At 34.4% G+C, this 72,089-nt stretch overlaps 5 protein-coding genes across 19 annotated transcripts; 2 read left to right on the top strand and 3 right to left on the bottom strand.

Annotated features, from left to right (window-relative positions):
• Nucleotides 1-24,447: 24,447 nt before the first annotated feature.
• LOC107418578 (uncharacterized) lies at nucleotides 24,448-36,506 on the bottom strand. Of its 3 annotated transcripts, XR_007240884.2 has the most exons (8): nucleotides 36,189-36,505; nucleotides 33,363-34,012; nucleotides 32,164-32,356; nucleotides 27,405-27,469; nucleotides 27,049-27,259; nucleotides 25,512-25,855; nucleotides 25,149-25,255; nucleotides 24,608-24,735 (listed from the first exon to the last, which is right to left on the bottom strand). XR_007240884.2 is itself a non-coding variant. In XM_048473515.2 (7 exons), the coding sequence occupies exons 1-7, from the start codon at nucleotides 36,357-36,359 to the stop codon at nucleotides 24,609-24,611; spliced, it is 1,761 nt and encodes a 586-aa protein (XP_048329472.1). In that variant the 5' UTR covers nucleotides 36,360-36,506; the 3' UTR covers nucleotides 24,448-24,608. The 3 variants fall into 3 exon arrangements, 2 of the variants coding, with proteins under 2 accessions (XP_048329472.1, XP_048329475.1); XM_048473515.2 differs by lacking the exon at nucleotides 25,149-25,255 and having other exon boundaries at nucleotides 24,448-24,735; nucleotides 36,189-36,506; XM_048473518.2 differs by lacking the exon at nucleotides 24,608-24,735 and having other exon boundaries at nucleotides 25,139-25,255.
• A 716-nt stretch (nucleotides 36,507-37,222) lies between these two features.
• LOC107418603 (double-stranded RNA-binding protein 4) lies at nucleotides 37,223-40,487 on the top strand. The gene is made up of 4 exons (XM_016027306.4): nucleotides 37,223-38,664; nucleotides 39,302-39,568; nucleotides 40,043-40,253; nucleotides 40,348-40,487. The coding sequence occupies exons 1-4, from the start codon at nucleotides 38,413-38,415 to the stop codon at nucleotides 40,479-40,481; spliced, it is 864 nt and encodes a 287-aa protein (XP_015882792.2). The 5' UTR covers nucleotides 37,223-38,412; the 3' UTR covers nucleotides 40,482-40,487.
• Nucleotides 40,488-40,779: 292 nt separating this feature from the next.
• LOC107418605 (transportin-1) lies at nucleotides 40,780-43,564 on the bottom strand. 13 transcript variants are annotated; one of them, XM_025073379.2, is made up of 6 exons: nucleotides 43,476-43,564; nucleotides 43,052-43,181; nucleotides 42,258-42,316; nucleotides 41,718-41,831; nucleotides 41,265-41,327; nucleotides 40,780-40,916 (listed from the first exon to the last, which is right to left on the bottom strand). In XM_025073379.2, the coding sequence occupies exons 3-6, from the start codon at nucleotides 42,291-42,293 to the stop codon at nucleotides 40,887-40,889; spliced, it is 243 nt and encodes an 80-aa protein (XP_024929147.1). In that variant the 5' UTR covers nucleotides 42,294-42,316; nucleotides 43,052-43,181; nucleotides 43,476-43,564; the 3' UTR covers nucleotides 40,780-40,886. The 13 variants fall into 13 exon arrangements, 5 of the variants coding, with proteins under 5 accessions (XP_024929147.1, XP_024929149.1, XP_024929148.1 ...); XM_025073381.3 differs by having other exon boundaries at nucleotides 43,052-43,176; nucleotides 43,476-43,545; XM_025073380.2 differs by lacking the exon at nucleotides 43,476-43,564 and adding an exon at nucleotides 43,275-43,463.
• A 14,580-nt stretch (nucleotides 43,565-58,144) lies between these two features.
• Nucleotides 58,145-61,448, bottom strand: LOC125422304 (probable beta-D-xylosidase 5). The gene is made up of 6 exons (XM_048473162.2): nucleotides 60,993-61,448; nucleotides 60,477-60,782; nucleotides 60,185-60,354; nucleotides 59,918-60,018; nucleotides 59,070-59,834; nucleotides 58,145-58,963 (listed from the first exon to the last, which is right to left on the bottom strand). The coding sequence occupies exons 1-6, from the start codon at nucleotides 61,437-61,439 to the stop codon at nucleotides 58,347-58,349; spliced, it is 2,406 nt and encodes an 801-aa protein (XP_048329119.2). The 5' UTR covers nucleotides 61,440-61,448; the 3' UTR covers nucleotides 58,145-58,346.
• A 5,930-nt stretch (nucleotides 61,449-67,378) lies between these two features.
• LOC132800740 (uncharacterized) lies at nucleotides 67,379-69,921 on the top strand. The gene is made up of 4 exons (XM_060814998.1): nucleotides 67,379-67,922; nucleotides 68,523-68,875; nucleotides 69,206-69,477; nucleotides 69,831-69,921. The coding sequence occupies exons 1-4, from the start codon at nucleotides 67,379-67,381 to the stop codon at nucleotides 69,919-69,921; spliced, it is 1,260 nt and encodes a 419-aa protein (XP_060670981.1).
• The last annotated feature ends 2,168 nt before the right edge of the window (nucleotides 69,922-72,089 follow it).

Raw genomic sequence — 72,089 nt, 5'->3', positions numbered from 1 at the left:
TATTATTGTATAGAATAATAATAAAATAATATGGCATGTAACCATAGTTGATATGTGGCATGTCACCGTTGTGACACATGGCACCTTTTATTAAGTCACACGTGGCACACTGTTCACATATTTAAAAATAATATTAAAATAATACTGTATTTGAAAAACTCTACAGGTCCATAACTTTCAAACCATATGTCCAAATCGGACGTGCCGCTAGTCTATGAACTCGTATCGACGAGTACTTCACAACCATGCATGAGTCAAAGCTCAACTTTGCATGAACAAAAAGTCAACTCCGGCACTCCTTGGATAGTTTGGACCTTAACTTGTTTTGCTCATAACTTTCAAACCATAGCTCCGTTTTCGACGTGCTACTAGTATATGGACTCGTGAAAATGTGTACTTTTTAATGGTACCTCAGTCAATGTGAAATTCCATTAGGAACAAAAAGTCAACATTTGACCCCTTCTCGGTCAACGACGGTCAACCTTGGTCAAATTTGAGAAATTTTCGGTATACTTTGGGATGGGCTGTTACATATATGTCACAAATTAAAGGACTACTCAAGATGATCAAGACACAAAACAAGTAATTAATCATAAAACTCTTAATATCAAAGACTTTCTCATGGTTAAAAACAATCTTTATCAACGAACAAATTTACAATTAAATATAACATATAAAGCATAAAAATATAATAGAATTAACCAAAACATACCAAGGAAAAAATATATATATTTGGAAACTTACGGGGATGACATAGCAGCCATAGGCCTAGGCGAGGCTTAAGCCCAATTTAACAAAATATGCATATGGATATGTATATATATTTGCATTATACAGAAAATAAAGTAAAATAAAAACAATCTTTCCATCAAAGAAGAAGGGTAACTCCTAAATGCTTTCGATATTTTGGATATTGGTGAGTTTCTCTTTTTGTACTTTTGCTTCAAGGGCAAAAAAAAAAAAAAAAAAAAAAAGAGTTTAATTTGCTTCTCTCAAAGAAAAAAGGCAAAGTGTGGGAGAGGGAAAACCAAGATATTTTGTCCTTTTTTTCATTTTTTTAAAATTTTTTTTAAATTAAAACTAATGACATATTAAAATAGTAATTTTGAATTGAGACATGATATTTTCGACAAAGAGTAATCCGATTGTACTGCCTTTTGGTTAAAGTTCGATGTTTAGTTTTATCTGTACACTTAATTAGATGTGATAACATAGCACAAATCGTATAAGCAATTGTTTACATTTTGTCTATGGTACGGATCATAGTCTGAGCCATCCCGGGCTATGATCTATATAATTGAATTAACAAAATCCAACTTCTTAATGTTACAAATATCAAAGATCTATATAACTGAATTAACATTAAATTTTTTTTTTCTATTATGTACCCAAATCAAAAAAATATTTTTCTATTATTATCATTTGATTAGATTGATCTATGCGTTGAATTATACAAATTTTAAAGTATAAACTAAACAAAACATATTATGATTCAGTTTACAAATCATAAATGAATAAAAATGAAAAAGCTTACTTAATGTAATTATAAACAACTGAATAGAAAACATCATTGAGTATGACAAATAAACTTCAATTTTTTTTTTTAATATTATAGAAAAGTTTGTAATGCTGAAATAGGTATCCCAATAGATTAGATAAAATTGGAATACCATTTCTTTTATCTCATACTATTCTTTCGATAAATAATGTAAGTATTTTGAAAATTTTTTCTTTTTATATCGAATTCAAAGTGCCATGCTTTTATTACTTAATACTCATATTTCCTATAGTACAAAGGCATAGTCTTTGTTTTTTTTTTCTCTCAAATGAAATAAAAATCTTATTGGCGCCAAGCATGAGGGAATGTTAGATGTATGTTAGATGTTTGGCTTGTAAAATAGTATTTTGGTGGAAGAAGATGTTTCAATTTTTTTTCAGACACGTGTAAAAACTTTAGATTGATTAAGGTTCGTTTTAAAAGATAACATGTGATATATAGGAATTTATTATTGATAATGCAAAACTCATAAATAAATTAACTAATAATAATTTATATTATATTTTTAAAAATTTATAAACTTAATCAAGGTAAAAAAAATTTATTTATAAACTTGATTAATGTAAAAAAAGAATTTGATCGATAAGTTGATAATTTATTAGCTTTAATAATAACTTAGATATTTAAGGATTTATAAACTTTACCATGGAAAAAGAGTTATAAACTCCATTAAGGAAAAAAAAAATTTGACTGATAACTAATTAACTTTAAATTGATAAATTTAAATGGAAAGTGGTACAATTTTGGGGTGCATACCAAAAATTATGCTTAATTTTATATGATACATATAGCTATTTTCAAAAAATAAAATAAAAACGCTTGGGGGCATACAATTTTGGGTCATACTAAATGTTATGCTTTATTTTATATGATATATATATATATATATATATATAAATAACTTCAACAAAAAAAAATTAATAAGGCTTGGGGGCCCCCAAACTGACAGGACCTGCTACGGAAACCTTTCTAGGATTCCCCGGGTGGCCCCGTCTAGTGAAGTCCCACTGGACAATCCCTAGAGAATATCCAATGGAACCTCATCTTAAAACGTGGATAACAAAGTACAAGCGATAACAATAATACCTCAATATGTATATAAAAAAATAAAAATAAATCCACAACAGCGTAAATTCTACAACCGGCCTATTGTACTACAGGCCATAACTACACGCATAAGTACCATGGTCTCTACTGAGTCCCATATCTAAATTAGAGTATTGTAAGAGTATCAATGAAGTCCAGGAGTACAAATAAGTAATAAATAAATCCAGAAGATAATAGCAGATAAAGGAAAGATAAATACGACTGCTGTCATGGAAGAAACAAAATGATAAGCTGTGCGCGAGGTAGACTGCTACTAGCTGCCTGAGCCTAGGGGAACGAATTTAAAATAATAAAATGTGGGATAAAGAAATCTCAGTGAGTGGCATAGTATAATAGAAAAATAATAATTTATTTCTGAAAAATCTTTCTCTCAAGACCTCTCGTTCCACTCGTTTGAAAAGTTTCCCGTTTAAAAATCATTTCACAAAACCCAAACTTGTATCCCAATTTACTATATTATAAAACCGATGCTCAAATATAAAATGAACGATCATTGTAATATTATAAAATGTCTCAAATCAAAATATAAATATTTGAGCATAAAATATAATAAATACAGTTCCACCAAATAAATATAAAAATGCAGAAATCACCACAATATTTGTAAATCAACAATATGTTCAAATGTACACAATGTACCAAACGATGTACCAATCTGTAAACCGTGGGAAACACCCATCTCACGACCCTCAATATACGAAAGGTGTCGTGGAAATATCAATTAATCGTCGGGACGTACCCAACCTCACAGTTCGTGGCAATAATAAACCGTTGGATGATACCAACCTCACGGTACCGTGGTAATAATAATAAACCGTCGGATAAACCCAACCTCACAGTCCGTGATAATAATAAATAACCGTTGGATGAAACCAACCTCACGGCACCATGGTAAACCCAGCGCGCTGTAATATAATCCTATATCAAACTTTGGTACTATACGGTACATCAATTTAAAATAACTGGTACAATATCTTACCGTATCATAAATCATAATTTAATATTCATGCTCAACCGCTTGTCTAAATATTTCGAAAAAAAATTTCGAAAAAACTTCAAATCATGATTTCTTACTAAAATAAGAAAATACCACAGTGAAATATATTCACCATAAACCGATTTTAAGCATTTAAAAATTTATAAAATATTTTAAACATGTTTAAAATCATATAATTTTCAATATGCCTTCTCAAATCGATTAATTTCCAAAGTGATTTAAAACCTTAATTCAAATATCAAAATATTTAAATACCACAAGTTCATTCATGAACTCATTAGAATTGCCAAACGTTTAAAATATTGACAAAAGTCATACAAAATGATAACACATATATGTAAAAGCAGATCCTTATGCATCCATAGAATGAACATTCAAATCAAACGATATGTATAAGTAAAATACTCAAACCACATATATATATTATACTATATACCCAAAATATTTTTAAAACTAATAACCACTCACAGTATTGTAGATGCTCACGCCTGCTCCTCTACAGGATCGCCTCTAGGCTCAACTCGAGTGCTTGTAATATAATAAAATATTTCTCAAGCACCAAATAACTAACCAGAGACACTTGTATAGCCCAAATGTCTCAAAATGATTTACAGTACTATAAAATTGCATAAATTGGACACCGGACAGTCCAATTATACCGCGTGTCTTTAGGACCTGGTACCTAAAATTGGAGATTTTCACCCGAAGCCTAATATTTCAAAATCGAACCACCTAATGGATCCTAATAATATCCAATTTCACTAATTCAACTCCAATTTTAACTAATTTGACCCATTTTATCCAAACACAGTCCCCAACTTATCCAAAAATTAACTAATTGACCCAAAAATGGAAAAATTATCAAACGACCTCTAAAATTCACAAACTTTATATTGATGGAAAGCCCAAGAGACAAGAAACCTATCAGTATGCTCAACTTGGTCCAAAGTTTCTTCCGGTGGCCGAAAAACACACTGTTGAAGCATCTACCGAATTTCCGTTGTCGTATCTTTCAAACGGTGAGAAATCTGGAAAAAAATAACCAACAGAAATGAGCTCAAAGGGGTCAAAAATAGTGGAAAATGTGTATGGGTTGGCCCGAAACAGCGAAAATCCGGCGACCCACCTTGCCGGCCGCCGCGGACTTCGCTGGCCCGATCTGCGCACTTCCGGCTGCTTCTTGCCGTGAAATTTCATGGCTGAGCTCACCTTCAAGTGACCTTTCTAGTTGGCTGGTGCGTGTAAGTGGTGGTTGGCCGGAGTTGGGCAAAACGGCGGTGACCCGGTTCGATGGTAAACGGATCGAAACGACCCCGTTCGGACCCACGGGTCTAAGGAGAGAATTTCTCAGGTTTTAGGGAAGAAATGGGTATTTTAGGCTTTGTTTCTTGTTTGACACGTTTACCTAGGCTTATATAAAACCTTGGGTCACTAACAGACAAAAACTGGGGACTAGCTTGGACACTGATTTAAAACTTATGTTTAAAACTTCTTAGAACCATAACTTTTTATCCGTAACTCAGAATTTGGTGTGTGGCCAATCTATGAACTCGTATTAACGAGATTTGCACAATGATACCTCAGTCAAACCAAAACTATTGGCTATTGAAAAAGTCAACTTGAACCCATATATTGTTCATTTGGTGAAACTTAGTCAATTTGGTCAAACTTATTTAATCATGTATATTTTTTGGTACGGGGTGTTACAAAGCCGTAATGTAATTCCATCTATGAGAATAGCTTACTCGATCACAAATAGGGTTAGATATTATTTGGAATAAAAATTGATGAAATTGAATGGTTAATTCTTATTTCTTGTTTGGCTAGTTTCATGGAATAGTTTTTATTGAATCTCTATTCTAGTGTTTGGCATTGACTAAATATTGAAATAGACTTATTTTAATAATTTTTTTTTTCTTTTAAGAAAGAAACTTTTTTTTTCAAAAAATATTGTTTAAATTTGTCTTATATTAAAATATTACAAATTTTATACATTTCAACTTATATTTAGTCATTCTAAACATATAAATACAAACTAGTTTGTATAAAAACCTGATATAAGCAATACATATTATACAACTTTTTATCATCTATAATCCTAACTCTTACATGGCATCAAAGTCATCTAAGCATGGTGTATTAAATAGACTTTTATAGATTTTTTTTTTTAAGTGATGACTTTTATAGATTTTATATATTTTGAAGATTGTATAGACTCTATATAATTTTAAAAGAATTTCATAGACTTTTACAGATTTTAATTTAAAAGATTTTCACAGACATTAGTACACTTTTATAGACATTGATAAATTTTTATTGACATTAATAGACTTTCATTAACATTGATAAATAACATCTTTAAAAAATTAATGTAATAAAAAATAATCAAAATACCAAATGTTTTTAAAAACATTTATTATTCATTGCCATTAATTTATTTGACAACAAAAAATTAAAATAAATTAATAAAAAAATATAATGTTCATTATTATTGCTATGTCCTATATCATTCCACATTTTAGTATCTATAGCAGTCCTCCATTGATTAGCATTTTCTCTTTATTTTTCTTGAGTCTAAAAAATTAGATCAAAATCATCTCCTTGATTGACCAGTAATAATTAAGATGATGAACCATCATCTGATTCATTTGAAATTTCATCATAACAACACTCTTTGTGAAGAAAGTTATATAATCTTGTACAAGCTATCACCATCTTTGCTTGTCTTTGATGTGAAAATGGAGAAGCTGTTTTGAAAAATCATGAATCGTGATTTGAATATTTAAATATCTTGTCAATTACGTTCCTTAAAAAAGAATGATGAAGATTGAATGACTCATTTGCATTTTTAGGATCTTGACCTTGACCACCAAAATCTTGAAAATGATAATGGACACCTTGAAAAGGGGCTAAAATTGACATTAATGTAACAACCTGTACAAAAATATCTATGTTGTACTAGTTTGACCAAGTGAACAATATGTGGGTCCAAACTTGACTTTTTCTATGGTTAAGATTTTTGGTTTTACTAACGTATCATTGTGTAGAGCTCGTCGATACGAGTTCATAGATTAGTGACACGCCAAATTCTGAGTTACGAATAAAAAGTTATGGTTCTGTAAAGTTTTAAATATCAATTTTATATCAGTGTCCAAACTAGTCCAAGATTTTTGTCTATCAGTGATCAGTGGCCAAACCAGTCCCAGATTTACGTCTGTTAGTGACCCAAGACTTTATATAAATGTTGGAAAGCGTGCCCAACAGGAAACAAGTTTCAAAATATCCATTTTATCCTCTTAACCTAATAAATTTCTCTCTAAACCCATGGATCCTAACCGGGTCATTTCGAGTCCGTTTTATGCCTAACCGGGCCATTGCCATTTTTCCCAATTTTGACCACCCTCCTTATGCAAGCACTGAAGATCCTTTTTAACCACCTCAGGCGACCTCAAGGGCCAAATTTCAGGCTAAAACACCGGATGACGCGCCGATATCAGCCGTTTAAAGCTGGATGCGGTCGTTTGGCCATGTTTTCAGCCGTTTCAGACCAACCCATACACATTTTTCACCGTTTGAGAGATACGACGATGGAGACTTTGGCCGAGACTTCCACCAAGTTTTTCGACCATCGGAGGAACTTCTGAATCGAGACGAACATACCATTGTATTTCTTATCTCTAAGCTTTCTATAGATATAAAGTTTGTAAATTTTGGACGTCGTTTGATAATTTTCCATTTTTGGGACAATTAGTTAAATACCAGATAAATTGGGACTGTATTTGGACAAAATTGAAGTTAAATTAGTGAAATTAGATATTATTATGAACCATTAGAAAATTCAATTTTGAAAGATTAGCCTTTGGGTGAAATGCCCCAATTTTCGGTACCGAATCCTAAGGGTACGCAGTATAATTGGACTGGTCAGTGCTCAATTTGCGTAATTTTATAGTTGTACAAATTAATTAAGACATTTGGTGTTAAAAAATGTCTTTGGTTTAGTTGTTGAAGTAAGAGAAATATTTTATTATATTATAGGCACTCAAGTTGAGCCTAAAAGTGATCTTGCAGAAGAGCAGGAGTAAGTATCTATAGTACTGTGAGTGGTTATAACTTTAAAATATTTTGGACATATAGTATAATGTATATATGGTTTGAATATTTTACTTATATCTATCGTTTGATTCAACTGTTCATTTTATGGATAAATGAGAATCTGCTTTTACATATATGTGCTATCATTTTATATGATTTTTGTCAATATTTTAAATGTTTTGAAATTCTAATGAGTTCATAAATAAAATTGTGCTATTTAAATATCTTGGTATTTGAATTGAGGTTATAAATCACTTTGGAAAATAAATGATTTGAGAAAGCAGATTGAAAATTACATGATTTTAAGCATGTTCAAATATTTTATAATATTATGTGCTTAAAATTGGTTTATGGTGAATATATTTCACTATGCTATTTCTGATTTTAGCATGAAATGATGATTTGAAAATTTTGAAATATTTAAATAAGCAGTTGAATCTGAATATTAAATTATGATTTATGATACAATATTGTTTGGAAAAGTATATATGATCTTATAAGATTATTTTAAGAACTTATAAGATTGTTTTAAAGATATTGTATTGTTTAATTTTAATGGATGTACCGTATAGTACCAGTACCTCGGATCAGTATTATATTATAGAGCGCGGTTTGCCACGGTACTGTGAGGTTGGGTTCATCCCACAGAATTATTATTGCCACAGACCATAAGATTGGGGTCATCCCACAGGTTTGTTATTGCCATGGTGCCATGAGGTTGGGTTCATCCCACAAGTTTATTATTGCCACGAGCTGTGAGGTTGGGTACGTCCTGACGGTTTATTATTTCCACAATACTTTTTGTTTATTAAGGGTTGTGAGATGGGTGTAGCCCATATTTTGAATATGTCGACAGTTTTAAATATGGTGGTTATTACTAAACTTTCATAATTATTTTGATAAATTGTGTTTAAAATATTTTATGCTCAATATTTATATCTTGATTAAGACATTTTATAATATTATAATAATCGTTCACTTTATATCTTTGATCATCAGTTTTATGATAATGAATTGGGGTATAAGTTTGGGTTTTGTGAATTGATTTTAAAAGGAAAACTTTTCAAAAGAGTGAAACGAGAGGTCTTGTGAGAAAGTTTTTACTTTCTTATTATACTATGCTGCTCATTAAGATTTCCTTATCTCACAAATTATTTGTTTTAAATTCGTTCCCCTAGGCCTAAGCAGTTAGTTGGTAGTCTACCTAACACATTTGCTTGTTATTGCGTACTCTCCACTGCAGCAGCAGTACTTGTCTTTCTCTATTTATCTTTATCCTTTGAGACTTATTTGTATAAGTTGTTCTTCTACATTTTACAAATACTTTTAGAACGCTCTGATCAAATTATTGGACATAGTATTGACCATATGTATAGTTACATTGTTGTAGTTTTTATCTATATATTGAGGTATTATTGATAATGCTTATGTTCGGTTGTCCATATTTAGGTGAGGTTTGCTAGGGTACTCTACCTAGCGCATTCAATTGTTATCGCGTACTCTCCACCGTAGCAGCAGTATTTGTTTTTCTCTATTTATCTTTATTCTTTGAGACTTATTTGTATAAATTGTTCTTCTACATTTTACAAATACTTATAGAATGCTCTGATCCAATTATTGGATATGGTATTGACCGTATGTATAGTTATGCTGTTGTAGTTTTTATCTATATATTGAGGTATTATTGATAATACTTGTGTTCGGTTGTCCACATTTTAAGTGAGGTTCCATTGGATATCCTTTAGGGATTGTCTAGTGGGACTTCACTAGGTGGGACCACCCGGGAGATCCTGCGAGGGTTTCCAGGGCGCGTCCTGTCAGCTTGGTATTAAAGCTTTAGGTTCTAAATTGTGTATTGCTGTACGACTCATCTTGTGTTTTGACTTCGATACCTACTTTTACAAGGCTAAAATTCAATGTTAATTTTTTTGCTACTGTGCGGCCTAAGGATCTCTTCCTTAGTCAGCCTACTTGAATCACACACTCCAAATTGAGGTTCTCACACACACCACCAAGTGTCTCAAAGTAATCACAACGCAATACAATGCACACACAATATTTACGGGGTCACCCCCAACCTTTTCTTTACTCAATAAGGACGAGGAAACCGGCCAAGAATCATGCAAGGATCACCACATTCCTCTTCCCGGTGTCTCAAGCATGGCTCCAGCAATACAAACACCAAAACTTGCAATTAACAACCCTAACTGCCATGGATATGCTGGACCAACCAAATTAAGCCACCTGGCCTTGCAGTTGCCTCCCTCAACTGCCTATGACATGCTGTCACATGCTACCATGTGCCACATCTGGGGACAAGATCTTCAACACCCTTGGATGTACGCCACCAAGACACCCAGTAAGTCTAACTGCCCATAACTGTTGGAAACCGCTCATCAAAGTCAATCAAGGCAAGTGCAGTGTGCTTTCATACGACATGCACAGACAACCACTCTGTGGCCTACCTACGCGCACACCACACAGCCAACAACCTGCACACACATAAGGTCGCACGCCAACACTTCGCGCCCCGGCGCAGCCGTACGAACACCAGCCCATGCATGTATCAAGCGTTGCTCGTGCACCTGACACCTATCTCCTTGCGCGTCCGACATACTCTGCACGCCTGTCCGCAGCCACGTACTTGCATGATCACTTGCATGTGCACACATGCATGTTTGCTCTTGCTGTGTGCGCAAGTCACGTTGTACCCTGGCACTATTCCGTGCCAGCACTCAACCAACCTGCACATTGGCCATGCACCACCAACATGCCATCCACTAAGGCACGCTGGGCAACATCCCATGCCATGCCTTATCGTACACTAACACAACACATCACCGTGTCTTGCTTGCCAAGGTTCGCCCATTACATATACACCCACTCTCGCTTTGGCATGGTTCAAGACCAACCATGGCTTGGCCAAGCTGAGGGACTAAAGGCCTGACAAACCTACCCCACCTAAAACAGACGACGTCCTCGTCGGGTTAAGCTTTAAGTACTCCCCAATCTGCTTCTCAAACTGCCACAATGTTGCATCTCTCTCCCAAGTAGCATCAACCTCTGCCTCTCCCTTCCAATGTACAAGAAAATCTGTCCTCCGTGTTTTATTGCTGTACCCCATGGTTCTATGATCAAGGATCCTCACCACATCCTTGTCAAACTGTTTCCTCACCACAGGAGAGGCTTTCTTTGCTTGAACTCTGTCTGGGTGATCAACATCCTCGTGAAATGGCTTCAGAAAACTCACATGAAAAGTTGGATGAATCTTCATCCTATTCGGCAGCAACAACCGATAAGCCACATTCCTAACCTTCTTCATTATCTTAAATGGCCCTTCATATTTATGCACCAATGCCCAATGCACCCCAGTACCAATAAGTTGCTTTTGAATTTGTGGGGTCAATTTCAACAACACTTTCTCCCCCACCTGGAAGTCAATAGGTCTTCTCTTGGAGTCTGCATATTTTTTCATCCACCTAGAAGCCTTTGCCAAACTATCCCGAGCTTGTTCTAACAAATTCTACTTCTCATATATAAACCGATAGGCTGCTGGACAAGCATCATTACGCTTCTGTCTCACTACTTCTTGAGGCGTCATTGGCTGTCTTCCAAATATCAACTCTGTAGGACTTAAACCTGTAGAAGATGATCTATGTACATTATAGCTGAATTGGGCAACATCAAGTAAACCCACCCAATTCTTCTGGCTTGCAGTCACAAAGTGCCTCAAGTAGTCCTCGAGCAAAGCATTCACACGCTCCGTCTGTCCATCGATTTGGGGATGATTTGCAGTAAAGAATTTCAACTCCGACCTTAACAACTTGAACAACATAGTCCAAAACCTTCCAGTAAAATGGGCATCCCGGTCACTGATTATATCCTCTGGTACAGCAAAGTATTTCACAAAATGCTTGTGAAACAATTCAGCAGCAACATCGACAGGGCATGCATGTGGTGCAGCAATGAATAGGGTATATTTAGAGAACCTGTCCACCACCACCAGTATTGATCTCATATTATCAACCTTTGGTAATCCCACAATGAAGTCCATAGAGATAGACTGAAAAGGTTTCTCAGGAATGGGCAATGGCTGTAATAAACCAGTTGCCTTCTTTTTCTCCAACTTGTCTTGTTGACACACAAGACAAGTTCGTAAATATGCTTCCACATCCTACTCCATCTTAGGCCAATAATAAGACCTGGCCAGCAACGCCACCATGCATTCCATAGCTGGATGGTCGGCCTAAAGAGAGTCATGAGTCTCACCCAGCAACTCTCGCCTTATACGACCATCAGCAGGGACAAACAATCTACCACCCCTGGCATAAATTAAATCCCTCTCAAGCCAATAACTTTGTACCAAGCCCTCTCGAATCTCCTTAGCAAGCTTGATATATGCAGCATCCTTCAAGCTTTACTCCTTAATCCACTCTAGAAAATTTGATTCGACATGGAAAATTACACCAACATATGCATGCACTTCCTTCCTACTTAATGCATCTGCAACTTGATTGTGCCTTCCGGGATAATGTACCCAATCAAAATTGAATTCACCAAGATATTCTTGCCATCGTGCCTGTTTTGGGGTCAACTTCTTCTGTGTTTTGAAGTATGTGTTGGCCACATTATCAGTCACCACAGTAAACTTGGTACCCAGCAGATAGTGCCTCCAAACATCAAGACAATGAACCACCGCTGTCATTTCTTTCTCACGTGCTGAATATCGCTGCTCCGCATCCTTAAGCTTCCGACTCTCAAATGCAATTGGGTGATCATGCTGCACCAACACACCACCAATTGCTCTATCCAAAGCATCTGTATGCACTTCAAACGGTATACTAAAATTAGGCAACTTCAAAACAGGTTCTATGGAGATGACCTATTTGATCTTCTCAAAGCACTTATGGCACCTCTCATCCCACACCCATTTGGCATCCTTTCTCAGAAAATCTTTAAGGGGGCTCACCTTCTTGGAATACTCTTCAATAAATCGACGGTAATAGTTGGCTAGTCCCAAGAAAGATCGCAAATCAGCAACTTTTGTTGGAGGAACCCACTCCATGATTGCTTGCACCTTCCTACTATCCATTCAAATCTGTCCTTGGCCAATTCAATGACCAAGGAGCATTACTTTTGAGCGACAGAACTCACATTTCTCCTTCTTCACATACAGTTGATGTTGCCTCAACCTAGCAAACACCATCTTCAAATGCTCAATGTGAGCATCAGGGCTCTCACTATATATGACAATATCATCAAGATAAACCACCACAAATCAATTTAGGAACTCATATAGCACGTCATTCATTAAGTTACAGAATGTGGCAGGGGCGTTGGTGAGACCAAAAGGCATCACAAAGAATTTAGACAAGACATACCTTGTCATGCACACTGTCTTTTGTTCATCACGTTCTGTAATCCGCACTTACCAATAACCTGACCGCAAGTCTAACTTCGTAAAAACAGAAGCTTTGGACAACCGATCAAATAGGTCTTGGACATTAGGTACCGGATACTTGTTCTTCACAGTTATTTTGTTCAAAGCTCTATAATCTACACACATCCTCAACGAACCATCCTGTTTCTTTTGGAATAAAACAAGAGCACCGTAAGGGGCCTTGGATGGTTGAATACAACTGGCATCAATCAACTCATCCAATTGCTTTCGCAGCTCAACCAACTCCGACGGTGCCATTTGATAAGGAGTACGAGCAGGGGGTCTCATACTAGGTTCCAAATCAATCTTATGATCAAATGCTCAGTGTGGGGGAAATGTCTTAGGCAATTGAGGAGGCATCACATCTGCAAACTCCTATAATATGCCAGCCACTGTATCTAGCACTTCCATAGCCTGGTCAAGTTTGATCTCCAATAACACTGCCACAAAGGTATCCACATCTTTCTTCAAACCATTCTTCAACTGCAAGGCAGAAATCATCTTCTGCTGTTTCTTCCCATGCACTTTCCCAGCCAAAGTGCACTCTACAAAGCATGGACACATACCACCAGAAATAACAATTCCTTTCTTATAAGGCACCAGGGTCACCTTTGCATTGATGAAGAAATCAATGCCCAATATCACATCAGAATCATCCAGGGGAACCACCATAAAACTGCACTCATTATCCCAACCACCAACCTTCAAATTTGCTACCGTCATGCCACACACAGGTTGTGCAGCTGAGTTAAGGGCCTTGATCTGACTTGAATGTTGGGTCATACTCAAACCTAGATCTTTGAATCTCTTCTATGCCATGAAATTATGTGTAGTACCCGTATCCAACAATTCCATTACTTCCTTCCCATTAATCTTTGTTGCAACATTGAAAAGTCCATGCTGCAACTTAGATTCCTCGACGGTCACCACATTCATTAATTGAAGAGGGGCAACTCTCAAAGGAGCAGATTCACTAACATCGCCATTTCCATCCTCAGCGACCAAAGCATTAATCTTCTCCTTCGGACAATCCCGTGCTCTATGGGGTCCACTGCATATGAAACAACTCACATTATTCTTGGTGTTGTTCTTCGACTTCCCACCAAATTGATTCGTTTTCTTGGGCTTGGACGACTCGTCTTCCTTCTACTTCCTCCACTGATTCCCATTTCTGCCTCCCTTGGATTTCTTACCGGCACCATTCTTCTTTTTGTTATTGGCATTAGAAGATGATGATGAACCCATGTATTTGAAATCCAACAAACCATCTGCGGCAGCAAAGGCAGCGGGTAAAGTTTTCACCCCTTGCCTTCTCAGCTCTGCTTGTGCTCATCCTTGTAAGTTAGAAAAAAAATTAAAAATTGTCTTCCTCCGACATGTTCTTGATGTCCAACATCAACGAACTTAATTCCTTCACGTAGTCTCGAATATTGCCCGTATGTTTGAGTTTCTTCAAAGATTCTCTAGCAACCCAAGCCGTGTTGTAAGGCAGGAACTGATCCTTCAATTCCTTCTTCAAGACCTCCCACATCTGTATCTTTGGTTTGTTTGCATTGTCATCATCTTGCAAACGTGTCCGCCACCAAAGCTTAGCATCTCCTGTCAGATACATGCTAGTCACCATCACTTTCTCATGGTCTGGGCAATGGCCAGCATTGAAATATTGCTCCATGTCCCACAGAAAGTTCTCAATTCCTTCGCATCTCTAACCCCATTGAAAGGATTTGGATCAGGAACTTTAATCTTCTAGGGAAAGGTCTCAACTGACGAAGAAGAAGAAGGTGTACTGTGTGTAGATCTACAAAGCACAGCAAATTCTTCTTCCATAGCCTTCAAATGAACCTTCATAGCACCCATGAAAGTCTCCATATCCTCCATTAAGGCCGTTTGCTTCTCATACATCTCCGTAATGAAAGAAGCAACATTCTGAGAAAGGGACTCCAAATTCGCAGCAAAATTGTTCCATTTGCACCGAGACACTCACCGATGCATCAGATGAGGGGCACCGAGATAATCCTCCAAGTGTGCCACCCTCTCATGTAGGGCCTCCACCACCGCGCCACCAGCCATAACCAGGCTCTGATACCAAATGTCACAGGGCTAAAATTCAATGTTAATTTTTCTGCCACTGTGCGACCTAAGGATCTCTTCCTTAGTCAGCATACTCGAATCACACACTCCAAATTGAGGTTCTCACACACACCACCAAGTGTCTCAAAGTAATCACAAAGCAATACAATGCACACACAATATTTACGGGGTCACCCCCAACCTTTTCTTTACTCAATAAGAACAAGGAAACCGGCCAAGAACTATGCAAGGATCACAACATTCCTCTTCCCGATGTCTCAAGCATGGCTCCAGCAATACAAACACCAAAACTTGCAGTTAACAACCCTAACTGCCAAGGGTATGCTGGACCAACCAAATTAAGCGACTTGGGCTTGTAGTTGCCTCCCTCAACTGCCTATGACATGCTGTCACATGCCACCATGTGCCACATCTAGGGACAAGATCTCCAACACCCTTGGATGTACACCACCAAGACACCTAGCAAGTCTAACCGACTATAACTACTGGAACCGCTCATCAAAGTCAGTCAAGACAAGTGCAGTGTGCTCTCATGTGACACGCACACACAGCCGCTCCGTGGCTTACCTGTGCGCATGCCACACAGCCCACAATCTGCACACACATAGGGTCGCACGCCAACACTTCGCGCCCCTGGGCAAGCGCACGAACACCAACCCATACATGTATCAAGCGCTGCCCGTGCACCTAACACCCATCTCCGTGCACTCCCGACATGCTCCGCACGTCTGTCTATAGCTACGCACCTGCACGATCACTTGCACGAGCATATATGCATGTTTGCTATTGCCGTGTGCTCGAGTCACGCTGTACCCTGGCACCACTCCGTGCTAGCACTCAGCCAACCCGCACATCGGCCATGCACCACCAACATGCCATCCACTAAGGCACACTGGGCACCATCCCATGCCATGCCTTGTCGTGCACCAACACAACACATCACCATGTCTTGCTTGCCAACGTTGCACCCATTACAGACACACCCACTCTCGCCCTGGCATGGTGCAAGACCAACCATGCCTTGGCCAAGCCGAGGGACTAAGGGCCTGACACCTACCCTTTGTTTGGGTGTTAATTATATTTTGGCTTATTATTTCATATAGAACTTTTTCTTAATGTCGCGAGCAGGTAGACGTATTTTCCAACAAGCTTAGTTGAAAGTGTATATGTGTTCACTTATTTGAAGCATCTTGTCGAGCCCTTGGCTCGATCACTCTAGAAGAGTGATCATTCGAGAGGAGTGGGCTTACTAAGTATTCTGTTAATCAGGCTTAAAAACTTGGAATAGTAGGTTTTGATGGCTCCATAGATCCTATGTAATGTTAAAGGTAGACAGGTAGACCACGATGCAAAAGTTTAAGCACTGATCAGATAATTACACGTCTTTAGAGACACATAGCCAGCGATTGTCTAACAACTTTAGTTAAAGATCTTTGGATGGTGGGGAATTTAGAGCAAGCAAATATATCCTCAGGGACAGTAGATTCCAGAGAAGTGACCCAGTCATAGGTATAAGTAAAATATTCAAACCATATATATATATATATACATATTATACTATATGCCCAAAATATTTTAAAATTATAACCACTCACGATACTGCAGATGCTCACTTCTGCTCCTCTGCAAGATCGCCTCCAAGCTCACCTCGAGTGCGTGTAATATAATAAAATATTTATCATCTTCAATAACTAAACTAAAGATATTTTTTAATACCAAATGTCTTAACTTAATTTGTACAACTATAAAATTATACAAATTGAATACTGACCGATCCAATTATACTGCATACCTTTAGAACCTGGTACTCAAAATGGGGGCTTTTCACCCAAAGGCTAATCTTTCAAAATTAAACCTTCTAATGGATTCTAATAATATCTAATTTCACTAATCTAACTCCAATTTTGTCTAATTTGACCAATTTTTTTCCAAACATAGTCCCAATTTACCCTATATTTAATTAATTGTCTCAAAAATGGAAAAATTATCAAATGACATCCAAAATTCACAAATTTTATATCTACGAAAAGCCCAAGAGATAAGAAATACAATGGTATGCTCATCTTGGTCCAAAAGTTCTTCCGATGGTCGGAAAACTTGGTGGAAGTCTTTGCCGAAATCTCTGTTGCCATATCTCTCAAACGGTGAAGAATCTTGGCAAATGGACCATGGAAATGAGTTCAGAGGATCTAAAAATGATGGAATAGGTGTATGCATTAGCCTGAAATGGCCGAAAAATGGACAACAGTTAGAAAAAGCCAAATGGCCACCAGAGGCCTCAAACGACCCATCCTCACACATCGGCCAGTGGTTTGGCCTGAAATTTGGCCCATGAGGTCGCCCGTGGGTGGGTAAGAAGGTGTCCAGTGTGTGCATAAGGAGGGTGGCTGGAATTGGGCAAAACATCAATAACCAGGTTAGGCGTAAAACGGGTTCGAAATGATCCGGTTTGGATCCGTGGGTCTAGAGAGAAATTTTTCGGGTTTGGGGGATGAAATGGGTATTTTGAAACTTGTTTCCTGATGGGCATGCTTTCCAACATTTATATAGATCCTTGGGTCACTAACAGATGAAAATCTGGAACTGGTTTGAACATTTATATAAAGCTGATATTTGAAATTTTACAGAACCATAACTTTTTATCTGTAATTCAGAATTTGGCATGCCATTAGTCTATGAACTTGTATCAATGAGCTCTACACAATGATATATCAGTCAAACTAAAAATCTTAACCATAGAAAAAGTAAAGTTTGAACCCACATACTGTTTACTTTATCAAACTAGTACAATAGAGATATTTTGGTACGGGTTGTTATAGGGACCACGAGGGAGATCCTGGGATAGGTCCTATCATCGGTTTGGAAATTCACAATCTAGTAAAAAATATTTACCTGAACATCTAATATTTAATAAAATTAGTAAACAATATATGTCACATGATAATTAGAAAACTAATTTACAAAACAAATATATAAATAAATGGCAGTAAAATCTCCAAAAGAAAAATGACAATTAAAAAAAAGAAAAAGAAAAAAACCTTGTAGCACTTTAAGCCTGTTACTCCTCGATAAAGCTGTTGAAATGTGGTGATCTTGCCACAATGTGCAAGGTAGTTCAGTTACACTTGCACTTTTTGTTTTGCAACATCAAAGACCAAACAATATTTATGTTTATGCATTTTATTTTATCTTGTAATGTTTAAGAACAATATCCTTTTTGTAATGCCCTAAGCTCGTTATCTAGCTTAAGGTCTTTTTTGTCTAGTTGCTGGAATTGTATTTCCAGCAACATAAGTCTACGTCCTTGGATGCCGTTTGAAGTAGGTTTGGTATTTGGACCTGAATTTTGGATATGATAAACTAGATATGCAGAGGAAGCAGCAGCAAAAAGAATGGCCCAATTTGGAGCTGGTAAGGCTAAGTTAAGCCCAAAACAATTTGACCCTTGTGCAGTTTTGTTGCCCAGAAAACTGGGCAAAACTGCCTCGGGTTTGATTACTTTTGAATGGGTAAATGGACTTTCTTTTATCTGGTTTTTGGGTAGAACATAGTTTAATATTCAAAAAGGCTTCCATCCAATTTTCAAGTCAAATGGAGCTGGTTTTCAAATTAAAATGCCTTAGACAAGCTGAACTGCCCATTAAAGAAAGTTTCTTGCATGCCCAGCACATTGATTAGAGTTAGTTGAGGTAGTTTGGCTTGGTTGGTTACTTTTAATGCTTTTGTATTTATTGCTCAATATGGAAGCATGCCTTATTTTCTTTTTGATGTATTTAAAAGTATGAAAATTGTAATGAAAAACGTTGAGAAAGAAAATATTCAAAAAATAGATTTTGAAAAACAACATTTTTGGCTCTCTCTCTCTCAACTACTACATTTTGGTTTCTTCTTCTTCCCAAAAGCTAACAACCTTCTCAAGAATCCTAAACCTCCATTAAAACCAGAAACAAAACCTTAACAAACCCAAAAAAAATAAAATAAAATCAAGAACCAAGAACCAATAACAATCATTCTTGACTAACACCTTGAATGATTGTGCTCTAGGGTACAACAACATAAACCTACACCAAATTCCATCACCATCATGGTATCAGAGCATAGTATAATTTCTTAGGACCTTGTGAGCTTTCAACCTAGACCATTTTATTTGTGAGAGGATCCCCCACCTAAAGCCTTCCAACCGAAACCAAAACCTCCCAAAAAGACTAGTTGAAACTCACCAAAACACCACCACCCAAGAGCTTGTTCTGTCCATTTTTCAAAACTTTTCAAAAATCATTTTTTCAAATGGCATCACAATCCTTTGCAACCCCAACACCACCTAAGTTTGAAGGCCAAAACTATTCCATTTGGAGTATAAAACTGAAACCCTACCTTCAAGCCTTTGGTTTATGGGAAGTCATAAAAGAAGGTTATGTAGTGGAAGAGTTGAGAGCTAATGCAACCCAAGCACAAAGAAATGCACATGAGGCCAAAGTTGCCAAGGAGTTCAAGGCCCTCACTGCCTTACACTCCTCCGTGAGTGATTCCATTTTTACAAGGATAATGTCATGCACAAGTGCTAGAGAGGTTTGGATAAAGCTTCAAAAGGAGTTCCATGGAAATACTAGAACTTGGCAAATGCAAGTTTTAAACCTAAGAAGAGAGTTTGAGACCTTGAAGATGAAGGAGAATGAGCTTGTCAAGGATTTCACGGAAAGGATGCTCAAAGTGGTAAATCAAATTCGGGTCCTTGGTGAGCAATTGACCGATCAAAGGGTAGTAGAGAAAGTATTGGTGAGCTTACCCGAAAGGTTTGAAGCTAAGATTTCCTCCCTTGAAGAATCTAGAAATCTTAGTGAAATAACCTTGAGTGAGCTCATCAATGCTCTTCAAGCAACCGAACAGAGGAGAGCCATTAGAAAGGAGGAGACCATAGAGAGTGCATTCTATGGTGGCCACGGCAACAAAAAGAAGAATAAAGGAAGGAAGAGCAACAACACCAACCAAACCGGTTTTACAACCAACAACAACAAAAGTGGATGGAATCAACAACAACAACAACAAAGCCATCAAAACCGAGGAGGGCATCCACCTTACCCTCATTGCAAGAAGCTTGGACATCCACCATCCAAGTGTTTTTGGAGGCCTGATGCATCTTGTGAAAGATGTGGAGGAAAAGGCCACATTGCCAAAGTATGCAAGCAAAGGAGATAACAAGCCAATGTGGTTCATGAAGAAACCGATAACCTATTTGTAGTAGTGGTCTCGGTTGACTTGTGGATAGTGGTTGCTCACACCACATGAGTTTCCAAAAGGATGGCTTTATGGAGCTTGACCGAAACTATAAAACCAAAGTGAAGATTGGTGATGGCCGGTTCATGAAAGTAGAAGGCAAAGGAGATATGTGCTTGAACACCAAGGAAGGTACCAAAATTATAAAAGATGTGCTATATGTTCCTAGTTTGTGTGAAAACTTGCTTAGTGTAGTACAATTGGTAGAAAGAGGCTTTGCTTTAGATTTTGCAAAAGATGGATGTATCATATATGATGCTTGTGGTAATGAGCTGTTTAAGGTACCATTGAAGGACAAAAGCTATAGATTGGACCTAGTTAAGAATGACCAAGCCTTAAAAACCAAAGTGGAGTCCATTTCTCAACTTTGGCATAAAAGGCTTGGGCATTCTAGCTATGGTGCCATGAAAAACACCAATGCCATTGTGAAGGACATGCTAAAGATTGAGGAGATGAAAAGCCTATGTGATGTATGCCAACTAGGGAAATCCACACGGCTTCCATTCCCTAAAGCCGGTTCATGGAGAGCTAAGGAGAAGCTTGAGCTAGTCCATTTGGATGTGTGTGGACCGATGAGTTTGTCATCGATTGGAGGATGTAAGTACTTCCTAACCTTCATTGATGACTACTCAAGGATGTGTTGGGTATATTTTCTAACAACCAAATCATAAGTGCTTGAGAAGTTCATGGAATTCAAGAAGATGGTGGAAACCCAAAGTAATGCAAAGATGAAGTGCTTGGGAACTGACAATGGTGGAGAATATACAAGCTTGGCTATGGAGGATTTTTGCAAAGAAAATTGAATGGTGCATCAATTCACAACACCATACACACCACAACAAAATGGTGTTTGTGAGAGGAAAAATAGGACCTTGATGGAGATGGCAAGGTGCATGATACATGAGAAGAACATGTCAAAGAAGTTTTGGGCCGAAGCCATACACACGGCTAGCTACATCCAAAACCGAGCATACACCAAAGCCAATGAGTCCAAGACACCCTATGAGATATGGTATGGAGAAAAACCATCTTTGGACAACATAAAAATCTTTAGAAGTGTTTGTTTTCTTCATGTTCATCCACACATGAGAGACAAGCTTGACAAAAGGGCAAAGTGGGCATCTTGGTCGGCTTTAGCGAGGTTACCAAAGGTTTTAGGATTTTTAACTTGGAAACCAAGAAACTTATGGTAACAAGGGATGTGAAGATTGATGAAGATGCTGTTTGGGATTGGACAAAGGAGGAGCTTCTTGTCCATGAAGATAATGCTTGGTTGGATGATGAAGAAGAAGAAACCAATGACAATGACAATGAAGAAAATGAAGATGATGAGGAGGATGCACTTCAGACCATTGGAGCCGAATTGGAGATTGGAGATGGTGTTAGAGGAGAAAGGCCATTGTCCGAAATATATGAAAAGTGCAATGTTGCCTTGAGTGATCCTACCAATGCTCAAGAAGCTATGCAAAAGAAAGAGTGGATGGAGGCCATGCAAACTGAAATGGATATGATAGAAAAGAATGAAACTTGGTCTTTGGTTTCTAAACCTAAAAACAAGAAACCAATTGGTGTAAAGTGGATCTTTAGGACCAAGTTCAACCCGTATGGAACAATATGCAAGCACAAGGCAAGGCTTGTGGCAAAAGGCTATGCACAACAAGCGGCTGTAGATTATGGAGAGACGTTTGCACCGGTTGCAAGAATGGAGACCATAAGGCTCATCCTATCCATCTCAGCCTCAATGTCATGGAAGGTGTACCACCTTGATGTAAATTTGGCTTTCTTGAATGGTGTGCTTCAAAAGGAGGTTTATGTCAAGCAACCCGAGGGCTTCATTGTTCAAGGACATGAGGACAAAGTCTACCATCTACACAAGGCACTTTACGGGTTAAAGCAAGCACCTAGGGCTTGGTATGGCAAGATTGATGGTTACTTGACCTACCAAGGCTTTAGGAGGAGTCCAAATGAGCCAACACTATACATAAGGAATGAAGAAGGCATGATTGTTATCTCACTCTATGTGGATGATTTGTTAGTCACGGGTGAAAATGAAAAGAATGTGGAAGTTTTGAAAAATGAACTTGAAAAGGAGTTTGACATGTCAAGCCTTGGTGAAATGAATTACTTCCTTGGAGTGAAAGTGATGCAATGCTCTAGGGGTATTTTCATATCTCAAGAGATATACATCAAAGATCTTTTGAAAAAGTTCAACCTTGATGAATGCAAGCCAATGTCAACACCAATGAGCCAAGGAGACAAATACAAGAAGGAGGATGGCACACCAAAGGTAAACCCGACCCTATATAGAAGCATGATAGGAAGTTTGCTCTATGTATGTTCATCAAGACCGGATATTATGCATGCCACATATGTTTTGTCTAGATATATGCAAGCACCATCCCAAAACCATTTTGTAGGTGCCAAAAGAATTCTTAGATACTTAAAAGGAACACAAGACTTTAGAGTTTGGTATGATAGGCAAGATGTGATGAGATTAATGGCCTACTCGGATAGTGATTGGGCTAGATGCTTGGATGATATGAAGAGCACTTCGGGGTATCTTTTCTCACTTGGTAGTGGACCATTCTCATGGAATGCAAAGAAGCAAGCAACAACCGCTCAAAACACCGCCGAAGCCGAGTACATTGCTTGCTCTTCATGTGCAAATCAATGCATTTGGCTTAGGAAATTATTGGAGGACCTTGGTTATCCTCAAGAGGGTTCAACCATCATCAAATGTGACAACACTTCAGCCATATTAATAGCCAAGAACCCCGTTCAACATGGAAGGACAAAACACATACCGGTGAAGTATCACTCTTTGAGGGAGTTTGAAGAAAATGGAGAAGTAAGCTTTGAATATATCAAGACCGAAGATAACCTTGCAAATTTCTTCACCAAGCCACTTCCAAAAGCAAGATTTGAGACCTTAAGGAAGCTTCTAAATATTTCAAGCAAGAACACCAAGGAGGAGTGTTGAAATGTGGTGATCTTGCCACAATGTGCAAGGTAGTTCAGTTATACTTGCACTCTTTGTTTTGCAACATCAAAGACCAAACATTATTTATGTTTATGCATTTTATTTTATCTTGTGATGTTTAAGAACAATATCCTTTTTGTAATGGCCTAAGCTCGTTATCTAGCTTAAGGTCATTTTTTGTCTAGTTGCTGGAATTGTATTTCCAGCAACATAAGTCTACTTCCTTGGATGCCGTTTGAAGTAGGTTTGGGATTTGAACCTGAATTTTGGATATGATAAACTAGATATGCAGAGGAAGCAGCAGCAAAAAGAATGGCCCAATTTAGAGCTGGTAAGGCGAAGTTAAGCCCAAAACAATCTGATCCTTGTGCAGTTTTGTTGCCCAGAAAACTGGGCAAAACTGCCTCGGGTTTGATTACTTTTGAATGGGTAAATAGACTTTGTTTTATCTGGTTTTTGGCTAGAACATAGTTTAATATTCAAAAAGGCTTCCCTCTAATTTTCAAGTCAAATGGAGCTGGTTTTCAAATTAAAATGCCTTAGACAAGCTGAACTGCCCACTAAAGAATGTTTCTTGCATGCCCAGCGCATTGATTAAAATTAGTTGAAGTAGTTTGGCTTGGTTGGTTACTTTTAATGCTTTTGTATTTATTACTCAATATGGCAGCATGCCTTATTGTCTTTTTGATGTATTTAAAAGTATGAAAATTATAATGAAAAACGTTGAGAAAGAAAATATTCAAAAAACAGATTTTGAAAAACAACGTTTTTGGCTCTCTCTCTCTCAACTACTACATTTTGGTTTCTTCTTCTTCCCAAAAGCTAATAACCTTCTCAAGAATCCTAAACCTCCATTAAAACCAGAAACAAAACCTTAACAAAAAAAAAAAAAAAAAAACAAAATCAAGAACCAAGAACCAACAACAATTATTCTTGACTAATACCTTGAATGATTGTGCTCAGGGTACAACAACATAAACCTACACCAAATTCCATCACCATCAAAAGCATTATTTAATACTTTGGAATCATATGTAGATCTTTCCCACTCACTTAAAACGTATATGAATTATAAATCAAAGTTACAAACTATTAAAATATTTTGTGAAATTATTCCTTGACGATTAAGATAGCTTCTTGCATCACACCTTGGTACCGTTGCTGGAATATGGGTGCAATCAATAGCTCCAATGATCCTAAAATAATAACAAAAGCGAAAACAATAATAATATCATTACAAAAAAAAAAAAAAAAAAAAAAAGCACCACTAATAAGAATAATAATAAATATTATTATTATAATCATCATCATCATCATCATCATCATCACTTTAAAATAAGGAAAAATTCTTGTATAATCCTTTATTTTTTTCTAGCATTGTAGATGCAGATTTGATCATCATATCAATTGCAATTGTGTTCAATACCTTTAAAATCTTGTTGAAACTTCGATTGATGGTATATTGTGATTGCACAAATGTTTTACGAATTAAGCAGTATCAAGAATTTTGACCATAGTCAATAAAAATGTTTTACCAATTAAGCAGTATCAAAAATTTTGACCAATAGTCAATAAAAATGCCGCAAGCATTTCTTGAACACAAACACACCTTGTATCTTGTAAGGGTGCTTTTTCTTTATGGAGACAACATGCACGGTAATCTCAAACGTTCTTCCAACAATGTTTTCACTTCCTTGTAAACAATTGATTTATCTTCTGCAGTATATTGTTGATACCCAATTTTATTCTTACAAAAATAATAATAATAAATAAAGAAAGAAAGAAAGAAAGAATAAATGAATTTTATAAAAAGAACAAATTTGAGCTGTAGTACACAAGAAAAGAAATAATTGGAAAAAAAAAAAAAAAAGCAAGAAATTGAATATGTAATTATCGAGAACATTTTCAATATATATATATATATATATAGATAATATAACAATTTAATTAACCCACTATATGTTTACCTTACCAATGATTTTGTTGTTTCTCCCATATATCCACATGTTTAAGTACATCCGTTTTTTTATGAAGAACATCAAATAGAGATGAAGGTGAATATGGAGGAGGAATGGTGCATGGTTTTGTATCATCAGGACCCTTCCACATGGAATCCATCATGTATGTTCTTTCTAACCCCCTAGCCGGGCAATACAGTGACTCCAAACACAATTGAAATGCATTTTCAGGAATTTCAGGTTTAAATTTGAAGAGCTTTGCATATTCATTTAGAAGATGAAACATGTAGTCATATACATAGTCCATCTTCAGCTCCTCCTGAATGAATTTTACTGCTTCCCTCCCAATGGCCTGTACCTGTTGATATTGATCAAAACCAAAATAATATAAGTCCCCACATAACAGCCTAGTAGCAAAGCTAATATTTTCTCAGATTTGGAGATCAATCCCCATATTCCCAATATCAAAAAATGTGTATACAACAATACAATGATGGGCATTGATTCCCACGTAATGGTGGAAATCTAGCTGCATCCAAATGCATTTAAGTGCATATAGGCACCTTTATGTGCTTAGACACTGCCCAACCCTAGCATAACGTTGGTGATATCCATCACAACCACAACGACAACAATAAAATACTAACTACAAGTTATAACTAAATATAACTACGCGAAGCCCACACTAAAATTCTTAGTGCAAATCCACTATAGCCAAATCAATCTGCAAGTGCAAACCCACTTTATATTTTTATGAATAATATTCGACTTCTTAGAATATTTACTAAATTTATTAACCAACTGATATGGTAGATGATGTGATAATATTTAATTGTTTTTTTTTTTAATTTATTTTTTCATTTAAGGGTTCACTCATCCATATTTAAGGTAGATGAACATACCAACTATTAACATCTTAACACATATCATTTGATAAATATTTTGTTACTTGTAGCATTACTTTTTATATATAGAAAATATCTCATATGGACACCTAATGGATTTTTCATTAATACTTTCCTCATCAGCCTTTAAATCTTTTTTTAAGAGCTGAGATTCAAAAAATATATTTGAGCTTTATATAAATCTTGACAGGATATACTTTACCCTCCAACTCATATAAACTCGAAATACATTTTAAATTTCAACCCTTAAAGATTCAAAGACTAATAAGAAAAATCTAGATTAAATATCCATTATGATGTCCTAATGTCAAAACTTTTTTTTTGTTTGTTTGTTTTATCCTTGGATTATATCAAGTACTAAGATTTAAAATTACATTTATTAATCATTGGATCTTGACAGAGTTTACTTTTCTTAAATAGATTTTTAATAATATTACTAAACTCATATTTAATTATTTTTTGAATTTAAATATCAGTTTTTAATGTAATTCGAAAATTAAAAAAAATCAAATGTTAAAATCATATAAAACCTAATTATATATATAGATATATGAAAAGCATATATATTTCAAAAGCTTCTGATGCATTAATATTTAGTATCATGTTTCAGTTAAGAGTATTATTATCATTAGTAATTACTAGTTACCTCTTTCTCGTGGGTGTTGCCCCAGTCAACAGCATACTTAATTGATCTGCACTTGTCATTGGCCTTAATGGGCCAATAGTGCTCCATTGGCTTCAATCCTCTGCTTGAGAAATCATAGTATTTGGGGTTCACTAATAAGGTTAGCGAATCACATGCAAGAATGTATTTTCGACTCACGGACCAACCATTCCCTTCTATGTAGATCTTAAACCTGCAACATGAATATTTTTAAATAGGCCAAAAAAAAAAAAAAAAAGTTGATAAGAATTATAAGACAAAATGGTCAAACAAATATATTATACCATAATACGAGAAAAGAATAAAAATTTAGGAAATGTGAAAATGTTACTTTATACCTATGAGTGCATTGGTCTGCCATATCTGAGTTCTTATAGCCTTGCTCAAATTCTCGACGCCAATCCTACATTTTGCATATCCAGCATACCGTAAGTTTTTTTTGTTTCTCATTTATCTGGAAAGTACAAGCAACCATCAAGAGTTACTTTTACTTGGTTTCAAATCCCAAAAAATAACAATTAAAATGGTTAATATTATTTTACCTCCAAACTATGATAAGTTTTTCATTTTGCCCCTAAATCAGAAAATTTCTATCGTCCCTTAAGACATTTTTTCTTTTTCTTTTTTTTGGGGTATCCGCTTAGTCTGGTTATGTAATTTTGTGTAATGAATTTGACCAAATTAGTCAATACACATCACAAAAAAGATAAAATAAAACGCAATAAAATTGTTTGTAAACAAAGTTACAATTTGAGCCATACAATATAAATATGTTTTTTTGCACCTATACCCTAAACTTTGCAGTCATTTGCATTTTGCCCATTGTACTTCGTTTTTGTCACCTATAGCCCTGAACCATCGAAACTTTTGTAGCAAGAGTCCTAAATTCTAATTCTACTAGTTTGCTTCGTGGTATTGCATGTGAAGTGCACATGGGCCATTTTTCTTTCCGTAAAATAGGGGTACAAAGGGGCAAATCATATTAATGTCTCCTTTACTCCACCTCGGTCTCTTTCTCTCTCTTTCACTCACTCTCTTGCACATGTCCCTTTCTCTCTCTTTCACCTCACTCTCTTGCACATGTCCCATTCTTTTCTTTTGCCCATTCTATATATGTCATCTGCTCCTAAATTGTTATGACCTTTCTATATTGGATTATGCATAATTTTTCTATGTATATTACATATAGTTAAGGTAGTCATCATGATTAATCTAACTATAATAGCATTTCCAATAGAAATATGAATTATAAAAAAAATGCCAAATAAAAAAATATAGATAGTACTTTTAAAAAATTGCTCATTAATGATAAATATCTATTTATATATAGGATTTTTTTATGGTGCAGACGTACATATTTTTTTATCATGTAGACGTATACAAAAATGACGATTTCTCAAAAATCGTCATTAATATTATCAAAAAAAGACAATCGTTTTTTCAAAAACTATTTTTCAGGATATCTGCACGATAAAAACATGTAACGTCTGCACTATAAAATTGTTATATATATATATATATCAATAAAAAAGGAAGAAGACAGGATGCCATTTAAGACAAACTATTTAATTTGGTCTCACACGCTGGAATTGGCTTCAAGTGGTAAGTTAGTTATGTATGGATGATTCAACCATAAAAGGCATATTTCGGCCTAGCACATGGTAATCAGCCCTATCATGATGTACTTGGCCCTAATATAGTGTAATGTGGTGTATTCGGCTCCAGTGTTAAAGCTAAGCACAAAGATGAACAAACAAGCCAATTATCTCATTGTACGGTCGAAGAAGGACACGATGCCATGGGATCAATGGAACGAATTATGGAAAGAATCCTAATGTCAAGAGGATCACGAATAATTCGCAAAAGATCTTAGCCTTGTAAGTCAAGAAATCAAATAAGGAAAGAATTTTACCATCTTAGTGATTCTTCCTTATTTAAAAATCTAAAAACCAAAGGGACTCTATAAAAGACTCACTCCCTCACTAGATCAAGGTAGGTACGATTCTATGTTTACACTAAGTATTAAAATTCATCAACACTTATTTAAGTTGAGCTTCAGAATATTTTTGATTGGTGCCACACCAGTACTCTAAAAACTTTTCATATTGGTTATTATACTACTATTAAGATAATGAAGATTTGTATACTTTGGTAGAGATTCAATAGCTGATATTTGTACATCAACAATGTCTACAATGAACGTTAAGTAGATGTGGCTTAAACATTTTCAATGTGAATATTTACTTTTAGAGACTTTAACAGATACCGTCAAGTATTTAAAAAGTAAAATTTTCTTTAATAAATCAATTCTTTTCAAAAAAGAAAAAAGTTAATACAATATATAATTAATTAATAAAAATAAATAAATATATATATATTATTTTTAAACATTAACATTGGAAAATAATTTTTAAATTGATTGTATATTGTATACTACTTATATTATTTAAACAATGTCAATTTATATGCATATGCATTCACATTCATTTTTTGAGATGCTGTAATGTCTATTTCCATAGACAGTGAGAATTGATGAGGAAACTATTTTTTATTTTCTTTTTTGTTCTCTCTTTCCTTTTTTCTTTTTTAACTATTTTTACACTTTTGAAAACAAATGCTGGATTTGATACTGAGAGAAGTTACTGTTCATGTCACAAATGAGCTCGAAAAAAGTTTTGGTCAATCAACTATTTTTATAGCCTTTATCCTTATGGAGAGAATGGCAATGTTCCTCAACCTGCCACACCTGAAACTCTTCTCAAAAAAACTATTCATTTATCAAAAAGAAAGAAAGAAAGGAAAAAGCATAAAAGGTGAGGTTAATTGTCAATGGTAAACCAACCCCCAAGTCTTAATTTCACTTCCTAGCAAGTGAAAAAAAAAATTCAATGGAAAGAAGCCAAACTTGGTATGAGTCCCTAGCTCAAAATCGAACTCACTGCTTTTTCAAACCTCGATTTTAAATTTTATTATTATTATTTTTAATCCTATAACAAAGTGCATTATATTTGCAGTAGTTAGACCTTTTTTTTTTTTTTTTTTTTTTCTTTTTCTTCTTTTTTTCTTTTCACCAATTTCCCCACTTTTCTTTGTTTTCAAATTGAGAATTTTTAATTGTATGCTTTTCTTTTATTTTTGTTGATGTACAAATCTAGACCATCACAAGTGGCTGGGTGTTAAGGCTGAAACCTAATTGAAACATACAAAACAGAGACAATGTGGAGTTCTTCAGGCATAAGTGTGATACCAGTCAAAGAAACTCTGATACTTAAGTTAGATGATAATTTTTAAATGCCGAAAAGGAATTCTAGGGCTTCTAAGGTTGATTTATATGTACCTAGTCCTCAAAGAGTTTGTTTGTACCAATATTTTCGGTTCAAGATAAATCATAATAAAAATATCCCACATGGATTAGAAGAAGAAAAACCAGTTGGGTTTTGGAAATAAAAGGTTTTCAATTATTCTATATCGAAAAAGAAAGAGATTTATGGATGACTTCTCTTATTATATATCGAAGCCTCATTTACTCATTGAAGCGATCACAACTTCTATTATACCTCTTTATACTAGAATACTTCTCTCATTTTCACAATTAATTTTTTTTAGTGTTGACCCTTAGACCATCTAGTATTTATTTTTATCAATTTAATTTTTTGTTGGTCCTTGGACCGCCTAATTTATTGACTTCAATTACTATTATCATTATTATTGTTATTTTTGGCATTGTTCTTATTTATTTTTTGTTAGTTGATTAAAATCCTTTAATCATTAAAATATTAGAATCTTTTTAATTGTTTATTTTCTGTAATTAAATACAATCGTCCGATTTTATTTATTTTTGCAATTGTTATTGTTATTATTATTATTATTATTATTATTATTATTATTATTATTTTCTCTATTTTCTTCAATCTAGAAGGTGGTACGCTTGCACAATCAAAGACATCTGGTGTTGGATTTTTTTTTCCAACAGAATTATAATGTATTTATAGAATATTGGCATTGGTTCCCAGTTCCTCAAGGAAACCAACTTCCCAATTTCAAATGTGCTTGAACCACAGCGCTCAAAATTAGGATAGCAATGACTTTCCTAATTTAAATGTTTTAGTTGATCTTATTGAGTGAATTTTACAGGATTTAGTGCTTAGCCCACATATAAGTTTCAAACTTGATAGATATTGATCCTCGAAAGATACTTGGGAGACATTCTCTTAGCCGAATCAGGCTAAATGCCTTCTATAACGACTTGTAAATTACATTTTGAACACTCCTCTCAGAACGACACTTTCGTAAAAACCATGATACTAGCTCAGCCATGATGTTTGTTAGAACTTTAACATTTTTCTCAAATCCACCACCATCCGTCTACACATAAGATTTTTAGTTTAAGGGAGGATTTATCATTCGGAATAAATCCTACCCACACAATTAGTTCCTCATTCCTTAAAAGTAAGAAATTTTACTTGAAGGACTATTGAGTAATACTAAGAATTACTCATGTTATTTCCAAGATTGGAATATATCTTAATTTTAACAGCGATGAGCTTGTAACCTTTCAAAAAATTCAAGATAAAATTTCATAGGTATCACGACTTCCAACTTCTAATCTACTACCAAATACCATTCTTAGAAATTCCAAGATATATGCCCGACGATTATCCCCATTGTGCCTATTTCATAGATACAATACTTTAAAACACTTACCACCAAAAGCACTCGTGCCCCCACATGGCAACATTTAACTCTGACAATTCATATCACGTTTTTTATTGTTTTTTTCAATACTTTGATGAATAGCGTTATTTCGCACGAAGTAGAATTTGTCGGTTTGTTTATACCACTTCTTTCTTTTTCTTTTTCTTTTTTCATTATTGTTATTATTATTATTTTCTAATAATGCCATACACCACTTCTTTGATGAGACGTGCGACTTCTATAGCCATGTCTATACCATATATGACTAAAGCATGAATAGTTTAACTAGGCCTAAACCCATGTCGTGATTATTTGTTAGTGAATTACTAAATAGAATAGAAATAGAGTAATGACGGAACAAATAAATTAAGGATAAAAGAAAAATAATCAATATTTACCTACCTGGACATACAAGCGAGCATTCCAATCCTTTTTCTTAGTGACATTACATTTGAGGAGGTCTCGTCTGGTTCGAGCAACAGCTGGATTTCCTTTCCAATAAGCATAAGGTTGTCTATCCACCCATTTCATCTTCTTGCTCCCTCTCTCTATGTCCTTCATCAGTAGCTCCCAAGGCTTTATGTTAACCTCAGGCCTAGAAAAGACAAACATAATCAAATTAAATCAACAACCTTCTATATACTAAAAACACACACATATAATATATTGATGATCATTTTAACTGCACATTTTAAAGGATGCAAGATAGTAATTCTAGCTATAAATCGAATTCATGAGCTAGTCTTAATTATTACGATATACTAGAGGGGATAAATTCTTATATCAAACATTTGATACGAAATGATGCAGTATTAATTACTATGAATAATGTTAAATTAATACTGATTTGGTGCTCTGCAACTGACCGATGTCAGGAGTACATTATATAATATAGGGTTTTGAGTTTTAAAACCACACATATTTTCATCTAAATTAATTATAATGATTCTCATGTCAATCATAGATCTCAATGAAGATATTAATTAGATCCAAAAAAAAAAAAAAAAAGGAAAAGAAGAAGAAGAAGAAGATTCAATGACGATCATCTATGAATAGTTTTAATCTATTATCATTAGATTAATTTTCTATGTATTTAGATTACATTAATTATTAGTGTATTACTACATTGGTTGTAAATAAACTGAAAAAAAAAAATATTTTTCATAACTGGTGATAGAGCGTTAATGAAATGCATATATATATCATTGACAATTTAATTAACTATTGTAAAAGACCATTTTTACATATTAAATTTTTAATATACAAAATTCAATATATACTTAAATACATCTAATGAATATTTATTATCTTATGATTGACTTTACGAATGCTCATTAATGTGACAAATAATAAAATTCCATATATTTAGCCATATTGATTAAGTTAATTATTTGATTAACCGGTAATGCTAGGATCACTAAATCTTTTTGGTTCCACGAAATAATATGATGCCAGATTAACCACTGAATAAAAAATATGTATATCTAGATGACCATACTAGTAAACAAAACTTGTTTTTTGGTTGTTATTAAGCAAGAAAAGAAACTTTTTTTGGTTGTTTAAGAATATAAAAAATAAAGAACTATAACATAAAAACTTACCATCCCCAGAAGGACCAATCAGGGAAGGCAAGATCAACTGTGTGATCATCACCGCAGAAACTGAACAAAGTAGGAGGATCCACTGTGTTGTACTTCGACAAAATCACAGGTCGGTCATGGCAGTTAAAAACCAGTTCCAAATCAGGCAATTTGCCTGGATACTTCCGTAGCAACTGTACAATACCCCACCACGTGAACAAATCTCTAGTCTGATACGCCCTATCATATCTCTCCACGTATGCTATTCCATCCACTATCACCAATTTGAAATGGGCTTTCTTTTTGGCTTTGTGCATCATTTCCTTTGATATCCCTGTATGGGACCACGGCCTCAGATCTTCGTAGATCCACCGAAAGTATTCTGGACACGTGGACGGCTTGGATGAGAAATTAGAATCTTGTTCTGATTGGAAGGTAAAAGTGGTGTCACAAGAGGGGCAGATCTGCGTGCGGTCGAATGTGGAGCAGTTGATTGGGATTATATGGGAATCTGTTGATGAATATTTTGGGAATTTCTTGTTTTGTCCAGGGCATTTTTGGGCTGTCCCATTTACTTTTGGGCCAAAGTTTTGGGATGTGTTGGTGGCTAGAATTATTGGTCTGAATGTTTTTGGTTGATAAATTGGTTTAAATGTGGATCCAGTCAGAATCTGCAAAATGGAAAACAGTATTCCATAAATATAACCACCTTTTCATAAAATCCAAAAACAAGAAAAGATTGCTTATGCTAACTTTTTTTTTTTTTTTAAATTTTAATTTTTATTCATTATTGTTTTAACCAATTGTCCTATGTTTGGTTGGTGAATTCCCCACTTACATAAATCACCAGATCACTTAGCAAGTAAAATTAGTGATATTCTACTCTTTTTTTTTTTTCTTTTTTTTTTCCCATTCCATAATCAAAGTTCATGACAAAAATAAGATAGTTCAATGAGATCACTAACCTAAGTACTACCCAATTATTGGTTGAGACAAAAAAATATATATAATAAATATATAAATGATTAATCATGAAAGTTTATATATATTTTCAACCAGTGGTGGACCAAGAAAATTTTTTTGAGGCACCCTGTTTTGTGATAGTATTAGTGTTGTCAAATTTCTGGTGTAGGAAGAGAAATTTTTTATTTTTTGTTCTATATCATAGTCCAATTTAAAAAAATCGGTTAAATATTTTTATTTTTCCAAATTTTTTTTTATTGAAATGCAATTTCAATGTCTTTTCTCAAATTTAATTTGGCATCCACAATACCAATAAACATATACACTCCTAGAAGCAAAAGAAAAAAGAAGAAGTTGATTTTGTTAATAATTAATTAACCAAGGTAAATTTCAAAAAATATATATATGAAAAAGTTGATTTTCTTAGGAAATAAAAATCAAAGTAATCCAAAAAATTAACCGAACAAATGATTAATGAAATTCAAAAAAATTGAAAACTCAATTTCTATGCAATTAAAAAACTTAATAGCAGATAAATAAGTAGATTTTTTTGTTTTGTTTTAATTACATATTTCTTTTGTTACTCATTGTATTAAATAGTTATATACTGTCAAAATAAACAATATATTAAAAAATAGTAATTAAATAAGTATCATCTTGCTTAAAATTATATATATATATATATATAGTAATGGATCCACAAATTATTTTTTTTTTTAAGGAAGCATCCTGCATAAAACTGCAGGCTATTTTCAAGTTTTGATGTGGAGAAATACATATGTATACAAAAAAAAAAAAAAAAAAAAAAAAAAAAGCAACAATTTTTGTTAGATTGTAGTCCACTTAATTAGAATAAAGAGTTAAATTCTTATATAAAAAAGGTTAATCTTTTTTTTTTTTGAGAAAAATATAATTTTCAGTGCTTTCCCAACAAACAATTAATGAATTGTGAATTTACAAAAAATAAAATAGAATAAACATACTCCTTCATACAAAATAAAAAAAATAAAAAATTTGGTTATGTTAGGAATTAAACAACAAAAATAATTTAAAAATAGTAAAAAATAACAAAAGAAAAAGTATAATTAAACAAAATTGTATCTTATTTTCTTTGTAATTTACGCAAAATTTAAACAAAATTGTATCATATATTTCTTTTGAGCTTTGTTATTAACTCATTGTATTAAATAATAACAAGCTTGTTGAATTCAAACTAGATGGGCAACCGACAAGCAAGTCGATAGCAAGGACCCCATGTTATCAAACCAATAGTTAAGAGTACAAAAACAAAAGACAGGACGTAAAGAATAAATAAAAAAAAGTAAAAAATAAAAGCTTAAAAAAAACCCATACCAACTGTCAAAGCACCACGTAAAGTCAACAAAAACGACAAGAAAGAGGCCAAATAGATCATCTTAATGATGTTGTGGTGTGTGGGAACCCAAAAAAGAAAAGATGATAAGATCAAATCAAAAATTAAAAACAGAGGGGTCTGGGACTCGGCCCGCCCTATACATATATTTATAAACACGACGCCGCCCCTATATTCTATATTTTAAATATATATTATCAAATACTTATTATTGTAAATAAGTAGAAGTTAAATAATAAGTGAAAAAAATATTGAAAATGGAGAAGAAAAGTGTGGAAGGCCACTTCGGCCTCATATGCCCTTGGCAATTGTTTTCAACTGATTTCTTTTGTGTAAAGATAATCAATCTTTATGTTTAATAAACAATATCATTTGCACTAATAATATAACTACAATAAGGAAATTATAGAAGTTTATCATACAAATAATTAATCTTTTCAATTTTGTAATAGAATAATAAAACCAATCAATGGAGGAAAAAAAAAAAAAAAAAGAGTTAGAAATTAACTTACAGGGATGTTGATAAAGTAGGTGCAGACGAACCCTCCGATTAATAGAAGGAAGAGGAAGAAGACGATGGCAGACGGCTTTATCAGAGGCCGCCATATCATTTCTTTGTAGGAATTAGTTGCCTGGAAGCCCTGCTCACTGTTCTTACTCTTTCTTCCAAATGTTATTATCATCAGCTACTCCTGCTGGTTTCAACCATAAAAGCACACAAACAACATTTCTCTCTTTTCTTTCTCTATCATTTCTTTGAAGGAATTAGTATAGTTTTTCTCTCCTTTGGCGATGAATTAGATTCAGTAGTACTCCATCCAGCAAGGACTTATATATATATATATATATATATTTAAATAATATGTGTGCTGCTGTCCATAAAGTGATATATATTAATATAATATGTGTGCTACTGTCCATACACTCCTTCAAGATAAGGCTAGGGCCGGCAGCATAAGCCACAGAACACCACACATTACATTTACAAACCCTCTCGGATCAATCAAATCGAATTAGTTCATTTTAGTTTGGACAATTTTGAATCCAAATTAAATTGGAATCTATCCAATTATATGTATATATTTTTATTATGATTAATTATCTTTCATATATTACTATATTTTTAAATTATTTAATTTAAGATATTAATAATATTAAATTCAAATTATTAAAAACAATTAAACCCAGATTGTATGGAAACAAAAAAAAAAGAGACACAGCTCCGCAAATTGCCAACAATTTAGTAGTAAAAGGAGAACTAATCTAATTAAAAGGTTTAGCAGGCGCAGCTAACAAATTCCCAATTGAGTCACGAATCACAACTCCAATACCAACGTTATATGTCTTCGGTCCGAACTGCTCTATCTACATTCATCAATAACTGACCAGGCAGTAGAGGTTGCCAAGTCAACTTCCATAATTTTTAAAACCCAAACGCAAGCAAGCTGGATAAGAGCCAATCATCTTCCATAATTTTATTCTGATTTTTTTCTTTTTTTTTTTTTTTTTTTAACACCATGGACAAACTATTATTATTATTATTATTATTTTAACACCATGGACGAAAGCATTTCTTTAATTCCAAATGCTCCAATCTATATAGGCAAGTCTTTCCTTTTGGCAATCCAAAAGAGAAGACAAAGCTTTACTCCATAAACCAGTAAAAAAATTGTACTTAACATACTTGAGGACCCAAAAAAATTCTTTTTTCCAAACCCAAACCGCATTCGAACAGCCTCATACAGCATGTATCCCAGTTTCCATATCCGAAGAACAAAGTCCGCAAATTGGATTCACGTTTATACGTCTCCTAACAATCTCAAAACCACAAGGCAAAACCAAGGTACATGCCCTCCACGAAATACAGTTGAACTTGTTGACCACATTAAGTTTCAGGATAGCAATGCACCAATCATAAGCCTTATCATCACTTGTCCCTTCAATTAAAGATCCCTCCCTCAATTTCCAAGCAATCCAACAACCTACTTTTTTGGTTTATAATCCAATTAGTTAAATGGATTTGAATCCCTTTTTTTTTTTTTTTTTTTAAACCAATTAAGTCAAAGCCACAAAATGTCCAAAGGTTAAAAAAATAGGTCCTGGTTTTCGAAAATGCATGGTAAAATTTATTGTTCATTCACATAATAAATCAAAACATAAAGCTTAATTTTCTTTTTGGGACTATTATTTTTTACTTGGATATTTTTTCCTTCATTTTTTTTTTTTTTTTTTTTTTTGTCATTGGGTCTATAACCCAACAGAAGCTTACCCAATTGTAAAAGATCAGGCAACAAGTCTTCAGCTATTTAGTCCAATTATATGAGCTCCCAGGATTCATTCAACCTAAAGGACCCCAAAATGCAAAAAGAGTCCAACAAACCTAAACAAAGTCGGATCCCAATTTAAAATTCAAATAAATATGAATTATTAATTAATCTAAAATTGACAGGAATTGTTTTCATCTACTAAAGATGAACTACACTAGGTGAACAACAACAATTGTGTGAATTTTATCACTTCTATTATTTTTATTTTTTATAACACTATAAATCATAAAAGAATTACAATAAAAAAAGGATTTGTAAATTCCCCAAAGAAAGTCATCTTTTATCGACCCTCTCAATCATTAAGGCACCTGCAAAAATCAGCTATCACGATTTAAATTATCATAAATCTGAACTGCCCTTTAGAAGTGAGCCTTCCGCTCCATCTTCGTACTCAACTTCTGCAACAACAATGGCACCAACACCACTTACAGCAATGAGCTATCACAATTGCAGTTTTCATCAACTTCAACTGCATATTAAAAGTGAGCCTTCGCCTCCATCTTCATACTCAGCTTCAAGAACAACAATGGAACCAACACCAACGGAACCAACACCAACTTCAAATCCTGCTCCATCATCTTTATCTCCATACTTGCATTCAGCTATTGCTCAGGGGATAGCTCTCACTCAAGCTCAAGCTCAAGCTCCTACTGATACTGCGGTTCTATTTCCTACTCATGAACCTAATCTATTTGTGTCCCCCAATTTTACTTGCATGTTTTTGCAGATTGGATCGAATTAATATGTGGATATTATCAACTTTTATATTATTTTATTTTATTATCTTTAATTTTGTTTAGTTTATTTGTGGTTATATACATGGCATCAGCTAAATAAATATATGTGTCTCTATGTGTCTAATGAAGAAAAGAAAATATAAATTTCAACACTTGAACAAAATGTAAATTTCAATACTTTACCAAAATGTCCTTGACATTCCATAAATATTTCCCAATACTTCTCAAGGTCACCGAAAAATTACATTTCCCGACAACAAATTAAATTTCCTTGATTCTTTATAGAAAGTAGTTTTTTAACTTATTATATTTATAACTCAAAAGTATCGATTTAACCTTTTGCTGCCTTTACTGGATATGATCTGATAAGAATATATATATCTAACAAAAAAATTTAGGTAAAGAGGCAACTTGACGCTATATATGCCAAAGTTGAATTAGGGAACAAATTTGATGAAATTTGAGTGGAAGTACAAAAGAGTGTTTTGTAACTTTCTATTTTATTTTATTATTATTAGTATATTAATTTTTTCTAATTCTTATGAATTTGAATTTGTCTAGGCCTCCTTGGAACCCTTGATGTACAATAACCGTTTGCAAGAGTACACCCAGAAATTAGGCCTACCACTGCCCAAGTACCAAACCACTAATGAAGGATCTCAACATTTACCGACGTTTAAGTCAACTTTGTATGTTGATAAAGCAGTTTATACTTCACCAACCACGTCTTTACATCGAAAAATAGCTGAACAAAATGCTGCTAAAATTGCATTGGCATCGGAATTAAACAAGAATAGAAAGAATGAATGGTTTCCTCTCATTTATCTGGTTTGTTTCTCATTGTTCTAATATAATTTAATATTTATAACTTGATGACTACATATATATCTATGTATTTTGTGGAAAATTAGCAAACCAGCGTGTAGTTCCTTTAATAAAGAGGGCAAAAACAATTCGAATATGATAATCATTAAGTCACATTATTGTTTTTCATACTAATATCTTTTAATGACTAGGAACAACAACATATTTCCTGTTGTTCAGAGTGAAATAAATCACACGTGATGAATCTTCTTTAAGCATTTGCTTTTGAACTTGCATTTTATAATAAATAGGATTGTGGGAAAGTATTGTGTTATTTGCATAGATGTGACATTTTTTTAATGGTTCTCGGTGGTAATGCTAGGCAATCAATTTTGATGGGTAGCTTTTTTCCATATTTGAAAATTGTGGTAATGATTGTTCTATATTGCTCCATGTTAATTTTTATGTAGATTTTAATTTCTTAATGCATATTTCCAGGATGTAGTGTTCTGCAAGTCTATCTTGAACGAATTTGCAGTTAAGATGAATATGGAAAAGACTAAGTATAACACCATTAAACATGAAAGAGAGCTTCCAGGTTTCATATCTTCTTTGTATTTTAATGGTGTATCATATTCTGGTGAACCTAGAAGAAACAAGAAAGAAGCTGAACAATTTGCAGCTCGTACTACTATTTTGTCGCTTTTAGGTATTGGTTATTTTGAGTGATCATTAAATTTGTTCCTAAAGCACATTTTAGAAGTTCATCCGGATTGTGAACTTATTTTCTCCTGGATATGCAGGTAATCCTGAGTTTAAAACCGTTCTTTCAGAGATTATCAGATCTAAAGAAAAACTCTCAGCCACATTTAACCAAATCAAGCGGCCATGCAATGCTAATGCTTTTCCCACAATTGATGGTCAAAGTTCTGCTTAATGGCAGTGCAGCAGCAAGTAAAAGCCAATATGAGGATGCGAATAAATGCTTTATATAACTTTTTTTATTATAATAATGCATTAGTACCTTTGTATCATTGGACCAAATTAGGTGAGGCATTTAAGATATATAGACATTTAGATAAATTAGTTTGCAGTGATTGGTAGTTTGTTTCGAAGGTTTGGATTTTTTGCGGTATTTGTTAATCATTTTAAAGACAATCTCTTATGTTATGAACTTGGGTTGTGCTTTTAGGTCGTAGTAATATATTAATAAGCAACAACTTTTTCGATTGTATCCAAACTCGTTTTCCCGTTCTCTACAGGCTGTATATTGCTACATTGCCTCTTTACCAAGCACCAGCTTGTTCAGTGGCACAATAAAAGAAAGCATGCCAATGCATTGTTAGCTGCAAACATACTCATATATTGCTAGCTGCAGACAAACTTTGTATTAGATTTAGTTTAGACAAGCAACTTTATATGATACCTTGCAAACTCAACTTTATAATACAATTTCAACTTTTCTCCCTTTTTACATTGCTTTCTCTATTTTGGTTTATTTATTTTATTCTTTATATTTACTTTGACTAACAGTTGATTTTTACTTTTATCTCGTTCTTCTCTTTGCCACCAAGAGAAGTTTGTTGTATCAGTTTATTATCCTTTATCTGCTTTGAAGCTTAATAATTGTTAATCATCCAAAGCCTAGGTAAAACCATCAAAATAAATGAAATTATCTTTTACATGAAAAAGAAAAGTGTTGGGAGTAAATCTATTTTACCTGAATAATAAACTTGCTGAAACGAGAAAGCCTCCAACAGCAAATACTCCATATGAGAGGAAACTAATCATTTAATTCAGGGATTAGAAAAGCAACAATCTGCAGAAAGTTTTAAAAAATGGATTTTAATGTTTATTGGTTCTGAATCTGCAAGAGAACAAATGGAAACACAATGTCTCAAGTTTTATAATTTTTTTGCATATTAAGGTAAGAAAACTGATCATTGGCTAAGATTCTAAATATGAGTCAACAAGAAAAACAAGGGGATGGGGTTTTAGGAGCCAAGGAAGCAAGCATGAAAATGAAAATATCAAAAACCAATAATAAAAGGCATGGCTAACAGAACTACTTATCAGAAAACTTATTTGAAATTGGAAAAGAAACAAGCATAGCATTTTAACCATTATTCGACAGGCATGAGAATGAACATAAGCAAACAAAATCAGAAAATACCTCTGGTAAATGTGGCAATAGACCAGCACTGCAATCATCAGCAATTGCACCAAGAGCGAAAGCAGCTGCTTCCCTCTCTTTCCAAGCTTCATCACCACTAGTGGACAACTTGGCCTGTAGATAAAAGATACCTAGAAAATAAAAACAAGAACTTGTAATCTTACTAGCTTGCTGCATGAGACTGTCCAATAACCCGATCCGTTTTGTCCTAAGTGTAATTAAAAACTAAGAAGCCCCATATTTAACCATTCTAACAAGTGACCAATTCCAACAATTTTAACATGTGATCATATATAAGAAGCTCAGGTAGTCATTAAGCTTTGAACATTTTCAGCTATTATTGCTCCTTGGCAGATCAAAGCCATCAGGACATTGGTGTAATTAATCTGTGGCTTGTAATATAATTATTCATGAACAGAGAAGTATTTGGTGGCTTTGAAGGAAAACAAATAAATAAATAACCAGAAGTAATCAAATGTATTTACTTCCTTGAAAGCAGATTTTATGCCAAAAATAATTACAAAATTTCTTGAAAAATACCTCTATCAACAATAACCCAATTTGTTGGGTCCCCATGTGAAGCAAAGCATACCAAAGTCCTGATAGCAATTCAAATTAATAATGAAAAAAGTAATTAAGTAAAAGTTGTTCTGCAAACAATGAGGCATCAAAACTACTTTGACTGACCAAAGAACAGTTTAAGAATTTACATGCTCGAATTAATTGCATTTGTAACTCGAAGAAACTTTAACCCAGATAAAATTATCAGAACATATCAAAAGCCAACATGATAGATTTAAGATTGTTAGACAAGTCCGGTATATATAACAAACCCACATCCTAATAGTTTAATAAACATATTCCCTATTATGAAAATCCATAATCTGCAAAGACAGAGGCTCAAACTTATAGTATCACTACTAAAGAAGACATCACCATGGAAAAAGGATAGGAATGGAATAAACCAGATGGTTTACATTGTTATTGAAGTCATAGGCCATAAAGCCACAGACTAAGGCAGAAGCTTCCTTATCTAAGAGACCTAATACTGGATAAAGGAAAAGTGAAACATAAGGCTAAGATAAAATTGGTTCTTTTATGTTTTCTCTATTCCTTTGAAATCAAACATATAAAAATCAAGAACCTAATATGGAACAGAAAAATCGGAAAAATTACAATTTTTTAACATCGAATTCGCAGTTCATTTCCAATCAAATGCAAGAATACTTTAAAAAAAAAAATGGAATAAACTTTCACACTCTGTTTTCCCCCATTATAGACTCAAGACTCGAGCAAACAAAACAAGTGCTTTTTACATTTGAATGTGAAATTACCTTTTCTTTTTTTTCTTTTTCTTTTTTTATTGGGAACCCAACACGATCAATCCTGAAGTTGCTATATCCCTCTGATCGTCCGGGAAATCGCTTACCTCCATGGATGTTGCTCCTCGCATCAAGCCCTAAGCTGAAATAACTAATTAAATTCCAGATAATAGGCTAAATATAACAAATTACGTGCTAGAATCGCATTACAAGAATTAAGAAAAATAAAAATCACATTCAAAACAACTGAAGCTTCCAGCATGAATTGAAAATCAAAAAGATAAAGAATGTTCCTCCTCTTCCACAATTGAAGCCACAAATCAAAGAAGAGCCACAAATCAAATCCACAAATCAAATCCCCAGCCCAAGCATAATAATCCATGGAGTTAGCTGATTAGTTTTAGCTCCAGCAAAAAAAATAGAAATAAATAAATACCTGATTAGTTTTAGAGAGAGAAAATGAGAAGCCTTTTTTACAGAGTAAAAAGCTGATCGCCCTTTTAGCGAGGGAGAAGCATTAGAAGGAATTTTTAAAAATAAAAAGCACTTTTACTGTAATAAAAATCATTTTTAAACATAAAAAGCTAAAATTTTTAAAACTTCTCTAATAACATTTTTTATATTATATATTTTTTTTATTTTATTAATAAATATTTATTATTATGTATATATTTTTTTACAATAAATAGTAATTAAAATATATTAATATAATATAATAATTTTGAAATTTAATAAGTATTAAATAATATTAATATAATATTATATATAAAAAATATATTTAGTTCTCCAAATTTGGAAAGTCAAATCCATTCTATATTTTAAAAAATTAAAATACAGAATAGATTGGAGCTTATTTTCAAAAATTGGCTCTTCAAAATAAAAAATTTATAAAAAACTAAAGAGTCCTTTAGGGATGCTTTTATACAGTGAGAGAAAGCGAGTGAACACACGTACAACGCCAAATATTGGTAAAACATTGGCCTTGTGCGTTCCACATGGACCATTATTTAATAGAGTTATATAAACATATAGTGGTTCTACTACCATTTCAAAAGTTACAGATTAAAACATGTTAAAAGTTTTCAACGTTTTGTGGTTCATTATATTAAATCAACTGCTGCTAAGATGATTTTAACATATAAAAAAAATGCAAAAAAATTGAATTTTTAAAATTTAAGAAAAGGATCAAACTCTACCCAACATCGCTAACCAAAAGAAGGACTTAAGTTATCAATACTCAATCTAGCCACTTGGATCACTCGGACCATCAACGACCACCTATTTAACATCAGAGGTGCCAAATTTACCATCGATCCTGAGAAATCAACACTTTTTCAACAAAAACCGTTACCTTCAAGGTTTTTGCATTTTGTATACAAGATTCTGACTAATACGAACCTAGAACAACTTGCGCCTAAACCCCGTATTATATTAGCCCGGATCTAATTTTGTTCAAGTTCTAATGGTCACCTTAACCCCTAACCAACCTGTAATTAGAAACCTTTATATAATGAAGATGCCACAATAGGTAATGGATATCCTATTGATAAGTCAAACTAAAACACTCATTCATTAATGGTGTTTTAAGTGTTCAAAGAGAACAAAGCGAATTCAATCTCATAAATATTTTTCTGTATGAATAATGTGCTGAATTATTATTGATAAAACAAGTCCTTAAATAGGCTAAAAAGTTACAAAATAAAACCCTAATTAACTAGGTAAAACCGGCCACCAAAGAATAGAAAACTAGCTTGGCCGAAATTCACCTCCTTTTCTAATCTAATTTGGATTAATTAATTCTTTTATTTTGAATTAGAAATTAATTAATTTACAATGAAAATAATAAAGTAATAATTTTTCTAAGCTGATTTGTCCAGCAAATAAATAAATAAAAACCAAATAAAAGACTAATTTCCTAAAACAAAAAGTCAAAACCAAATTAGGAAACTAGTTGACTAGTTTAACTACTAAGATATCGTTGACCAATCTCCAGCTTGTTTGGACTCCAAATCAGCTTTCATATGCCATGTAGGATGCCAAATATGATTAATAATGATTCCCACATGTTGGCCTTTGAGTGAAATAAGTCAAACAAGAAGAAAAGTCAAAGCCAGCGGCTAAACAGCACATTTTCGGCCAAATTGAGATGTTGTCTGTACGAGTCCTTTTTAGATGCTTTTGATTCTGCCTTGGCTGGATTCCATGTCCTCTTAATGATATTCATTGAGTTCATGAAGTGTTGGAATCATTCCTTGCTGTCCAGAGTCTAAATTTGCACGAAAATAGCTAACTGGGTCCGTATCTGCTTCCACCACTCGGATGCTTAGAACAGGCTTTGTATCTTCGGGTATAAACAAGCTCTTTTGAGAATTAACTACTCCCTATATAAATGCTCCCAGGTTTTCCTTAAACCTATTGGCTTGAGCTCTAATGATTGGCCTAATCTTCATCCGTATCGGGTCAGCACCCTAGTGAGTTGTCGGTTGTGCGAGCAAGGGCGGATTCGCACCATTCCCCTCATCTTGAAAAGGATTTGTTCTCAAATCAAAGTCATCACCTGCAGCAAAAGGAAACAAATCAGAAACATTAAATATAGCACTAACATTATACTCACCTAGTAAATCAAGTTTGTAGGCATTCTCGTTATTTTGCTCCAAAACTTGAAAAGATACATCCACACGCGGCATAAGCTTTGGCTTTCTCTGTTTTGGAAACCTCTTCTTTCATAAGTGCAACCAAACCAAATCTTCTGGGTCAAACACTATCACAACAAAATCTAGAAATACATGCTTATTATAGCAAAAATTACACTTTTTAAAGTTAGCAAATAATCTCTTCCAAATTTTCAAATTTCCATAAAGTAAAGCTCTCAACAAGGCAGATAAAGTTCTATACAACAAAAGCATTTTTAAATAAGCATTTTTATAATTCATGACCAGTAATGGTTTTTTACTAAAGATGGCTTTATTAACATCCCCAAAACTCAAATAAAAATTTTTATTTTTCCTTTCTTTTCTTTCTTTTTCTTTCTCACTCATGGTTTCATTGAATTTTGTATCACTCTCGGCTTTCTCTCTAAGTTTCTCACTCTCAGGTTTGTTAAAATTTTTCCACTCAACCTGGATTTTAGAGGACTTACCTTGGACAACAAGCTCACCTTTCCCCTGTTGAATGGATGGTAGAACCATTGGTGCCATACTAGCCTTTTCTTTGAGCCTTTCGGCTTCCCTCCTTTGGTGCATTTATAGTTGATCTCTAAAAACCTTCATTCGGGGTCAATGGCTCCAGCTTGATCTTCTTACCTTTAAATATAAAAATAATACAATTCTCTCGACCATAATGAGTAGCATCTTTATCAAATTGCCATGGTCTACTTAATAGAATATGTCCGGCATGCGTAGGCACAACATCACACCTAACAACATCCACATATTTATCTATACTAAATTTTACCTTGGCTTATTTATTCACTTTCATCTTACCACTATCTAATAGCCATTGTAATCTATATATTTGATGTTTAATAGTTGTTAAGCCTCATTTATCAACCGCAATGCTACTAATTACATTTGTACAACTTCCACTATCAATAATCGTACTACAAATCATATCTTGGATTTCACATCGAATGTGGAAAATGTTTTCCCTTTGAACTTGATCCTCATCCTTGTATACAGCAAGTACTCTCCTAGAAATGAAGTTTAATTCAGCATTGGATGCATGTAGTGTTTTGGTTTCATCTTCAAGTTCTTCCTCTCCTTGTTTGGTTTCACATCACTTTCTTCACTTTCCGATTCTAGCTCACCATTACCCCTTAACACTATGATTCTTCTATTCGAGCATTGGCTAGCGATGTGTCCTTGTCCCTGGCATTTAAAACAAATAATTTCTCTAGATCTTGAAGGTTTATGATCAGATTTTACCTCATTCTTTGGTGTTTGGACAGATTCAGCTTTGGACTCCCTTTTTGACCGATTGGAGCTTTCTTCACGTAGTTTCGGTTTTGGCTTTGAATCATAGATGGGATTGCTTCTCCAAACACTTGGATTTGACCTCCCGCTGTTAGAAACTCCTCCAAACCATGAACCTACACCCCTCCTCTTGAATTGATGCTATAATTTAATAGCCACATGCAACATCTCCTCAAATTCCACATATTGTTGCAATTCTAGTTGATTAGCTATTTTACGATTCAAATCACTAAGAAACCTTGCCATGGTTGCTTCTCTATCTTCATTCATGCTTAACCTTATCATAAGCATTTCTATCTCCTTGTAATAATCCTCCATGGACCTACTTTCTTGAGATAAAGATTGAAGTCTTTGATTCAGCAACCTATGATAGTATGATGGTACAAATCGCTTCCTCATAGCTCCTTTCATTTGTCGCCATGTAATAATCAATTCATCACTTACTCTCCTTTGGGTATTTTGCTTATTAGTCCACCATTGGAGTGCATAATGTCCAAACTCCATTGCTGCCACTTTCACCTTCTTAGTTTCCGAATAGTTATGGCAATCAAAGATCATCTCCATTTGTTCTTCCCATTCCAAGTAAGCCTTCAGGTCACTTTTCCCCATGAAAGGTGGTATGTTTACCTTGATGTTGCCAAGATCATCATCTACCTCTTTTCTCTTATGCCTCCCATGGCCTAGCCTCTCTTGGACAGCAAATGTTTCATCCATTCCTTGCTTGAAATCATCTCCAAAATTTTCCTCTTCAAACTCCTCCCACGGTCCTCCATGAAACTTTTGCCTCAAATTCAGTCCACCATGAGATGTTTCATTTATGTCTATCCTTTGATTTATGTGATCCAATTGAGCATTCATCTGCTGCAATTGTTCCAAGATAGCTCTCATGTCCGTTTGATCACCATTCCCCGTAGCTTAGGAATCACCATGGAATCCTACAGTTTCTTATTCATTAATTCTTAGTGGTGGATCTCCTCTCCTCAACCTTGAATCTGCCATGTTAGTATAAATAATGTAAAATAAAATAAATTCTCACCAAAAATCACTCCCTCATGTGTTTCACTCAATCAAGGTCTTGACACTCGTGTTTTCACACTAGTTTCGGCTTTTATCCTCTTTTAAACTCACACACTCTTGCATTTTTTCGCTCAAAGAATTATCTCAAAGTTCTAATTAAAACACCCTCAAAACAGCAATTAGATTATAAGTATGTTTTAATTTAACTTCTCAACAAAACAGTAGCAAAAGCAATCAATACCGAACGAATTGTCGAAACCTAGTTTTTGGCTTTCCTAGGCAAAATAAGGCAAATTATAAGAAAATTTTGGAATCAATAAAAACTGGACTAGATGGTAAGAAATTAAAGATTCAATAATAAAAATTTAGAAAAGGAATTTCAAACATGAACAAGAATCAATTCGAACAAAATTAAAGAATAGTGTTGGTTGTTGTTCTTATAATTCTAGTTTTGTATCAAATCCTTTATTTAATTTTAATCCAAATAATTTAAGCATCCAAAATTCAAATATCCAGCATCAAAAATAATTCTCCAACCACTCAAAATATTGAATAAATACTCAACAAAACAGTAGCGCCAAGAAATTTCCAGCAACAAATTTTCAAGTTTTTTTTTATATTCGGCCTTCTTTTTTTTTTTTTTTTTTTTTTAACTCACAGAATATAAGACAACTGTAGTAGCCAGAATTAATACCAAAATTGCAATTCCAATACCAAATAATCACCAAACCCATAGCCCTCAAAACAAAATACAATGTGCAGTTTTTTTTTTTTTTTATATGTTGCCGTAAACACACTTCTTTTCTCTCTTTTTTTCTTTTGAATATACGAATGCAAGTATTTAAGATCAAAAACAGTAGAGAAAAATCAACAATAGACTAAATTAACAAGAACAATGATAAAAGACCATCAACAAACTAGGAAACAAAAAAAATACGATAAAACTAGGAAAATCTAATTTAACTAGAATGAGTTTTTTTTTAAGATATTGAACGTGTATGATTATAGAAGCAACCTTAACCTAATGCTAAAATTGCAGATTAATACAAAAACAAATAAAGCAAATAAAGATAGATCAAACCTGAATAAAATTCGGCTTTGATACCAAATGATACGAACCTAGGACGATCTGCGCCTAAATCCATATTATATTAGCCAAGATCTAATTTTGTTCAAGTTCTAATGGTCACCTTAACCCCTAACCAATATGTGATTAGAAACCTTGGTATAATGAAGACGCCACAATAGGTGATGGATATCCTATTGATAAGTCAAACTAAAATACTCATTCACTAATGGTGTTTTAGGTGTTGAAAGAGAACAAAAATAATTCAATCTCACAAATATTTTTCTGTATGAATAATGTACTGAATTATTATTGATAAACCCTTAAATAGGCTAAAAATTTACAAAATAAAACCTTAATTAACTAGGTAAAACAGGGCCACCAAAGAATAGAAAACCTAGCTTGGCTGAAATTCACCTCATTTCCTAATCTAATTTGGATTAATTAATTCCTTTATTTTGTATTAGGAATTAATTAATTTACAATGAAAATAATAAAATAATAAATTTTCTAAGTTGATTTTTCCAGAAAAAAAAAATAGAAATCAAATAAAAGACTAATTTCCTAAAACAAAAAGTCAAAATCAAATTAGAAAACTAGTAGACTAGTTTGACTACTAAGGTATCTTTGACCAATTCCCAGCTTATTTGGGCTCTAAATCAGCTTCCATATGCCATGTAGGATGCCAAATATGATTAATAATGATTACCACATGTTGCTTCTTGAGTGGAATAAATCAAATAAGAAGAAAAGTCAAAGCTAGCTACTAAACAGCACATTTTCGGCCAAATTGAGATGCTGTCCATACAAGTCCTTTTTAGATGCTTTTGATTCTACCTTGGCTGGATTCCATGTCCTCTTAATCATATTCATTGAGTTCATGAAGTGTTGGAACCATTCATTGCTGTCTAGAGTCCAAATTTGCACGAAAACAGCTACCCAGGTCCATATCGGCTTCCACCACTCGGATGCTTAGAACAGGCTTTGTATCTTCAGGTATGGATAAGCTCTTTTGAGAATTAACTACTCCCTGTATAAATTCTCCCAGGTTGTCCTTAAACCTCTTGGCTTGAACTCTAGTGATTGATCTGGTCTTCATCCGTATCTAGTTAACACCCCAACAGATTGTTGGTTGGGCAATGGCGGATTCACATCACTCACTATCTTTATCCTCTTTTTATCTGGATTTTGGCATTTTGTATACAAATTTTGGATATTTGTTGTATAATCTATTATGTACAAGTCATAGATATTTTAGAGAATCTAACTAGTTTATGTTTTGCACTCACTCTATATTATATCGTATGTGGTTGTAATAGAATTTCAATTTTAATGTTTTAGAAGCTGGAGGGTGTTTCAAAAACAATTGAGAGAAGATTTGAAGTTGGTAATGGTCGATTAGATTGGTGATTTAGTGATTTTAAACCATTTTTGATGAATTTTTTGTGCAATATTTTATTTTTTTCCTTTTTTATTTTGGTTCAATTTTCTCCCTAGTAAATTGGATGCATTGTTATGTTGACTATTAATATTCAACAATGTAAATGTTGGCAAAATTGTGAGGTTTTGTTGAGACTGAAAGAGCGATTACTTACTTATTGGTATAGAACTGTCTACACAGAAGTGTAGATTTTGGGTTTTCTTTTTTATTTTTTTTCCCTTTTTAGTTGGATAGTAAAACTTGCTAAAAAATTGTTCTTTTGTTTTTCCATGTTACATTATTTCATATACACAACTAGGATGGATTTTGAAATGACAAATATGGCCGCATATATATATATATATATATATATATATATATATATATATATATTTTTTTTTCCTTTGTTGGCATAAGAAACATGAAATTCATTTAATTGTAATAGATTCTTTTTAGAGGATTTAAGAAACACTACAAAAGCAAAAACAAAAAATAAATAAATATAAAAAGTCATCTATATTGGTATGGTCACATGATACTTAATCATCTCATTGAAACATCTGTACAATACTGATGTTACATGCAAGAATTGCATTTACACAATAAAAACTACATGAGAAGATGCTTTAATTGAAAGAAAAGGAAAAAGGTCCCATCTTAACTAATGTAGACAAGAGTTTTATATTATACATGACAATAAGATTGTGGCTTGTTCAACACAACACTTCATATAAAAAAGCTTTCCTCAAGGTATAAATAATAGTTATGAAGAAGAAGTTCAATTCATCTTGCACATAAACCACATAATAGATGTTCTACCGTAAGGCATGTCAACTTATCATCTTCTTTGCCATTCTCCTTGGGCAATTTGTGTAACACCCCAATACAAAAAAATGCCTCAAGTTTGAATTTTTGACTAAGTTTGATCAAAGTTGACGGGGGGTTGATCAAGTGGGTCTCATGGTTGACCTTTTACTGTTGATGGAATTTTGTGTTGACTGAGATACCATGGCAAAGTATTCGTCAACACGAGTCCATAAACTTGTAGTATGCCAAAATCGGAGATAAGAATAGAAAGTTATGGTCGAATATAGATGTTCGGAGTTGACAATAGAAATCTATGCAATCCAGACTGATCTGCGAGTCCAGAGTTGACTTTTTATTTACATAAATTTTGGCGTTGACCCATATGTTATATGAAAGTGTTTGTCAATACGAGTTTATAAACTGATGGCACACTTAATTTGGATCTACTGTTGAAAAGTTACGAATCTGTAAAGTTGTATCTCTGTTTTCTAAGATTTATCTTTACTAGGTGGTAAAATAATTGTGGAAGTTCTTAATTTGCACCATGCATCAATACTTGAAAAGTGCCACATGTCACGATGGAAGAGAGCCACATGTCGAGATGGAAAAGTATCATGTGCCACCATAAATCAATAATAAAAAATATTAATAAAAATATATATTTTATATTTTATTTTCTCTCTCTCTCTCTCTTTTTCTTTTTCTTTTCTTTCTCCTTTTTCCATCTCCCCCTCTCCCTCATGTGCCCCTCTCTTCCTCTCTCCCAAAAATAATTTCTCTCTCTTCTCCCCTCTCTCTCTCTCACTCACTCTCTTCTCTTTCCCTCTCCTCAACGGCATCTCTTTCTCTCTCCCTTTCACTATGTCTCTCTCAGATTGGCTAAAAATTCAACAATTCTAGCCACCACTTGCTCACACATGCGAGCCGTTGGTGTAGCCCAGTTGTTGGCAAGATCAGCCCCTTAAATTTGGCAACCAGCTGGCCGACTAGGTGCCCAAATTGGATTGGTGAAGCTGGCGACGATGATAAATCATTTTCCAATTATTTCACCATTTTCTGAAGGATCCAATCTGAATGCATGCTCTATTACCCTATTTCATATTCATTGATCTAAAAAATGGCCTCCATTCATCCAAGTCTTAAATGATTTGTGAGATACACATAAGGGAAGTTTAGCCAAAACTTCCCGACCATATTTTGACCACCATCGGTGAAATTGAGCCTAATGGAAGTTAGTAATGAACTCCTTACCTCTTGAGCTTCCCATTGGTACCTTGTTTGTGAGTTTTGGTGGAATATTTGAAAAGATGCCATTTTTTAATAAAATATTATATTAAATGTGAAAATTTGAAAAATGTGTGTATTTAATGTTTAAATAAAAAAATTATTTAAATTTATGATGTCAAATTTATGTTGAATTAAATATGTATGGCATTGAATTTATATTTTCAAAATTTGGGAAACTATAGTTTTAAATCGTTGTTAAATTATTGTAAATTTTACTATAAGGCTATGACACATAATAAAATGCAATCTTATGTATTTAATTATATGTGAAATTTTGTGTGGTCTTAATGATATTTTTTATATAAATTGATTTCAAGGTTGGATCAAATAATTATATTAAATTAATGTGATCAAAAAATATATTTATGCGTTTAATTAATACTTGTTTTATGGATTTGGTTTTATGGTGATAGAAATTGAAATATTCAAATTGATGGATTTGTGATGATGAATTAAAAGAGAATATGAAATTTTATGGATTTGGTAAAAGTGCACAACTCGATTGTATTTTATCAAAATTTGATATTTATAATATTATAAAATTTTATAGTTTTTAGATGCACCATACAGTACTGGTGTTTCGTACTATATTGTTGCTAAGTGCACAAGTTTGTATGGTCATCCTATGGGATGCTATGGACCTGAGGATTGACAAGTATTATATAGTGAGCATAAGCTACTCTCTTCTATGGCCAGGATGATTGTTTATTATATTATGGTCATCCTATAAGTGTCATGGGCCTAGGGGTTAACAAGTATATATTTGCATAGTGAACAATAACTGTTCCCTTCCTTGGTAGCAGGATGGTTATTTATTATAGTTATGGATAAACGTTCAAGTTATATTCATGGTCATCCTTGTGAGTTGCTTTGAGAGAGGGTAGGCAAGTATAATGCGGGATGAACAACAGTCGTCTCCACCCTTGGTCGCAAGATGACTATCATTACATATTAGTGTACATATATGTCTGGCTATTTTGTAAGAGCTACGAGTCCAAGATATAGCAAGTATAGTACACAGTGAGCACAAACCACCCTCTTCTTGGCTGAAGGACGATCGTTTTATCCATGACAAGTTATAAACACCGGCGTTGTTAGGATGCAAAGACGACCGCTTGCAAGTCTTTCTCTTTAATCTCCCCGTCAAGTTGTACTTGGGATGCTAGATACCATCTGACATCACTGGCATATAGTATAATGCATCAAGTATCTTTTTCATATATATATATATATATACACACGAGTACACACACACACACACACACACATATATATATATATATAGATATGCTATGTTACGTTTGTATGTATCACACCGTACAGAGGCAACGATCCAATGCAGTCCATGAGTAGCTTAGTCTCGTAACTCTGTTGCTTACTGGTCCAATGAGTCGTACGGACATTATAGGCAACCACCCCGAACTATATTGGTAGTAGAGTACCAACGATAGCTGATATCAAAGAATCGCCTATTAGCATGCTATATGGTATCATATATGTCTCCATATGAGTGTGCACATTTTATAATATATATATATATATAGGTTTAAAATTTTGATTTTTTCTTTATTTGATTTTATCTATTCATGATTTCGATTTCCTATTATTACCTTTATTTCTTGTTATTCTTATTCTTATTCTTATTCGTATTATTATATTATTTTGTTATTATTATTTTTATTAATGTTATCATTGTTATTACTATTATATTATTATTAATTGTCGTTATTTATTGCGTTATATTTCTTGTAATAATTATTATTGTTGTTAATTATTATTGTATTTATTATTATTTCTTATGATTATTTTTATTGTTATTTTCACTATTTATTATTATTTTTATTATTATTTTTCATTATCATTATTATAATTATCATTGTTACTATTTTCATTATTATTACTTGCTATTATTATTATCATTATCATTATTGTTCTATAGAAGCTTTTGGGCAAGTATGGAAGCTTTCGGGTAAGTATGTAAACCTTTAGGCAAATGTAAAAGTTTTCGGGCAAATATGGAAGCATTTGAGCAAATATATAAGCTTTCAAATAAGTGTGGTAGCCTTCGAGTAAGTTGTGCTATTATCTTTATCAATACTACTATTATTCTTGATGCTTCATTACCCTCTTATTTACAATATGCATTGGTATATTTGTAAAACGATATTAAAATGTAGTACGGCACTAAGTGGATGATGTGTGCGGACATGAATATTTAAAGGTATTTTTGTTTATTGAATTATCTGTAGTAAGGAGTGATGAATAAAGTGGTATGATATAGGAGTGTGTTTCTGTGTAGGTAATTTATGGGGCATGCTCTACCATTATAGGAGATGCAATTGGATTTTCCGTAAGATGGTCCGGTAGGATTTGCCCTGAGATCAGGGTTTATCTAAGATTTTGGAAAAGGATCATGGATAGGTTCTGACAATTTGTTTACATCTTTCACATCATTACCTTAATCCTTCAAATTTTGGATCTTTTCAGCATCCCCTGAGACATCCTGCAATTGCAGAAAGTTCATCATGAATCAATTTAGCATCTTTATAGATAAGCACCTCAAGCAACACAAAGAAAAATATAAACATGCCCCCAAGTTTATAAGGCTAGCAGTGACATTATCTTGTGGATGCTGAAAAGTGGTTCTTAGTTCTTAAAATTTCTATTTTCAATTTCAATAAAATGGTTTTAAGGTTTATCAACTATATTTTCAAAGATGAAATTTAGAAAATTGTTAGTTCAATTGCTCCACTTAAGCAATGAGCAATTTTTTAAGGTGTGAAAGTCCCAATGTAAAGAAAGAAGAAATTGTATCAAGAGTTCAAAAAATATAACACTCACAAACTGCAAAAAAAGAAAACATATAAATTTCTAGACCAATTGCTAGAGATAGATTCAATTATCCAAACAAAATATAACTAGCAGAAAAAAGCAAAACATTACACTGTCACAACTTTCCAGCAAACACGCAAATCAACTCAATCAACCATACAAGCAGGAAAAAAAGGCATCAATAGAGAGCAATATATATATTTGGCCGCGATCGTGTGAAAGAAAACTCTACAGTATGTATTTGGCACCATACTCTAAATCAATCGATCAAAAACCCTTTTAACATATATGCCTATATGTGTATCAACAACTATAACAATTTCAAAAAATCTCAAGGTCCTTTTCCGTGAGCATAAAAAATCATCTACAAACTTGAATACTAAATGTACGAGTTAAAACAAAGCAGCATCTAAAAAAATGCAATTCGATATCTTAAAAAACAGAAACCCAAAAAATAAAAATAAAATAAAATAAAATGCAACTAATATCTTGCAAAGCAAAAACCCAGAAAAGAAGTTCACCAATAAGAAACAAAGACCGAAACAAAAAAAAGAAAAAAAAAAAAAGCAACCCCATATTGTGCAAACCATAAATGCGGTAGGGAAAAAAAGAAAAAAATATAATCAAATAAAAAAGAATAAGAATTAGGGTAAGTGAGAATTTAAATTCTCTTAAATATCTCTAATTTGTTCATAATAGATTTCACTTCAGAACTTAAATCAACTTCAATCAAAGCTGAAAAAAATTAAAATAAGCATGCAAAAATGTAGAGAAAAGGTGGACAAAGGTAATCCTAAAATAAACTAAAATAAGCATGCAAAAATGTAGAGAAAAGGTGGACAAAGGTAATCAACTTCAATCAAAGCTAAAATAAACTAAAATAAGCTTGCAAAAACGTAGAGAAAAGGTGGACAAAGGCAGTCGGATAACATGGTGGGTAGCCCGTTTTGTGGAAATTGTAGAGTTTTCTATAAGTTATGTAGATCTGAAGGTGAAGGTAGACGTGAAAAAGTGGGATTGATGGTAGATCTGAAGAAGAGGATATATTTGAACAAACAGTCTTCAGAAGCAAGACCAGTTCAATGGTTGGATTGAATATGGACGACACTGTGCCGTTCTTCTCTTGTGCAAAATTTCTTTTTTTTTTTCTTTTGTTTTTATTAATAAAACACCTCAGCCATTGATTTAATCTAACGGACACGATATGCCCAAAACTTTTAACACATTTTTATCTACGATTTTGAGAATTCAGATAGATATATATATATATAATCCATTTATGGTACAAACATCAGAATATTTTTATCATGCGGATGTTCATTGTCAATATTATCACACAAACATAAATATTGATGACTATTTCTTTAAAAACTGTCATCTTACGGATTTTCACATGTTAAAAACATATGGACGTTTGTATCATAAAATCTTTATATATATATATATATATATATACACACTCAATTATACACAATTTTTGTTTGAAATGTAAATATTGTTCAAAATATAATTAAACACAGAGTTTTACTAAATAAACTAAAATTATAATGTTTTATTGAATATACTTATAAAATATCTTTTAACAACTATTAACTAAAACACTATTTTATGCTGATGTTATTGATAAATTTGTCTTTTAAAATATATAAAAAATAGTTATATCTACTCTTAAAAAAATATTTTAATATATAATAGAAGTGAATGTCATATAAAATCAGATTAAATGTTAATCCAAATAAATAATATACATATACACACATGAAAACCAACAAGTGCAAAGAATTCATTATCATATTTGTTGAGGGAGTGGATTAGTATTGATCATAATCTAAAAAACAAAAATCAATAGTATTGGATTCATTGTAAAATTGACACTATATTGGTTTCTTTTGGCCTTATCAGTTTTCATTTCAAATAAACTATATACAAAAACCTAAAAGCACAGAAGTTGATCTATAATATTCATGAGAGAAATATATTTGATTTCTTGTTTTTCATTGAACAATGAGGATGACTTTACTATAGCAAAATATGTAACTTTAATATGTACATTGGATATTCATAGAATAAAGTTTCAAACATTTATAGAAAGTCTATATCGAATGCGACAATAATTGCCACATCCAATAAAATGTAGAGCTTAAGGCACGTTGCAGCAACCCAATAATGGCAAAAAAGCACCATTCATTCACCAAAAAGAAAAAAAAAGAAAAAAAAAAAAAAACACCACATTCTACATATTTGCAAAACTCTCAGAAGACAGTGAGATTTAAAAAATAAAAAAATAATAATAATAAAAAAAGGAACTAAACCTTCAAAATTGAATAGTACTGGCCATGGAACATTACATCGAAAATTCTTATAAACCACTTGAGTATAGCAGAGAACATAATAATTTGATTAACACAAGGTGTCATCTTAAGAATTTCTTACTACAACCAGAATTCTTCCAAGTGTTCAAACAACAATATAGAGGAATTCATGATTAAACAAATCTATATGGAGTTTGATGTTCTACAAGATAGTAAACTTAGGTGAGGAATGGATACATTGAAGGAAAGATTAAAAAAAAGAAACACATGTAGATTGCAAAAAAATTAACATTTACAAATCAATGTCTATCGCCTATTGGGATATAAGAGTTATTCAAATTATAGTTGGATCTATTTGAAATATATTTGAAAAAAATATATATATTTGAAAACAATAGTCTAAAATCATTTTATTTAAAAAAAAAAAGCATAAGATCTACAATCCTAAGCATAAAACTACAATCCTTGAACACCCTAATGCAGAAACCATTTTATGGACTAATAAATAGAATTATACACCAAAATAAATTAATAAATAAATTGAATAAAATCCTAATAAAGCAAGCAAATCCTAACTAATTAATTAATTATAATCCTAATGATGGAGGTTGACTTGAAGAGTCGTTGCGATCGTGGCATTATTTCCAATCTCGATTCCATGGATACCAGATGGCAACACATTGTAAGCGGTGTTTTGGATGATATTGAAGCTCTTGCAAGGATCAAGTTCCAATTTGACATTTTGGGTTCCACCAGCAGCTACAAATACTCTCTCAAATGCTATCAGTTTCTTAATAGAAGTTCCAACAATACCCTGTGGAGCCTTTGCATATACGAGTACAACCTCACTCCCATCCTTGTCACCCACATTTTGCACTGCTACTTCAAGTGTCACTGTATTGGCTTCACAGCTTAGTTGGTCCACTCCAGCAGCCGGACAATCTGACTTAAATTTGGGATCCGAATAGTTGACCACGCGACAATGCTGGTGGTTTTCCAATTTGAAGTCTAGCTTTTGAGTGGATGATACAAGCTTGTATGCAAATTTTGTGTAACTCATTCCATAACCAAATGGATAAACAGTTGACCCATTAAAGAACCTGTAAGTCCTTCCAGGATAATTTAAGCTTTCAACCGGCCTCAGTTGCATTGATGTCATTGGGATCTGGTCAACATAATCAGCTTCGTACCATGTCATAGGTAATCTACCCCCTGATAGATTGATTGTCAGGTACATATTGAGTTGAGTTTTGAGTAATGAATTAGTGAAAAAAAAGAAAAAGAAATTAATTAATTAATTTTAAAAAAAAAAGCTCACCTGGATTGTAATTGCCAAACACAACATCTGCAATGGCCTGGCCTCCTTTTTCACCAGGATATCCAACCCATAAAATGGATTTGATTTTTGGATTATTCTTAGCAAAAGTAATATCAACCCCTCCACCAGACATGATTACAAGAACAACCGGACCTTTGGCAGTTGCAGCTACTTGGTTGATGAGGTCAGTTTGGTCTCCTGGAAGCAGGAGATTCTTCCTATCTACCCACTCCGCCTCTATGGAGAGATCTAAACCCACAAACAATAATGTAGCATCTGCATTTTTAGTGGATTCCATTGCTGTGAAAATTAATCCATCGTTACCAACACATGTAACATTGGAACATCCCGTTTCAAATGTCACCTTTTTGTTCTTGATTGCGGAAAATGCATCAAATGGAGAAACCATCTTACAGGGGACACCGGCATAGTTTCCAATCATGGCAGTTGTGGCATTGCCATGAGGTCCTACTATTGCAATGCTATTAACTTTGTTGATATCGAGAGGTAAAGTATCATCATCATTTTTCAAAAGTACAATTCCTTCCCTTGCTGCCTGAGCGGCCAACTCTACATGTTCAGCGGAGCATACATCATCCTTACCAAGAGATTGGAATTCAGGACTTCCATCGAAGAAACCAAGCCTCATCAACACAACATAAAGATACCTAAGTGATCTATCAATGTCACTTTCTTTAATTAATCCTGCACGAACCGCGCTTTGGAGACTTTCAGGATAGAAAGTTCCACAATCCAGATCCAAGCCTAATAATAAAATTATTGCATTGGAGTCATTAATAATAATAATATAAAACTATGTATAATAAGTCTTATTAAGAGCTACAAACCTGCTGTAAGGGTTTGTGAAGAAGCTTGCTCTTTATTGTCCCCTAAAAATTTGGTATAATCCACAATTACCTCAACAGAATCACAATCAGCGACAATATATCTGCCACATTGCAAAACAAAATAAAACTGTTCAGTTTAAGTATATCAAATAAAACAAACAAATTTTATCGATTGATGCTTAATGTGTAAAATAAGATGTTGATTATCGGCTTTATATATATATATATATATACACATATATTTATGAATTGATAATTAATAGGTACCCATGAAGATCCCATTCGCCTCTGATGAGGCCCTTTAAAAGATTAGGATCGGCGCAGGTTGGAATGCCATTGACACGATTAAAAGAGCACATCACACTGGAAACATCACCATCTTTGACACACATCTCAAAAGGACGAAGAAAAGTTTCCATCATATCTTGTTCGGTAACCTAATGACAAATTGATCATAAGTTAAACATAAGTATATACATAGAGGGAGAGTTATTTATATCATTATTTACAATGATTAAGAAATGAATAATTAGTATTTAAAGGAGAAAGCGCCACATACCTTAGCATTGAAATGGAATCGATCCACTCCAAGCCAACTATCAAGATCATAGGCGGCATAGTGCTTACAGCAAGAAGCAACCTTCAGAGGTCTAGAGTTCAAATCTGTAGTGTTTTCTGTCCCTTTAACATCCTGAAGCCCCCTCACATAATTGGTAGCATATACACCAACTACATATGGATCTTCACCGGGTGTCTCATGACATCTTCCCCATCTTGGATCTCTCACCACATTTATGTTGGGACTCCAAAATGTCAATCCAGCTCTTCCTAGATTATACATTGCCCTTGCTTCAGTCGACACAATCTGCAAACATACATGACATATATATTCATTTAATTAATATATATTCACTCAATTAATAATTTAATGTCACAATTTACATTATATTATATATTCATTTAATTAATAAATTAATTAATATGTATTCGCTAAATTAAATAAAATAATTAATATCACAGTTACAAATGTATTAGTTAATAATTAGAAAACAACTGCATTAGTTTTAATACATACCTCGCCTATGTTTTTCCAGAGTGACTGATTGAAAGATGCGGCAGTGAGAAGAACAACCGGAAAACTTGTAGCACCGGGAACAACATCATCGAAAATAGTGCCGGGACCAACATTTGAGACACCATGGAGTGCTTCTGACCACCACTCGTACTTAGGAAGTCCAATCCTCGCCACTCCTGCGGCTGTATTTCCCGTCTGTTGCACCTTCTCTGCCAGTGTCATCCGGTCCACCAAGTCCTTTGCCCTCACTTCATATGACAGTGAAGAGTCGCAGTATGCAAACTTGCTCATCTCCAACCCAAGTTTCATGAATCTCGAAGGGTGGCATACATGACTTACATCATCATTAGATAGTGATAGAGCCTTTGGGTTCATCTCTCTACCATAACTCATGGCTAACAAAGCAAACCAAAGAAAACACACTAGGATCAACCTAAAACATGCCATCTTGACTATTGACTAGTATTGTACTTGTACCAATCTTATGCGTGGAAGTTGTCTATTTATAGTGCTATTAGTGTAACAGACTCATAATACTTATGAAGTCAATCGGTTTTTATTATCCCTATATATCATGAACCGGTTTTTATTATCCCTATAAAATAATCGGTTAAGATTATAACTAATATTATTATCCATATAACTAATATTATTAATAAAATATTATCTATTTTATCTCTCTCTCTATATATATATCTATTTAAAAATCCATTTATCTTGAATTAATTAATAAAATTAAATGAGATTGTTAAGTACTAATTTATTGGAGATGTTATTATTTTTTTTAAATCTTACCTGATTGTAGTTATCAAATAGGAGAAATAAAATGAAAAGAGTTAGGATACTGTATATATGTTTTTTTCTATATTATTTATATATATGTGTGTATATATATATATATATATATAATTTTGTTAACTTTCTTCTATAAATATGAAAATATCACTTTATTAATACATTATATATTTTTGCAACACTATATATAGATACAACAATAATCCATATCATTCACTTAAAAAACAAATAATCCCTATCACGTGATGGTCATCTTTTTATTATTTTATTTTTTTGTTTAGCTTTTTATTTTTATTTTTTCTTTTCCACCTTATCTAAGTTTACTGCTAGTCTTTTTTTTCTTACAAAAAAATTAATATAAAAATTTATAAAAAAGTGAACGCATACGTGACCAATTAAATTAGCTTGAGAGTATATGAAGTCTAATTTTTAATTTCGACATGAGCATGACTCCTAGGATACGTTGAAGCCTTTTTTACAGAGTAAAAAGCTGATCGCCCTTTTAGCGAGGGAGAAGCATTACAAGGAATTTAAAAAAAAAAAAAGCACTTTTTTGTAATAAAAATCATTTTTAAACATAAAAAATAAAATTTTTAAAACTTCTCGAATAATATTTTTTATATTATATTTTTCATTTTTATTTTATTAATAAATATTTATTATTATGTATATGTTTTTATTTTTTTATAATAAATAGTAATTAAAATATATTAATATAATATAATAGTTTTGAAATTTGATAAGTATTAATAATATTAATATAATATTATATATAAAAAGCATGTTTGGTTCTTCAAATTTGGAAAACCAAATTCATTCTATATTTTAAAAAGTCAAAATACAGAATAGGTTGGAGCTTATTTTCAAAAATTGGCTTTTCAAAATAAAAAAATTTATAAAGAATAAAGAGTCCTTTGGGGATGCTTTTATACAGTGAGAGAAAGCGAGTGAGCACTCGTACAACGCCAAATATTGGTAAAGCATTGGCCTTGTGCGTTCCATGTGGACCATTATTTAATAGAGTTATATAAATATATAGTGGTTCTACTACCATTTCAAAAGTTACAGATAAAAACATGTTAAAAGTTTTCAACGTTTTGTGGTTCATTATATTAAATCAACTGCTGCTAAGATGATTTTAACATATAAAAAAAATGCAAAAAAATTGAATTTTTAAAATTTAAGAAAAGGATCAAACTCTACCCAACATCGCTAACCGATAGACAAGAAGGACTTAAGTTATCAATACTCAATCCAGCCACTTGGATCACTCGGACCATCAACGACCACCCATTCAACATCAGAGGTGCCAAATCTACCATCGACCCTGAGAAATCAACACTTTTTCAACAAAAGCTGTGACCTTCACGGTTTTTGCATTTGGTATACAAGATTCTGACTGATACAAACCTAGAATAACTTGCATCTAAACCCTGTATTATATTAGCCCGGATCTAATTTTGTTCAAGTTTTAATGGTCACCTTAACCCCTAACCAACCTGTGATTAGAAACTTTGGTATAATGAAGATGCCACAATAGGTAATGGATATCCTATTGATAAGTTAAACTAAAACACTCATTCATTAATGGTGTTTTAAGTGTTCAAAGAGAACAAAGAGAATTCAATCTCACAAATATTTTTCTGTATAAATAATGTACTGAATTATTATTGATAAAACAAGTCCTTAAATAGGCTAAAAAGTTACAAAATAAAACCCTAATTAACTAGGTAAAACCGGCCACCAAAGAATAGGAAACTAGCTTGGCCAAAATTCATCTCCTTTTCTAATCTAATTTGAATTAATTAATTCCTTTATTTTGAATTAGAAATTAATTAATTTATAATGAAAATAATAAAGTAATAACTTTCCTAAGCTGATTTGTCCAGCAATAAATAAATAAAAACCGAATAAAAGACTAATTTCCTAAAACAAAAAGTCAAAACCAAATTAGGAAACTAGTTGAGTGGTTTAATTACTAAGATATCTTTGATCAATCTCCAGCTTGTTTGAACTCCAAATCAGCTTCCATATGCCATGTAGGATGCCAAATATGATTAATAATGATTCCCACTTGTTGGCCCTTGAGTGAAATAAGTCAAACAAGAAGAAAAGTCAAAGCCAGCGGCTAAACAACACATTTTCCGCTAAATTGAGATGTTGTCCGCACAAGTCCTTTTTAGATACTTTTGTATAACACCCCGTCCCAAACTACATCGGAATTCTTGCACGTTGACCGAGATGGTCAAAAAGTTGACTTTTTATTCCGGGTTAAATTTCTAGTTGACCGTGGTACCGTAGCGAAGTACATGATGCCCCGAGTTCGTAGACTAGTAGCACGTCGAAAACGGAGCTATCGTTTGAAAGTTATGGGCAAAATAAGTTAAGACCCAAACTGTTCAAAAGGTGCCGGGAGTTGACTTTTTATGGTTGTAGAATTTTGTTTTGACTTTTGTATGGTTGTAAAATACTCGTTGATATGAGTTCATAGACTAGCGGCACGCTTAAATTGGACATCTAGTTAAAAAGTTATGGACACGCGAAGTTTTCCGAATACCGTAATATTTTAATATATCTAGCTTGAGTGAACAGTGTGTGCCACATGTCGCAATTTCAGAAAATCCCGTGAGTGAACAATGTCGCCCACGGGTGTCTTTTATTCAGGTAAAAATGCATGAGCCGGCGGAAGGAGAGAGAAAGAGGGGAGGAGAGAGAGAGAGAGAGAGAGAGAGAGAGAGAGCTAGAGAGAGAAACCGACCGGCCACCGCCACTTAGCCATTTTTCGACAACCCTTTCCTCACACGCGCCAGCCCACCTTGAAGACCACCTGAAAACCGGCCGGCCAGCCAAAAACCACGGCCAACCGACCGCCGACGCACCCGGATCGAGGCTTTTTCCGGCGGCGGCGTCAATTCCTTCAAACCCAGATTTCTCCCTATTCCGGCCACCATTTGCCTCATTGCCAGTTCCATTGAGTTACCCATCATCAGATCTACCTTTCCACCAAAAATCACGGCCAGTGGCCACCAGACGCGCCGCCGGCGGTGACGGGTTCCGGTGACAAGGGCGGATCGTCGGAAAAATTGACTTTCCAACGAGTTTTTGGCTGCACCGCCCCTCTTTTCCCACTAATTCCGACCCTCTGAACCCAAATCTGGTGTCTCCTTTCCTCAAATCTCAACGGCTTGTGAGAATCGAGGGTCTAAAATTCGTGAGCTTTCTGGTGAGATTCCGGCCACCTCGGGTCCGATCTCCTGGAAGTAAGACCAGATTCATAATCCTCGTTACTCAAGCTTCGATTTGGTATATTATTCGTCAATTTTGGTTGTCGTTTGTGTTCGCTCCCCGGGTACCCATTTGGGAGTTACCCGATTAAAATATTAAAATAATTAGTTTTGTGTATTGTGGATATTTTAGGTGCACGTGTGGGTAGTGGAATTGATCCTACAGAGGATCTCGATTGAGACACGTGCTTGAGGTGAGTGACCCATCTTTAAAACAATTTTTGGGTGATTAATTATATTTATTTTGTGTTAATTTGATATTTAGAATTATGCTCATGTGGTGGAATTTAAATATAATTGTGGAAAAAATATTATTTTATATATATATATATCTACCCATTGAGGCTAAATGAAAGTTTGGGTTATTAAGAAATTCTTGATTATTATTATTGTGATTTAATTGTATTTATTACTCATGAGCAAGGTGTTTTTCATTTAATTAGTTGTATTTGGGTTTTAATTTTATTTTTGGGCATGATTTGATTTTAAATATTTCAAGAAAAATATTGGGTCTAAGTTTGGTGGTTTCAAATCATATAATTATGCCATTGGAATATTATTTCATTGATTTATGATTTGAGGAAAAATCAATTGTATATTAGTATCGGTGGATTCATGTTGGAAATGTTAAAGAAAAATGTGGGAGGCTGAGTTCGAAAAATGGTATAATTCCCACGGTGAATTTTAAAAAAATTACGTATTTTTTTATAATAAAATTTGGTTATTTATTTTAGACGCACTCATACAGTATTGGTGTTCTGTACTGTATATGTGGATGAGCGTGCAACTTGTAATGTCTCCCGTGCATTGTCATCGGACCGAGGGCAGGCAAGTTTTATATAGTGCATATAAGCCGCCCCCCTCCATGGCCGGGATGACGGTTTAAGCAGCGGTGCTGTCGGGATGCCGAAGCGACCGTATGCAAGTTTCTCTCTTTAACCTCCCGCCAGATGGTGCTCGGGACGCTGGGTATCATAGGGCATCACTGGTATATAGTATGGTGCGTCAAATATTAATTTTCAGATAGAAATTTCAAATCCTAAAGGTTTTAAATCCGTATTTAAGTTAAATGCATTTAAATTGTTTTTTCATCTATTTATAATTATTTAAATTATATTTTTTGATACTGTTTGTTTTAATTTATTAAATCAAATTATATGAATTATATATTGAATTCTTCTTTTATGTTATATTTCTTTCATGCAAGTATTCTAAATTTATTTTATTATATTTCATTACATTTTATTGGTATTTGGATTGTTTAATTATTTATTAAATTAATTATTACTTGATTTGTGGGGCATAAAATATTGGGTTTTACGAAAATGTTTTAAAAGGGGAACCTTTCCAACAGAGTAGATGGTGAGGGTTTTGAGAGGAAATATTATTTTCAATTAATTATTATTTATTAATTATTTAATTGTTTGGTATTGATTAATTAAGTTTCTTTTATTGTTATATTATTAATATTATAATTGTACAATAGATAGGGTCACTCACTGAGATAATTAACATCTCATATTTTTAAATTCTGTTCCCCTAGGTAGAAAGATTGGTAGATGTTCATCCAGAGCGAACTTAATCTTCATCGCTGTCGTAATTCGAGAAGTTCTCCTTGTCTTCATTTATTTCTATTGTAATATTTATTTCATCCTTGTTGTATAATTTCTATACTTAATGGTACTTTATGAAGCTCTGTATACTGTCTTGGACATTATTTATTAATTATGCACTGATTTCCTATTATTCATTTGAAGTGCTGCAAATTTGTTGAATTAAATTGTAGTAATGTGGGAGGAATAAGGTGGTATATATAGAAGTGTGTTTTCAATGCAGGAAAATTTTCGTAAGTCCAACCCTTAGGGGAGGTTCTGCCGGATTTTCCATTGGAGGGTCTGGTAGGGTTTTCCTGGGATCAGGGCTTGTCTAAGGTTCCGGTGAGGAATTTTGGACGGGTCCTGACAGTTGGTATCAGAGCATAGGTTCTTCTAATCCTAAGGGACTGTGCGTTGTTGTACATCCCATCCGTAAATTTTCCTTTTTGTAATCATGCTTAAGTGTTTTTATCTCTAAACTCTTGTTTGTTTCTTCAGAATTTGCTACGATGCGTAGGCGGGACGCACGTAGTACTCGAGAAGGCTCGGTTGAGAGTTCTGGGAGTAGATCGAGCTTTAGAAATCTTGTCTCTCAACTAACTCGAGCCTTGGAGAGTTCAAGCTCTAGTAATCATTCCGTGGACCAGGCTCGATGATTGGGAGCCGTGAGTTTTGATGGGACCCAAGGTCCAGCTGCAGCTATGAAGAAGGGATGCACTGCCCCGACGAAAATATGGTTAGGATCTTCGATTTTATATTAGAAGGTGACGCCAGGAAGTGGTGGAAGGTGGAAAAGACTCGTAGGAGGCATACATGGGATCAGTTTAAGGTTGCCTTCACCACCAAATATTGCCTTCCTGCCTACCTTGAGGCCAGAAGGAGAGAGTTTGAGGAGCTGCGGCAGGGGAACATGACTGTTTCTGAGTACGAGAGAAAGTTTCGGGAGCTATCTGAATTCTGTATGCATATGATTCCCGATGACCATACGAAGAAGGTGAGGTTTATAGATGGCTTGAACGAGAACATAGCCCTCACCCTTGCTGGATCAGTGCATCCTACTTATCAGTTCGCTAGGGATGCAGCGCTGGAGTTAGAGAGGCAGGTGGAGATGAGTAAGCCGTCGAGGCGTAGATCATTTGAAGGTTTGTATAGTGGGGCACCTAGTCAGGGAGCATCCAAGAAGAGCCATAGTTCAGGCTCATCGGGTAGTGGTGGACCAAGCCCACGGGGCAGATTTCAGCGGAGAGGCAGTTATTGTATGCCCCAGACAGCTCGCCATTCGATCAGTGGGGATACAAGCTCGTATCAGCAGTCACACCTTGGTCCTATGCGGACTTGTCCAATTTGTAAGAAGAAGCATCTCGGGCAGTGCCAGATGGATGGTATATGTTTTCAGTGTGGGCAGCCAGGCCACATAAGGAGGGATTGCCCTTATGGTAGTGGTAGTGTGCTAGGGGCAGGTCGGCGAGCATAGCATACTAGTGGATTTCAGGATCAGAGTTCCCAAGGGAGTCAAGCAGCAGGAGGTTCATCGGGATCGGCCCAACCGTCTGTAGGATCGAGTCAAGGTAGAGGAAGGAAGCCCCAGCAGACGGGTCAAGGTCGAGTGTTCGCTATGATGCAGCAGGAAGCCCTGGCTACACCTGATGTTGTTACAGGTACATTGAATATATTCGGTAATGATTCACTTATGCTTATAGACCCAGGGGCAACACATTCATTCATCTCAAAAGAATTTGTCACTCGGGTCGGTATGACCCCTACTCCTTTAGGATATCTATTAGAAATAGCCATTCCTGCAGGAGAATCCTTATGGCCTAGCCAGTTAATCAAGGGGTGTTTCTTCTGTATCGAAGATCAAGTGATGGAGGCAGACTTGATCTTATTGGATCTATCTGGACTTGATGTAATCTTGGGCATGGATTGGTTAACAAGGAACCATGCTTCTGTAGATTGTTATAATAAAGAAGTTACATTTAGGAGGCCAAGTTTGCCTGAAGTGGTATTTCGTGGGGAAGTTGGGAGGCCTTTGCCAAGATTAATATCTACCCTCACTGCTAAGAAGCTATTGAATAAGGGTTGCCAAGGGTATTTAGCTCATGTGATAGATACCCGAGTAAGTGGGGTCAGATTGGAAGATGTGCCCGTGGTGAGGGACTTTCCGGATGTGTTTCCTAAGGAGTTACCGGGATTGCCTTCGGAAAGGGAAGTTGACTTTTCTATTGAATTAATTCCAAGTACCGTGCCCATTTCTCTACCACCGTATCGAATGGCTCCAGCGGAGTTAAGGGAGCTAAAGGTCCAATTGCAAGATTTAGTGGATAAGGGATTTATTAGACCAAGCATATCGTCATGGGGAGCTCCAATATTGTTTGTAAAGAAGAAGGATGGTAGTCTAAGATTGTGCATTGACTACCGACAACTTAACAAGGTGACCATCCCTAATCGTTACCCATTGCCAAGGATAGATGACCTATTTGATCAACTCCAAGGTGCCAAAGTGTTTTCTAAGATCAACTTAAGATCTGGATATCATCAGTTAAGGATTCGAGAGTTGGATATTCCTAAGACTGCCTTTAGGACGAGGTACGGACATTATGAGTTCCTAGTGATGTCATTCAGACTTACCAATGCCCCAGCAGCTTTTATGGATTTGATCAACCGGGTGTTTCGTTCGTACTTGGACCGTTTTGTCATTGTATTTATAGATGACATCCTGATCTATTCTAAAAGCCAAGAGGAGCACGTGAGGCATTTGAAGAGAGTGCTCCAAACTCCAAGATGGCATCAGCTTTACGCTAAATTCGACAAGTACGAGTTTTGGTTAAATCAAGTGGGTTTTCTCGGACACATTGTGTTAGCCGAAGGTATCTATGTGGATCCTGATAAGGTGAAGGCAGTGTTGAATTGGGAGCGCTCTACTACTGTGAGGGAAGTATGAAGTTTTCTTGGATTAGCGGGATACTACCATCGTTTTATAGAAGGGTTTTCGAGAATTACCGGACCGCTTTACAACTTAACCCGAAAGAATGTTGAATTTAGCTGGACGGACAGGTGTGAGCAGAGTTTTCAGGAATTGAAGCAAAGGTTGACATCCGCACCTGTCTTAACTTTACCTAATAGGAATGAGGGTTTTGAAGTCTATTATGATGCATTCCATCAAGGGTTGGGTTGCATGCTAATGCAGAATCAAAGGGTGGTAACGTATGCCTCACGGCAACTGAAGCAGCACGAGCAAAACTACCCTACGCATGACTTAGAATTGGCGGTGGTAGTCTTTGCTCTAAAGAAGTGGAGACATTACTTATATGGGGCCACTTGCGAAATTTATACCGACCACAAAAGCCTCAAGTACATTTTCACTCAAAAGGAATTAAATATGAGGCAAAGGAGATGGATGGAGTTATTGAAGGATTATGCTGTGTGATTGATTATCACCCAGGCAAGGCGAATGCAGTAGCAGATGCCTTCAGTAGGAAGGCTATCGGATCTCTTGCTCACATTCAAGCCATCCAACTACCTCTTATGGTGGAGTTGAAGAAAACAGGGGTGTTAATGCATATGCATCCTTCTGGAGTCCTTATGGCTAGTTTTCAAGTGTGACCGGTGTTAGTGGATCATATATTGGAGACTCAAATGGAAGATCCTAAATTGAGAACAATTAAGAGCAAGGTACAAGAAGGTCTTGATCCGGAGTTTTCCATAAGGAGGGATGGGGCCCTCGTGTATAAAGGACGACTTTGCGTTCCTGATATTCCAAAACTTAAGAAGGAGATCTTAGAGGAGGCACATAGCTCGATATATGCGATGCATCCTGGAAGTACCAAAATGTACTGAATGCTTGTTAAGTATTATTGGTGGATTGGCATGAAGAGGGAAGTGGGTGATTTTGTATAAAAATGCCTAATTTGTCAACAAGTAAAGATAGAAAGATAGAAGCCTTCAGGGCTACTCCAATCCTTACCTATTCCCGTATGGAAGTGGGAAGAGCTCAATATGGATTTTGTGTTCAAGCTTCCCCCTACACCTAGGAGATATGATGGTATTTGGGTGATCATTGATCGTCTTACCAAGTCGGCACACTTCTTACCGGTACGAGAGCGTTTCTCACCCGAGAAATTAGCCCAGTTGTTTGTGCAATGTATTGTGAGTCTTCATGGAGTACCACTCGCCATCGTATCCGACTGAGATCCACGTTTTACTTGACAACTATGGCGGAAGTTAGCTGATGCGTTAGGAGCAAGATCTAACTACAGCACCGCCTTTCACCCGCAATCTGATGGACAAGCTAAGCGCATAATTCAGCCATTAGAAGATATGCTAAGGTCTTGTGTTATGCAATTTTGAGGTAGCTGGGACAAACAATTGCTATTGATAGAATTTGTTTATAACAATAGTTATCAGACGAGTATTGGGATGTCCCCGTATGAGGCCTTATATGGGAGGCAATGTCGGACACCTTTGTGCTGGAGTGAAGTAGGAGAAGAGAGACTCCTTGCAACAAATAATGCGGTTGGATCTGAGTATTTACGGATGACCTTGGACAAGGTGAAGATCATCCGGGATCAGTTGAAGATTGCCCAAGATCGACAGAAGAGTTACGCCGATGTGCGTAGGAAGGATTTGGAATTTGAAGTAGGAGATTGGGTATTCCTAAAGTTATCTCCATGGAAAGGAGTAGTACGCTTTGGTCGACGTGGTAAGTTGAGTCCTCGTTATATTGGGCCTTACGGAGAGGATTGCCCCCGTGGCTTATAGATTAGCATTACCGGAAGAGCTAGCCCGAGTGCACAACGTATTTCATGTTTCGATGCCATAGAAATATATTGTAGACCCATCACACGTACTCGAGACTCCTAACATCGAGTTGAGGGAAGATCTTTCCTCTGTAGAGCAACTAGTGCAGATTTTGGATCGGGAGGAGCAGGTGCTACGTAACAAGACTATTCCTTTAGTTAAAGTTTTATGGTGGAATCATTTAATCGAGGAAGCAACGTGAGAGCCCGAGGGGCAGATGCGTGATCAGTATCCCTACCTGTTCCAGTGACGTGTGGAATTTCAAGGACGAAATTCTTATAAGGGGGTATGGTTGTAACACCTCGTCCCAAACTACATCGGAATTCTTGTACGTTGACCAAGGTTGACCGTTGACCGAGTGGGTCAAAAAGTTGACTTTTTGTTCCAGGTGAAATTTCTAGTTGATTGTGGTACCGTAGCGAAGTACATGATGCCCCGAGTTTGTAGACTAGTAGCACGTCGAAAACGGAGCTACCGTTTGAAAGTTATGGGCAAAATAAGTTGAGACCCAAACTGTCCAAAAGGTACTGGGAGTTTACTTTTTATGGTTTTAGAATTTTGTTTTGACTTTTGTATGGTTGTAAAATACTCGTTGATATGAGTTCATAGACTAGTGGCACGCTTAA

The sequence above is a fragment of the Ziziphus jujuba genome, chromosome 2, assembly GCF_031755915.1.
Source record: "Ziziphus jujuba cultivar Dongzao chromosome 2, ASM3175591v1".
NCBI lineage: Eukaryota > Viridiplantae > Streptophyta > Magnoliopsida > Rosales > Rhamnaceae > Ziziphus > Ziziphus jujuba.
This window is presented reverse-complemented; position numbering and strand designations above follow the sequence as displayed.

What these genes read in the sequence shown, in the direction of transcription:
- LOC132800740 (XM_060814998.1), top strand. Translation starts at nt 67,379, where the DNA reads ATGCACTGCCCCGACGAAAATATGGTTAGGATCTTCGATTTTATATTA. An exon ending in GATTGCCTTCGGAAAGGGAA is followed by an intron (nt 68,876 to 69,205) that starts GTTGACTTTTCT and finishes GGATATCATCAG; the next exon opens with TTAAGGATTCGAGAGTTGGA. An exon ending in CTTTACGCTAAATTCGACAA is followed by an intron (nt 69,478 to 69,830) that starts GTACGAGTTTTG and finishes CATTCCATCAAG; the next exon opens with GGTTGGGTTGCATGCTAATG.
- LOC107418605 (XM_025073379.2), bottom strand. Translation starts at nt 42,293, where the DNA reads ATGGGGACCCAACAAATTGGGTTATTGTTGATAGAG. An exon ending in TTGGGTTATTGTTGATAGAG is followed by an intron (nt 41,832 to 42,257) that starts GTATTTTTCAAG and finishes TTTTATCTACAG; the next exon opens with GCCAAGTTGTCCACTAGTGG. An exon ending in TATTGCCACATTTACCAGAG is followed by an intron (nt 41,328 to 41,717) that starts GTATTTTCTGAT and finishes TTAAATGATTAG; the next exon opens with TTTCCTCTCATATGGAGTAT.
- LOC107418603 (XM_016027306.4), top strand. Translation starts at nt 38,413, where the DNA reads ATGGCACCAACACCACTTACAGCAATGAGCTATCACAATTGCAGTTTT. An exon ending in GGTTTCCTCTCATTTATCTG is followed by an intron (nt 39,569 to 40,042) that starts GTTTGTTTCTCA and finishes GCATATTTCCAG; the next exon opens with GATGTAGTGTTCTGCAAGTC. An exon ending in TACTATTTTGTCGCTTTTAG is followed by an intron (nt 40,254 to 40,347) that starts GTATTGGTTATT and finishes CTGGATATGCAG; the next exon opens with GTAATCCTGAGTTTAAAACC.
- LOC125422304 (XM_048473162.2), bottom strand. Translation starts at nt 61,439, where the DNA reads ATGGCATGTTTTAGGTTGATCCTAGTGTGTTTTCTTTGGTTTGCTTTG. An exon ending in TCTGGAAAAACATAGGCGAG is followed by an intron (nt 60,783 to 60,992) that starts GTATGTATTAAA and finishes GTATGTTTGCAG; the next exon opens with ATTGTGTCGACTGAAGCAAG. An exon ending in GTTTGGCAATTACAATCCAG is followed by an intron (nt 58,964 to 59,069) that starts GTGAGCTTTTTT and finishes TCAATCTATCAG; the next exon opens with GGGGTAGATTACCTATGACA.
- LOC107418578 (XM_048473515.2), bottom strand. Translation starts at nt 36,359, where the DNA reads ATGATAATAACATTTGGAAGAAAGAGTAAGAACAGTGAGCAGGGCTTC. An exon ending in GATTGGTCCTTCTGGGGATG is followed by an intron (nt 32,357 to 33,362) that starts GTAAGTTTTTAT and finishes TGTCTTTTCTAG; the next exon opens with GCCTGAGGTTAACATAAAGC. An exon ending in GCAACACCCACGAGAAAGAG is followed by an intron (nt 25,856 to 27,048) that starts GTAACTAGTAAT and finishes CAATATCAACAG; the next exon opens with GTACAGGCCATTGGGAGGGA.